Source organism: Tachyglossus aculeatus, chromosome 25, assembly GCF_015852505.1.
Source record: "Tachyglossus aculeatus isolate mTacAcu1 chromosome 25, mTacAcu1.pri, whole genome shotgun sequence".
Classification (NCBI taxonomy): Eukaryota; Metazoa; Chordata; class Mammalia; order Monotremata; family Tachyglossidae; genus Tachyglossus; species Tachyglossus aculeatus.
In genome coordinates this window covers 9,624,480-9,696,568 of record NC_052090.1, presented here as the reverse complement: position 1 = coordinate 9,696,568, position 72,089 = coordinate 9,624,480, and the positions used below count along the sequence as shown (strand labels likewise).

The window sequence follows — 72,089 nt, the reverse complement described above, 5'->3', positions numbered from 1 at the left end:
ATCAATTGTATTTATTGAGTACTTACTGGGTGTAGAGCAATGTACCCTTGGGAAAGTGTAGTATAACAATATACAATACAACATAATATACAATAAATATATAATATACGTTGTGTATAATATGTATATATATATATGTAATATACAATATACAATGTTACAATATAACAGAGATAATGGACACATTCCCTGCCCACAACAAACTTACAGTCTGGAAGGGGATACAGACACTACTATAAATAAATAAATTATGGATATGTGCATAAGTGCTTTGAGGCTGAGGGAAAGGTAAATACAATGTGCAAATCCAAATGAAATGGCGAATGAGCAAACCACTGGTTAAGCCCCTTTCACTTTTACAACAAAAAGTGCTCCTGGATTCAAGGTATCAGAGAAGCAGTGTGGCTTAGTGGAAAGAGTGCGGGCCTGAGTGTCTGAACCTGGCTCTGCCACTTGCTTGTTGTGTGGCCTTGGGCAAATCACTTAACTTCTCTGTGCAATAGTTACCTCATCTGCAAAATGGGGATTCAATACCTGTTCTCCCTCCTACTTAGACTGCGATCCCCATATGGGACCTGATTAGCTTGTATCTACACTAGTGCTTAGTTCAGTGCTTGGCACATAGTAAGCACTTAACAAATACCACAATTATTAATTCATTCACAGCAGTAGCAGTAATAGAAGAGGAGTGAAAGGCAGATTCACCCAGCTCACCAGTCTTTTTTTAGTGAGAGTGTTTCCTCATTTCACTGTGGTTCTCATGCATCACCCACACATCCCTGCACCCTCAGAACTGGTGTCATTAAAGGTGTTGTAAAAGAAAAAGTCATTTGTTATAAAGCTGAAATGGAGTGGAAATTTAGAAGCATTGTAAATGCCGCTTATTATAACAAAATATTTAAATTGAAAACTGCCTGTATTTTCTCACGGTTTCACCTTTGGCTCGGAACACCCTCCCTCCTCAATTCCAGCAGACAATTACTCTCCACACCTCCAAAACCTGTTTGAAAGCACATCTCTTCCAAGAGGCCTTCCCAGACTATGCCCGGTTTTCCTCATTTCCCACTCCCTTCTGCATCACCCTGCCTTGCTCCCTTTGCTCTTCCCCACTCCCAGCACCACAGCACTTATGTACTTATCTGTAATTTTATTTATTTGTATTGATGTCTGTCTCCCCCGACTCTAAACTGTAAGCTCATTGTGGGCAGAGAATGTCACTGTTTATGGTTGTATTGTACTTTCCAAAGAGCTTAGTATAGTGCTCTGTACACAGTATGTGCTGAATAAATGCGATTGAATGAATGAATGAAATGAACAGTTAAATCCTGGTGTGAAAATGCAAGAGAAAGACTTAATCTGCCTCTGAAATCATAGAATGGGTTTTAAAAAAAGTTTTTTTATGTTATTTGTTAAGCACTCACTATGTGGCAGGCACTGTACCAAGCACTGGGGTGGATATACCAAGCACTGGGGTGGAAACAAGCTAATCTGGTTGGACACAGTCTCTGCCCCACATAGAGCTCACAGTCCTAATCCTCATTTTACAAATGAAGGAACTGAGGCACAGAGAAGTGAAGTGACTGCCCAAGATCACACAGGAAGCATGTGGTAGAGTAGGGATTAGAACCCAGATCCTTCTAATTCCCAGACCCCTGCTCTATGCACTAGACCACACCACTTCTCAATCAAGTTTCCCCAACCAAATAATTCAGGTTTCAAATGGATTTTTAGATTGCATCATCTGTGAGATTGTTCAAGCAGAGCAAAACAGTCACATAATTCTTCAGGGCTCCATTTCACTTCTGCTATGCAAACTAACCCAGAGACTAGAAGGGATATGAGGAGGTCAAACACCAGGTAGTATCGAACATAAACATTCAAGTTAGAGAAGGATCTAAATGACCCTTTAGAGGAAGAGTCCACAGTCCAACTCCAAAAGCTTCCAGTGATTCTTACACATTCTGAATTTCATATTTTGGTCATTGCTTTTCCCTTACTAAATGGAGTACCTTATATTTGACCTTAAAATTTAATCCTGATTTTTTAATGTAAACACTGGGGTAGATTCAATTGATAAAAGTTAATGAAATCGGGCACTGTCCCTGGCCCACATGGGGCTCATGGTCTAAGAAGGAGGAAGAACAGGTTTTATGATTACATAACCCATTTACAACCAAAGTCACCAGAGACTAGTGCCAGCATTGTTCCACAATGCCAGTAAGTGGTTACCTTGGTGGCTGCTGTGGTCTTCACCACCCATGTTAGCTGGATATATATATATACACTTTTTTTTTTCCTTTTCAGAATGCTTGGTGAGCCTGTCCATTTCCTGGTCAGAAATTTCCACTTTTCACTGCTTCATCCCAGAAGCAGGAGCAGGACTAGATAGAACTCAACTCTACTGATTTCCAGAGCCATACCTCTCTCCACAGGAACAATAGCAGACCTCCTGATATTGCATGGTCATATGTAGGATTATTAATAATAAATTATTGATCACCACACAGAGGAAGAACAGAAACAGGGACTGGGTAGTTTTCCAGTGCTAAAGCTAAAAACGGGGCTGGATTGATAGAGAATATCAGATATCTTAAGAAATATCTGCCTAGCAAGCAACTCTCTGATCATATTAGGCTCCAAGAAATCTGCTCCATACACACCAAAACTATTATTCACTCAAAGAACAAATATGTGGGAGGTAGAAGCCAGGGAGTTGATTCAAGTCATTCAAGAATCAGCGTGCATGCTCTGAAGTGTCAACCTCTCTGGACAGCTAAATCTTCTGATGATCTGGCATACGTCCAGAGGAAAGGACTACCTTCTTGGGGGAAAAAAAATCCTATGTGTTTTCTACAAAACTTTACACACGGGAATATATAAGACCATTAGAAGTGAACCCACAAGAAAACTTACCTTGGCTAGGAAGCTCACATATTCTTCTGGTCTTATGTTTATTCCTTTTGGATTCCAATGTCACCTGTTGACTAGAGGGCTGAGTCCTTCATCTTCATCACTGGAGGGTCCTTTGAATACCTCACCTCCTGTGAAACACAGAGAAACAGCAAATAGAGAGGGAAATCAAGTAGTTAAAGCCCAGGAGCACCTGATTTCAGTAGTAGGGAAGTAGCAGCTGGAGGCAGCTACAAAACTGACTAGAATCAATTAGTTGTAATTACTAAGCACTGATTGTGTGCAGAGCACTGTGCTTGGGAGAGTACAATACAACAGAGTTGGTAGACACATTTACCTGCCAAAAAGAAGCTTACAGTCTAGAGGTTAACTACCCAGAGGCATATTGCCTCACTCTAAAATAAAAGGCAAAGCTATGACCCTGGAAGTCATGGGAGCCGTACTTAAGGAACCTTAAGAAGCGGCATGGCCTAGAGGATAGAGCACTGGCCTGAGAGTCAGAAGGAACTGGGTTCTAATCCTGCTCTGCCACTTCTCCGCTGGGTAACCTTGGGGAAGTCACTTAACTTCAGTTACTTCATCTGTAAAATGGGGATTAAGTTTGCAAGCCCTATGTGGGACAGGGACTGTGTCCAAACTGATTCCTTGCATCTACCCCACTGTTTAGTACAATGCCTGACACATAGAAAGCACTTAAATATCACAACTGTTATTATTATCATTATTTTAGCAATAATAATAATAATAATAACAATCTTCACTCAGAAAAACAGAAGACAAAGCAAGGATTCTTGGGCAGAAACTGACTGAAGGGTAGACAGATGGTTCTATTGAGATGGCATGGACACAGGATGGGAAGATATCCAACTGAAGGCTTCAAAGTAACTAAGGATAGCGAGACATGGAAAGAAATTTCATCCAGCCCCTCAGAGATGCTGATCACCCATTGGAGGTGGACATTGGTCACTAGAGAAAGACCTCACATTCGAAGGTTCGGATTTCAGCACAGGGGATGAAATATTTTCCTAGACAATTACTTTGAGTGGGGGAAGGACTGTGTGAGGAGTTGGGGCCCCTACTGCAGACTCCAGAATGTTCTATGTAGAAGACCATCTCTCAAGTGAGATTGTTTCCTGGACTTCCTAGCTGATTCTGAACAAAAACAAAGGTTAAAATACCTTTCTTCACAACGGGGAATAAAAGCCATATACCCCACATAACGATCACCCTATAATACATACAACTGGGAATTCCGTTGTTATGGTTTAATGCCTTTCCCAAAGTTAAACCACACCATAATACAACTGTACAATGGGAAGCAGTGTGGCCTAATGGAAAGAATACAGACCTGGAAGTCAGAGGACCTGGGTTCTAATCCTGGCTCTCCCTCTCATCTGCTGGGTATGCTTGGGCAAGTCGCTTTGCTGTACCTCAGTTGCCTCATCTGTAAAATGGGGATTTAGATTTGAGCCCCAAGTAGGACGTGGACTATGTCCAGCCTGATTTGCTTTTTATCTGTCCCAGCACTTAGTGCAGTGTCTGGCACATAGTAAGTGCTTAACAACTACCAAATAAAGAATCCACCTCAGGGATACAATTTATATTGTTCAGTGCTTTACTTTCCACAGCAGCCCAACAGCCCTGGTGTTTTGGCTGAACATTTCAGGTAAGAAAACCCCCGCTTCGTTCTTTACGCCTGGACTGAGATTAAGCAGTGAGTGGTTCTTGGAGGAAGTTCCATCCTGTTTGTGCTGGATTTTCAAGGCATAGAAGAGCTAGATCTCTGAGCAGAGAACAAAATAAGTTGCTGAACTGGGGCAACTTAATTTAGAAATGGATGGATGGGGCAGATATCGACACACCTCTCCCACTTGATAGACTTACTGAAGGCATATCTCTTCCAAGAGTCCTTCCTCAACTAAGGCCTCATTTCCTCTGCTCGTACTCCCTTCAATATTGTCCTGACTTGCTCCCTTTATTCATCCCCCCTCCCAGCTCCACAGCACTTATGTGCATATCTGTAATTTATTTATTTATTTTAATGTCTGTCTCCCCTTCTAGACTGTAAGCTCACTGTGGGCAGCGAATGTGTCTGATGTATTATTATACTGTACTCTCCCAAGTGCTTAGTTCAGTGCTCTGCACACAGTAAGTGTTCAATAAATATGACACTGACTGACATGTTAATTGCATCTCATTCAGAAAAAATAGTCATCAATTAATGAATCAATTAAGGTATTAAGTGCTTACTACATACAAAGGACAAGAACCTCATTAAAGGTTAACAATCTAAGGCATCATTGAAAGATATCAACTGAGATGAAGAAGATATGGCCACCCATCTGCTAAAAAATTGTGATAAGAAATCTTTTGGGGAAGCAAAGTAACCTAATGGATAAAGCACAGGCCTGGGACTCAGAGGACCTGGGTTTTAATCCAGATCCATCACTTACTTGCTGTGTGACCTTGGGAAAGTCATTTAATTTCACTGTGCTTCTGTTCCCTCATCTTGAAAATGAGGATTCAACAACTGTTCTCTTCCTTACTTAGACTGCGAGTCCCATGTGGGACCTGATTATTTTGTATCTACCTCAGGGATTAGTACAGTTCTTAGCCCAGAGTAGACATTTAAAAATGCCACAATTATTATTATTATTATGTCATGCATTAATTTTCAAGGAATCAATTTTAATTTTGTAAAGGAAGGAGATGAATTTGTACAAGTGATTAAAAAGAAGACCTTTCTAGAGAGAGAAGTCCAAAAGTGAGTAAAGATATTTGGAAGGAGATAGTCTGCTACAGATTGCTTTATTTAATCAGGAAGAAGGCTGTTGTTCAGCCTAAATTGGACACATTTATCATTAAAGTTGAAAAATCTTCAGGAGAACTAGTTTCTACCTATGTAGTCTTCTGGAAAGACTCATAATCATACTACAACTTCCCTTTTGGTTAATTTAGGGATGCTATGTTTTGAAGAATTACTTTAGTGAAGATTAAGCAACAGTTTAGTATATTAATCGATCAATGGCATTCACTGAGTGCGTTCTGTGTGCAGAACATTGTACTAAGTGCAAGAGAGAGTACAACAGCATAGGTTGATACGATCCCTCCCCTCAAGAAGCTTACATTTTAGCATAAGAATAATTTAATCTAAGTTTTCCAGAGGTTCTGGAGTGGATCCCAATTTATAACATGGATGCAAACTCATGGGTTTACTACAAACCCTTATTTATATAGTTCTTTGGGAATCATTATTTAAAAGTGATAAATAGCCTGTTAGGACAATAGCCCCAGTGCTAAAAGGCACTCTGCTGCTTTTAACGGAGATTTGAAGAAGGAAGATAAAGCCACCTTTCCCCTTTATCTGTCAGGGAAGAAAAAGGCAGAACAAAGCTGAGAAATGAATTATTCCCTGCTATACTATTGCAGGGAACCCTGGCAACCCGGTGCCAGGGTTGCAAAATGTCTCCTACAGGAATCCTTTATTGTGGTCTGACCTTTTTCTCCTGAGAAAAGGCAGTAGCCACTGTGGTTTTCTGTCCCTGTACAAGGCGCCTCTGGGCTGCCATGGTTTCCTGGGTACATGGAGGTCCAGAGTTGCCTCAAAAGGTGAAGAGTCTGTTCCCACCTTTGAAGCTGTGAGACTTGGAGCAGTTGTTCCATTCATATCTCAGCAGAAGGATATGTCTTATCTTATACACCTCGATGTTCTCTTGCCTTGAGGAAGTGGATTAAGCTTCGAAACAACAGAAATCTCATCCTCCTGAAAGTCTTATAATTAGGAAACTCTTATGACTCCCCTTTCAATCAATCAGTCAATCAAAAGATTGCATTTATTGAGCACTTTCTGTGTGCAGAACAAAGTTCTAATCCCAGCTCCATCACATGTTGGCTGTGTGACTTCACTTCACTTCTCTGGGTCTTGGTGACCTCATCTGGAAAATGGCGATGAGACTGCGAAACCTTATGTGGGACAACCCAACTACCTTGTACTGAGCGCTTAGTACAGTGCCTGACACAAAGTAAGCACTTAACAAATACCACAGTTATTATTATTACTAAGTGTTTGGGAGAGTACAATGTAACAGACACTTTCCCTGCCCACAGTGAACTTACAGTCTAGAGAGGAAGACAGACTTTAATATAAATAAATTACAGATATGTGCTATGGGGCTGGGAGGGGAAAATGAATAAAGGGAGGAAGTCAGGGTGATGTGGAAGTGGAAGAAAAGGGAAAGAAGGATTAGTCAGGGAAGCCCTCTTGGAGGAGAAGTGCATTCAACAAGGCTTTGAAGATGGAAAGAGTAATTGTCTGTTGAATATGAAGAGGGAGGGCATTCCAGGTCAGAAGGCAGGATATGGGCAAGAGGTCAGTGGTGAGAGATGAGAATGAGGTACAGAGAGTAGATGGGCATTTGAGGAGTGAAGTGAGCTGACTGAGTTGTATTAGGAGAGTAGTGAAGAGAGCTAGGAGGGGACAAGGTGATGGAGGGCTTTAAAGCCAATGGTAAGGAGTTTCTATGTGATACAGAGGTGGATGAGCAACCACTGGAGGTTCTTGAGGAGTGGGGAAGCATAGACAGAAAGCTTTTGAAGTAAAATGATCTGGGCAGCCAAGTGAAGTGACTGGAGTGGGGAGAGACAAGAGGCAGGGAGGTCAGCAAGGAGGCTGTTACCCTGTCAAGGCAGTGTAGGATAAATGCTTGGATTAACGTGGCAGCAGTTTCACTGAACCCCTCGTGTTCAGCATTAGTGAAATGGTCTTAACTTATTTACTTGTTCAGTTCTATGAATAATATTACTAATGATGGCATTTGTTAAGTGCTTACTATGTGGAAAGCACTGTTCTAAGCACTGGGGGGAGGAATACAAGGTGATCAGGTTGTCCCATGTGGGGCTCACAGTCTTCATCCCTATTTTCCAGATGAGGTACCTGAGGCTCAGAAAAGTTAAGTGACTTGCCCAAGGTCACACAGCAGACATGTGGCGGAGCCAGGATTAAAACCCATGACCTCTGACTCCCAAGCCCTTGCTCTTTCCACTGAGCCACGCTACTTCTCTAATATTCTTTAATAGGTCTGTAAGCGTCACAGGTTTTGGAGTGAAATTTATTAAGTAGCTATTTGCTAAGTACTAGGGGAAATACCATCTAATCAGACTTACCTGAACCAGGCACCCACAGTCAAAGAGGGAGGGAGAGTAGATACCTTATCCCCATTTTTATAGATGAGAAAACTGAGGCATGGATGAATTAAGCTATAGCCCAAGATAAAAGCAGACTCCCAATCCTTTGCAGTTTCCATTAGTTCATGCTGTTGTGAGTCTTAAATTTCAGATGGTTCCTTAGAAAGGACCTTATCTGTAAAACTCATTTTAGCACTTAGTACTTGATACAGAGTAAACACTCAATTCATACCATATTGATTGCTTGCTTGAGTGACACACAAACTGACAAGCCCTTGTATGCTTTCAGTAGTCTCATCTGGTCCTCCTCCTCCAATAGGCCTTCCCTGTTAAGCCCTCCTTTCCTTTTCTCTTACTCCCTTCCTCCTAGCCCCACAGTACTTACATATCCGTAATTTTTTTTTATGTTAATGTCTGTCTCTCCCTCTAGACAGTAAACTCACTCTGGGAAAGGAATGTGTCTGTCATATTGCTATATTGTACTCTCCAAAGTGCTTAGTACAGTGCTCTGTATACAATAAGTGCCCAATAAATGAGATTGGCTGACTGACCATCTGGACTATCCATTTTTTTTTTTTTTTACATTGATTTCTGTCTCCCCTTCTTAGACTTTAAGCTTGTTGTGGGCAGGGAACATAACATGTCTACCAACTCTGTTACATTATACTCTTCCAAGCACACAGTAATCACTCAATGATATGATTAATTGATTGATTGAGTGATAGACCAGTCTAGCTCAGCCATGTGGTAGCCCACCTGAACACCTTTCTAGCTCCCTAGAACAATGGAACCAAGGGCGATGAGGCCTCATTAAGAGTGTGAGCCCCATGTGGGACAGGGATGGTGTCCAACCCCATTTGCTTGTATTCACCTCAGTGCTTAGTATAGTGCCTGGCACATAGTAAGAGCTTAACAAATATCACAGTTATTATTATTGCATTCCCAGAGTGTTTATGGAACTCAGGGAACAGCCAACTCTGTTGTACTCTCCCAAGCACTTAGTGCATTAATATGCACAGAGAAGCAGCGTGGCTCAGTGGAAAGAGCATGGGCTTAGGAGTCAGAGGTCATGGGTTCAAATCCCGGCTCCACCAATTGTCAGCTGTGTGACTTTGGGCAAGTCACTTAACTTCTCTGTGCCTCAGTTACCTCATCTGTAAAATGGGGATTAAGATTGTGAGCCCCACATGGGACAACCTGATCACCTTGTATCCTTCCCAGCGCTTAGAACAGTGCTTTACACATAGTAAGCGCTTAACAAATACCAAAATTGTTATTATAGTAAGTGCTCAGTAAATACTATTGATGATAATACTAAGGGTTTGCTAATTCTGTTGCATTGTTCTCTCCTAAGCACTTAGTGGCATGCTCTGCACATAGTAAGTGCTCAATAAATATGATTGATTGATGGATTGATTGGTTTGGCAGGGAGCTCAGCAGGAGAGTTGACATCAGCCTTTCAGGGAATTGATGGTGGCAGAGAGGGGGAATTGTTTCTATGTCTTCTGATAATTTTAATACCCTGAAGAGCCACCTGCTTCTCTGATTTGAGAGCCTGACCCAGTTTCTATTGCTATCCACGTGACCTAAGTCTACACCTTCTATTTAGTGTGAAACCTGATGTCCCACTGTCTGCACAATAAGCACTCAATAAATATTATTGATTGATTGTTGATGGTGTTAGAGTTGGAAGAGCTTTCCAGTGAATTGGAAGTATAGTATGAAACTAAATTCCAGGGTCCTCCTCACATTCGCAGGTGTGGTGGCAAAGGGTGGTACTCTTCTAAGTGCTTAGTTCAGTGCCTTACACACAGTTAGCACTCAATAAATACGATTGATTGAAAGCAGTGGTTGTTCGTCACCCTGCTGAACAGCTGCTCAATACACTTAGAAAGTGTTTAGTACGGTGTTCTGTACACGGTAAGTGCTCAGCAAATGTGATTGATTAATTGATTGGCTGGGATACCACCCTGTCTTCACTCAAACTGTGAGGGAGGAAAGATCAGACTGATCCAACTGACCAAACCACAGTGGAGCAACCTAAGGATCTCTCCCAGTGACATTCCCCAGCCAGCCAAATGTGCCCATTAGTTGCCAGGGATTGGGTCTGTGGAACATGTTAAATGCTTTAAAGCAGTGGGGGAAACTCTTTATGGTTATAATTCCCGGGCCTTCCATACAAAGCAGAAACGATTCTTGAACAGCATTTCCAGCTTCACCTGGGAGTTATTCAGCACCATATGGAAGGACCGGATCACCAGCAAGGAGGTCCTATAATGCAGTTTATTCCCCAGCTCTGAAGCAATCATCATTACATCACAACTTTGTCTGGTGGATATGAGAATAAAAAATGGATGACAGGAAACCCTAACAACAACTGTGTGGTGAACTGATATTGGCATACGCTAAGTATGGAGGGTGTAGAACAAATACTTTAAAGGAATGACCAAACCCAGCCTCCAATCATGAAATTTAGCAGCATGGCCTAGTGGAAAGAGCACGGGCTTGGGATTATAATTCATCATTTGCCTGCTATGTGACCTTGGGCAAGTCACTTAACTTCTCTGTGCCTCAGTTTCCCCATTTGTAAAATGGGGATTTCATACTTCTTCTCCTTCCTATTTAGACTATGAGCCTGTGTGGGACCTGATTACCTTGTATCAACTACAGCACTTAGAATACTGCTTGACATATAGTAAAGGCTTAACAAATACCATAATTATTATCAGTTATTATTTAGACCACCGGGGAATCCAGCTATCGAGAGAGGAATTGTTTCTCCTGAGGAATAAATATGGGAAGACTGGGATATAGAGAGGCAATCTTAAAAACAAGCTCTGAAGTAGTAGTAGAAGAAGTAGTAGTAGCTTGTTGTGAGAAGGGAACTTGTCTACCAACTTTGTTGTATTCTCCCTGGTGCTTAGTACAGTGCTTTGCATCCAGTAAGTGCTCAATAAATACCAATGCTGGCTTGATTGTTTATAATATTAGAGTTATAGTATTTGCTAAGTGCTGCCTGTGGGCAGAGCACTGACCTAAGCTCTGGGGAACAACATCAGGTGGGAATTAGGCAAGGTCCTTTGGCTTGAAAGGACTTACAAAAGAATATAAGGGGAGAGAGGGGACTGGTGACAAACACATAAGGAGAGAGGAAACAAAACACTTTTATATACTGATCATTGAAAATGTTTAAATGCCAGCAATTTTCATATTAAAGAATGTCATATTTAAATATAAGGGTTATTCATTTTAAACATATATGGCTTTGTAGAAAAACTCTTAACTATATATGTGCATTGATGATGTCATACCCAAAGCCATACAGTAATTCACACAGATATCACATTAAATAGGTACATTAAACAAATACAGTGTCTAGTTATAAGAGAGGGTATTATCTTATTGAATAGAAAGATATTTTGATCAATGGTTTAGAATGATCTCAGAAACATCTCGAATAATACATGTTTTACTTGGGTAAAATGTTTGGTCACGTCTAAACCTGTTTTGCTTAGATGCAAAAACTCAGAATATGGCAGTGGATTTATAAATAAATCAACACCACACCTTACTTCGTAAAGTCAGAGAATCACGAACACACTTTTAGAGATCCAGAAATGGGAAGTAGAAGTAAATTTCTTAACTGCAAAATCCTACAGGTAACAGTAGGAATAGTGATCTTCTTCTGCAGGCTGCCCCACAAGAAAATGACACAATATGCCTGACTTGTGGTCTAGCTCAATAGCCAACTCTGCCGGAAACAAGTGCAGTTTTGAGCAGATGATTTCAATTTTTTTAATGGTATTTGTTAAGAGCTTTCTATGTGTCCAACACTGTTCTAAGCCCTGGGGTAGATGCAAGTTAATTGGGCACACTCCCTGTCCCTCATGGGTTCACAATCTAAGTAGGAGGGAAACCAGGGAAACTGAGGCACAGGCCCAGTTTCTTTCCACAAGGCCACACTGCCACCTTTGATAAGCCCATGCCCAGGTGCTCCTAACAAGGACAAGGAAGCAGCAAGGCACAGTGGATACAGCATGTGCCTGGGAATCAGAAGGGCCTGAGTTCTAATCCCAGCTCTGCCACTTGTCTGCTGCATGATCTTGGGCAAATCACTTCACTTCTCTTTGCCTCAGTTACCTCATCTGTAAAATGGGGATTAAGACTGTGAGCTCCACGTGGGACATGGACTGTATCCAACCTGATTAGCTTGTATCTATCCCAGCACATAGTAAACACCTAACAAATACCATAAAAAAAGAAAGAAAAAGGAACAGCTGTATTCCCAGTTCTTCTGTTCCTAGAATCAACAGGAACTTGTTACCCTCTGTTTCTGACTACCTTTAGTCATCCCTCCCGAAATGACATCTGAAATAAAGCTATCTTTCTACATTATCCTTTGCCCTTCAGTCTGTGTTGCTTACAGACTTCGGATGCTGGATAAAGGAGCTCTAATGCATTAAAAAAAGGCTGTACAGACAGCTCTGAAAGGAATTCTTGAGCACACCCTCTTTTCCTGAGATTTGAAGGGAGCCAAGTGGCTGGTATAGCTTTATGGACTTAAACTGTTTCAGTCTAAAATTGTTAAATTAAATACATGACAAAGGTAATCAAAATTTCAAAAGAACTGAGAAGCAGCTAGGCCTAGTGGAAACAGCACAGGAGACATAAATTCTAATCCCAGCTCTGCCACTTGCCTGCTGTGGTCTTGTGCAAGTTAACTTCTTTGTATGCCTCAGTTTCCATATCTATGTAATGGGGGAATAAATACCAGTTCATTATTCTCCTTAGACTATGAGACCCATGAGGGACAGGGACTATGTTTGATCTGATTGTACTGAATATACCATAGTGTTTGACACGAAGTAAGCACTTAAAAATACCATTATTATTGTTAAATTCTGTTTCACAGGCATGACCGACTTCTGTGTTTCACAATTCTTTTCAATTAGAGACTAATTTTGCTCCAAAGTGGCAGTGGGTAGGCCTGTGGCTGGTAATTCACTAACCAAGCTAGAAGCCTGAAATATTTAATTCAGAATTGAACACGGTGTTGCCACCATCTCAGGAAACAAATTAGCTCATCGCATTGTACAGTAGCCAAAGCTAAAGCTAAGCAATAATCTCTTTCCCATGAAGGTCTTCAAAAACTGTGTGTTAAACTGCTAGGATTTCATACAATTTCTCTTTCTTTCTCTTCTACCCCTACTCCTTTTCCAAATCAAGACTAGGTCTTGATTTGGGCAAAGAATTCCATATCAATTTTGGTTGGCATCCACTGTGATAGTCCTCTCACTGAGACTGGTTTTTAGTTTGCGATGAAATAGGTGCCGAGTCTCACATGACTCTCAGTGCAAAGCCCTGGATGTAGAAGCGGCAGGTTGAGAGGTCCTAGGGCTATAAACCACCATGTCTGGACTTCCAATAATGAGTCCGTGCGAGCCCCAAGTGCTGTTTGGGGTACAGTAGGAGTTTACTCCTGCCATATCGGCTGATCAAGGGATGGACACCCCAAAGCCAGCCATCTGCAGACGGGAAGACAGAGAGCCTGATAAGGAATGCAGCATCCCCTATTGTATAGAGCACAGGTCTGGGAATCAAAGGACCTGGGTTCTAATCCCAGCTCTGCCACTTATATACTGAGGAAACTTGGGCAAATCACTTCACTTCTCTGTGCCTTATTTACCTCATCTGTAAAATGGGGACTAAGCCTGTGAGCATCATGTGGGATATGGACTGTATCCAGCCTGATTAGCTGGTATCTACCCCAGTGCTTAGTATAGCATCTGGTACATAGTAAGTGCTTAACAATTATCAGAAAGTTGGCTTACCATGCATGGGCGCATGTGTGTATGTGGGTGTATCTATCAGCACCTTGATACATAGAAATTATTGTTTTCCTCTTTTCTTACTGTTTCAGTGAAATCTAGACCCCAATCCACAAAACACCTTTTGGGAAAACTCTTTTCTTATTTCCCATCCGCCAGAGCATGACCACTTTTATCTCTAGAACAATTTACTGATGCCCTGATTGAGGTTCCTGGAGACGAAGGTCTTCATTCTGAACATGGCCTATAATTAAAAAGGCTTCCTACATCACATCACCGTCAAATGCCTCAGCCCCATTTGAGAGATAACACCATTTGGAAGGGGTGGGTGGAAATAGAGTTCTTCCATTCTCATGACCACCTACATGGTTTTGCTTCTGAGCCGTCCTGCAGTTAATGCTGTGAAGAAGGGAGCTGTCAACTAGAGGATCAAATGCAACTGAGTCACTTCCCTCAAGCAGCAGAAAAACTAGAAGACACTCGTGCCTTTCCACAATTCATGTAATGTGTTTGTTTCATTCCGTATGAACACATCTGCATTTCTGGCATTTGGAATGAGGGGATAGTGTCAGAATATGATGATTGGCCAGTGGTGGAGAGATAAAATTTGAGGAAAGAATATAGGCCTGGGAGTCAGGGGACTTGAGTTGTAATCCTGGCTCTGTCAGATGCCTGCTGTGTGTCTTTAGGAAAGTCGCTTAACTTCTCTGAGACTCAGTTTCCTCACCTATAAAATGGGAATTAAAATCCTGTTCTTCTTCCCACTTCTTGAGAGAGTTGTTTACACCTGCCCTCTCCACTTCCTTGCCTCCAATTCTTGCCTCAAGGCCCTCCAATCTGGCTTTCATCCTCGTCAACACATTGAAACAGAACTCTGAGAGTTCTTCTCACCTTCTCACCAAATCTGATAGTCTCTACTCCATCGTTCAGTGTTTAAAACAGTGCTTCACACATAGTAAGTGCTTAACAAATGCCATTATTATTATTATTATTGTTATCCTAATACTCCTAGCTCTCTCAGCTGCCTTAACACTGTAGATCAGCCTCTTCTCGTTGAAGCTTTATCCAACCTTGGCTTCACTGACACTGATCTTTCTTGTTTCTCCTGCTCTCTCTCTGACCACTCCTCAGACTCTTTCAGGCTCCTTCTCTGACTCCCACCTTCTGACAGTAGGGGTTCCTTAAGGCTCAGAGCTAGGTCCCCTTCTATTCTCCATCTACATTCACTCCCTTGGAGAACTCATTCATTCCCATGGCATCAACTACCATCTCTATGAGGATGATTCCCAAATCTATATCTCCAGCCCAGACCTCTCTCTTTCTCTGCAGTTTCACATTTTCCTCTGCCTTCAGAACATCTCTACTTCCATGCCCCACCCACCACTCAAATTTAACATGTCCAAAACAGAACTCCTAATCTTCCCACCCAAACCCTATCCTCCCCTTGTCTTTCCCATCACTGTAGACAATACTGCTATCCTCGCTATCTCACACATCCTAACCACAGCATTGTCCTGGACTCATCTCTCTCATTCCACCCACATAATCAGTGTCACCGAATCCTTTCGGTTCTATCTTCACAACACTGCTAAAATCTGCCCTTTCTTCTCCATCCTAACTGCTACTATGCTAATCCAAGATCTCATTCTATTCCACCTTGACTGCTCCATCAGCCTCCTTGCTGACCTCCCTTCCTCCTGACTCTTCCCACTCCAGTCCATACTTCACTCTGCTACATAGATCATTTTTCTAAAACAATTGCTCAGTCTATGCCTCCTCACTCCTCAAGAACCTCCACCATTGGCCCATCCACCTCTGCATCAAACAGAAACTCCTTACCATTGACTTTAAAGAATTCCTTCAGCTCCCCTTCCCCTACCTTACCTCACTGATCTCCTCCTCCTCCTCCTACTAATAATGATGGCATTTATTAAGCACTTACTATATGCAAAGCACTGTTCTTAGTGCTGGGGAGGTTATGAGGTGATCAGGTTGTCCCACAGGGGGCTCACAGTCTTCATCCCCATTTTACAAATGAGGGAACTGAGGCCCAGAGAGGTGAAGTGACTTGCCCAAAGTCACACAGCTGACAAGTGGTGGAGCTGGGATTTGAACCCATCACCTCTGACTCCAAAGCCTGGGCTCTTTCCACTGAGCCATGCTGCTTCTCTACTACAGCCCAGCCCATACACATCACTCTTCTAATGCCAGCTTACTCACTGTTCCCTGATCTCATCCATTTTGATGCTGACCCCTTTCCCATGTCCTCCCCCTAGCTTGGAACTCCCTCCCAATCCCTATATGCCAGACCACCACTCTCACCACATTCAAAGCATTGTTAAGGTTACATCTCCTCCAAGAGGCCTTCACTGGATTAAACCCTGTTTTCCCCAGCTTCCCCCCACCCCCCTTCTGTGATACCTATGCACCTGGATCTGTGACCTTTGAGCATTTACAATCACACCCCACTTTCAACTCCACCACACTTATGCATATATCTTTAAATTATATATCACATATTATTTATTCATATGAATGTCTGTCTCCTGCTCTAGACTGTAAACTTGTTGTGGTCAGGAAATGTGTCTGCCAACTCTGTTGTATTGTATTCCCCCGAGTGCCTAGTACATAAGTACCATTTAACAATGATGAAGAAAATCACTCAGGGCCTTTCCCATCCATGTATTTTAAAATGAAGAACTTTAACAACTGAACAAAATAGAATTCTAGAGGAAAGAGATGGGAGAGTACTTTTTGCCCTTCATCCCCACAGCCTAAATCAATTCAATCAATCAACTATATTTATTGAGTGCTGACTGTGTGAACAGCACTGTAATAAGCAATTGGGAGAGTACAATAGAACAGAGTTGGTGGACACTTTTCCCGTCCACATCGAGCTTCCCCACAGCACAGTCTGGGGTGAACTACCCTTGACCAGGATGAGCAATCTTTGGGATTGCCCTGATTTTGAGGATGCTTAGAAGCCCACGTGCATTCTGGTATCACCCAAAAAGTTCAATCCATTCAGGTTTTCTGGAGATCACAAACCCAGCCTGACCCTTAGGTTGACCACAAGTCTGAGGATGACTTTTGCTCAATGATGTCCCTGAATTCACCCTGCTGATTTTGCCTTCCCTTCCCATCAGTCTAAGATTCTAGGCTTCAGCCTTTCGGCAGGGAACATATCTATCAACTCTGTTCTATTGTAGTCTCCCAAACCCTAAGTACAGTGTTCTGCAACCAATAAATACTCAGTAAACATGAATGACTGATAGTGGAACAATCCTTAGCGGCTTTGATCTTAGTAAATGTGGCTAACAGCTATGTCCCTGGACATGTGCTTCAGTAAAGGGTGTGGTTCCTTTTGTTGGAGGTGTTACAGTTTACTTCCATTCTTAATCCCTCTTTCCTTCGGTTAATTACTACTGAACCAAGTAGGAAGTTTGCTTAAGGAGATTTGTTTTAGAAAAGGGCCACCTTTCAGCTCCATTTCCAAAGAAAGAGTTTTTAAAATTCCACAGGAAAAGGCAAAAAATATAACTGAATTTGCTCAAGAAGATTTTTGCCATTCATAATCGCCAATGCAGTGGAACTAATATGATAAATTGGCATTTTGTTTAAGAATTATTTGGTCATAATTATTCCTAATTGAGTTAACCAAAATAAATTAGAAATATGAACGCTGTTCTCACTCCATTAACTCAAATTCATCTCGAATGAAAACACTTATGCAAAGATTGCCTTATAAATAAGGATTCCATTTTTTCCTCAAAGGAAAAAGATTCATTTTTCTCCAACATCTAGCACAGTTAAAAAGAGTATGCACAAATACATAATCAATTAGCAACTTTAGAGAGTCAGTCTGTGCCATTAATCAATCATATTTATTGAGCGCTTACTGTGTGCAGAGAACTAGAGAAGCAGTATGGCTTAGTTGAAAGAGTACGGGCTTGGGAGTCAGAGGACATGGGTTCTAATCCTGGTTCCACTACTTGTCTGCTGTGTGACCTTGGGCAAGCCACTTAACGTCTCTGTGCTTCAGTTACCTCATCTGTAAAATGGAGATTGAGACTGTAAGCCCCACGTGGGACAATCCGATAACCTTGTATTACCCCAGCACTTAGAACAGTGCTTGGCACCTAGTAAGTGCTTAACAAATACCATAATTATTATTATTGTTATTACCCCAGCGATTAGAACAGTGCTTGTATAATCTGAGTGATAAAAGCATGAAAATCAATTATAGCGAGGGGAAGCAGCAGAGTAGAAGGATATAAGTGCTGTAGTGGTGAGGTGAGCATTACCATCCTTAAAGAGTACAGACAGTGCAAAGGTGACATACAAGTGAGGTAGAATAGGGTCGGGAGATTAGTCAGGGAAGGCTTCCTGGAGGTGACATGATTTTAGTAGGGCCATTGGATATGAAGGGGGAGGGAGCCAGAGGGAGGGCATAACGAAAGGGTCAGTGGGAGGAATGAGATGGAGGTACAGTAAGTAGGTTGGCTGAGGAGCGAAATGTGTGTGTTGTTGTAGTGGGAAAAAATTGAATGTAAAGGAAGGAGAGAGGTGATAAAGTGTCTTAAAGCCGATGGTGAGGAGTTTCTGTTTGGTGGGGAGATGGATGGGTAGCCATCGGAGATTTTTGAGACATGGGGAGACGTGTCCAGACTGAGACCCCTCCTTCCTTTCCCCCTCCCCACCCCCCACGCTACCTCCTTCCCCTCCCCACAGCACCTGTATATATGTTTGTACAGATTTATTACTCTATTTATTTTACTTGTACATATTTACTATTCTATTTATTTTATTTTGTTAATATGTTTTGTTTTGTTGTCTGTCTCCCCCTTCTAGATTGTGAGCCCGTTGTTGGGTAGGGACTGTCTCTATATGTTGCCAACTTGTACTTCCCAAGTGCTTAGTACAGTGCTGTGCACACAGTAAGCGCTCAATAAATACGATTGAATGAATGAATGAATTATTTTCTTTACAAAAATGATTCAGGCTGCAGAGTGAAGTAGTGCCCGGAAAGGGGAGAGGCAGAGGTAGATAGGTCAGTGAGGAGGCTGATGCAGTAGTCAAGTTGGGATAGGACAAGTGGTTGGATTCAGGTGGAAGAAAGGATTGGGGAAAGATGAGGGGTTCAGTTGTAAACCGGTTGTTACTGGCTGCCCCTGTTTGATCTTAGAGAAGCCAAGTGGTCTAATGGTTAGGGATTCAGAAGGACCTGGGTTCTAATCCCAGCTCTGCCACTTACCTGTGTTGTGACCTTCGGCAAATCAGTTAATTTTTCTGTGCCTCAGCTACTTTAACTGCAATATAGGGATTTAGACTGTGAGTCCTATGTGGGACAGGGACTGTGTCCAACCTGATTAGTTTGTATCTATCCCAGCACTTAGAACCGGGCTTGGCACATAGAAAGCTCTTAACAAATGCCACAACTTTTATTATTATTTGAAGTGTCAGTGGGACATCCTGGAAGCAAGAGGAAATGCATGATTGCAGGAGAGATGAAAGGTCAGGCTTAGCAAGCTAGATTGTTCTGGATTTTTCTTTGCAACTATTATTATTAAGTCAACCAATTGTATTTATTGGCTGAGCAACTATATAACTCACTCCAGAAATGAAGCATAAGAGATAGCTCATGAGATAGATTCCTTCTCTTCCTCCAGTCCCCATTTCTATCTTGAGGAAGAGCGCTGAACATCAAAGTTCTAAGGTCATCTTGGAGAGGATAAAGGGAACTCAGTGGCCATTGCAATCATCATTTTAGCCATAGGTCAGGCCCTGAACTTTGGGGTGATACTTGTTTGTCTGAAACCAGAGTTCTGCAGTAAGGTATATAGTGTGAAAACCTCTGCAATAGAATGGAGGATTTTCAGAGAGTTAGTTGCCATCACAAATGGCAGATGACCCTCCATAAGATGTTTAAGAAAAAGCCAAATCTATCTACACTCAGAAACTATGGCTTAAGTCCTGAGACGTCAGGACCAAGAACTTGCACTCAAGAATTGATCATAATAATAGTGGCATGTGTTAAGTGCTTGCTGTGTGCCAAGCACTACATGTAGTACAGTATAGTATAGGGTAAATACAAGATAATCAAGTGGGATACAATCCCTGCCCAACATGGGGCTCCCAGTCTAAGTGGGAGGGAAAAGAGGATTTAAATTTCCATTTTAGAGATGAGGACACTGAGGGTCAGAGGAGTTAAGTGACTTTCCCATGGTTACACAGCAGGCAAGTGGTGGAGCCAGGATCAGAACCCAGGTCCTCTGATTCCCAGGCCTATAATCTTTCCATTAGGCCACACTGCTTCTTATGCTACTGGTTTGCTGGTAGTGCTAGTGGTTTGCTCGACACAATTCGGACTCTCTCACCCCTGCCAGTAGTGTTCCTGCTAGGGCACGGATAGTGATGAGCAGGTAGGAGGAAGGGGTGCACTTGTGATCTTTGCCCATGTTAGCCAGCTATGGGGATGAGAACCCAGGTCTCTTGAGGCCCAGAGCACAATAGGAACAGTGCTATGCTAGCCATTTACCTCATTTTTTTTCTCTCAGGGTTTGGATCCTGGTAAGATGTCGACTGCCTTGAGCGTAAGGACACGTTGGGCCCCGGGCATCTCTCTAGACTCCTCCAGGAGGGACCCAGGCGTCCGGCTTGGAAGCTCCACCCTAGATCTGCACACTCCAGGCCTCTCAGATCTGCAGAGGTGCATTGCATCCCTGGAACGAGCGAAATACTAGATGGGGAGATAGGGGCTGATGTTCATGATGGCACCTGTGTTTGTGCCAGGATTTGCAACTGCAGAGGTGGGTGGGGAAGACAGCTTCGGTATCTGCCTGGGGCTGAGGAGGTCGATAAAAACCGAGGAAGAGCAAGGGGTGGGAGGCAGGGGGAGGGCCGAGAAGGGGAGAGGAGGAGAGGGGACCTGTGTGGAGGGGGAGGAGAGGAGGAGGGGAATAAACGATGGGATGGGGAGGAGAAAGAGAATCATCTGAGTGACTTGGCAGGGACCAAGTTGCAGCCCAGGCTGGTGTGCCAGGCGAGGTGACACCCCAGCCTCACCATAGTGGGGGAAAAACCTCTTGGCACCAGGAGGAGACCGAATTGGGAGTGGGGGGAAAAAAAAGAGGTGAGGAGGAGAGGGCAAGGCAGCTGTCTCGCTCCTCCTCCTCCTCTTCCCTTCGCTTCACTCCCCTCCTGGTTGCACCCACGCTGTCCGGGAGAGGGGAGGCGGCAGTTTTGGCCCGCAGGAGCCAGTCGCCCTCTCACCACACTCCCTCCTGCTGCTGCCGCTCCTGGTCCAGCCGTGCCCGCCCGCTCCAGATGGCAGCAGCCGGCGGCGCCCGGGGCAGGAGCATCCTCTGCCTTCGATTCCTCTGCTCCGTCCTGGTGAGTAACTAGCCGGCCTCACAGCTGCCATCCGCTCCACCTCTCCCGTCTCCTCTCGCACCCCCAATTTGGGGAGGGCGGCTGCACCCCAGGAGCCCCCAACCCCAGATAGAGGAAAAAAACACACACACAAAAACGGGCTCCTGGATCTCCAAGCGTTTTTGGGGGGGGAAGGATGCAAGGGGCGAGGGAGTGGATAGGGTGGGATGATGATGAAGTGGCTTAGTGGCAAGAGCCCGGGCTTGGGAATCAGAGGTCGTGGGTTCTAATCCCGCCCCTGCCACTTGTCAGCTGGGTGCCTTTGGGCAAGTCGCTTCACTTCTCTGAGCCTCAGTTACCTCATCTGGAAAATGGGGATTACAACTGTGAGCTCCACGTGGGACAACCTAATTACCCTGTATCCACCCCAGAGCTCAGAACAGTGCTTGGCACATAGTAAGCACTTAACAAATACCATTATTATTATTCTATTTATTTTATTAATGATGCATATATATCCATAATTCTATCTATTTATATCAATGGTATTGATACCTGTCTACTTGTTTGGTTTACTTTTGATGTCTGTCTCCCCCCTTCTAGACTGTGAGCCCGTTGTTGGGTAGAGATTGTCTCTATCTGTTGCTGAATTGTACTTTCCCAACGCTTAGTACAGTGCTCTGCACACAGTATGTACACAATATGATTGAATGAATGAATGTTTGTTAAGCACTTACTATGTGCTAAGCATTGTTCTAAGCTCTGGGGTAGATACAAGGTCATCAAGTTGTCCCACGTGGGGCTCCCAGGCTTCATCCCCATTTTACAGATGAGGTAACTGAGGCACAGAGAAGTGAAGTGATTTGCCCAAAGTCACACAGCTGACAAGTGGCAGGGTCGGGATTAGAACCCACGACCTAGGACTCCCAAGCTCGTGCTCTTTCCATTAAGCCATGCTGCCTCTCCTAGGCTCTGGGGGTGGAGGGGGGATGGCCACTTGTCTGCTGTGTGATCTTGGGTAAGTCACTTCACTTCTCTGGGCTTCAGTTATCTCCTCTGTAAAGTGGGGATTGAGACTGTGAGCCCCACATGGGACAGGGACTGTGTCCAACCCCATTTGCTTGGATCCCCCCAGCGCTTAGTACAGTGCCTGACAAAGAGCGAGCGCTTAACAGATACCATTATTATTATTATTATTTGGGCAGCTTGGGGCAGGGGTGGAGGGGAGGCGTCCAGTCTAGGGTGGGATGGAGGGCAGAGGGGTGGGAGGCAGGAGGGAGAGGCGATGGGAAATGTAGCATCCCTGACCTGCCTCTTCCTAGGGCTGGGTTTTTCATTCCCTGTTCCTGGGCTCTGTCCCGTTCCTTCCCTCCCAGAGGGATTAGCAGCTCTGGTCCCCACCAGGAAAGTTGAATGTCCTGGAGGAATCATCAGTCCCCGTAGCCAATGGAGAAGCAACATGGTGTAGTGGATAGAACATGGGTTTGGGAGGAAAAAGGTCTTGGGTTCTAATCCCGGCTCTGCCACTTGTCTGCTCTGTGACCTTGGTCAAGTCACTTCACTTTTCTGGGACTCAGTGACCTCATCTGGAAAACGGGGATTGAGACTGTGAGGCCCAGGTGGGACAGGGACTGTGTCCAACACAATTTGATTATATCCACCCCAGCTCTTAGTACAGTGCCTGACATAGTAAGCCCTGAATACCATAATTATAATAAGCACCCCCCCTTTAAACACACCCACCACCCTGCCTCTGTCTGCCTGGCAGCCCCGTATTTTGTCCCACCTTGCTGCTTCTTCAGTTAGCCCCTGCCTTGCAATTTTGCACCTAATGCCTTTTTGCACCCGCTACCTGTTCTCTCCTCCCAGCTCCTTCCTTCTTTCTCCTTTCTCCCCATTTCCCCCATCCTAGTTCCAAGCTCCTGCATCCTCCTTCCCATCCTTTCTCCTTACTCCCTGCTCCAGCATCCTTGCTTCCTGCTCCCTCCTCCCTACCCCTGTTCCCTCCTCCCTGCTCCCTCATCCTTGCTCCCTGCTCTGCTCTCCTGCTCCCTGTGAAGTCCCTGCTGAAACCAAAGATATAAGAGGGAAGTGGCTTTTCTGCTTCTGACCCAGAAGGTTTTGCAGCCTTTACACTCCTGGGCAATCAATCAGTTCATCAATCATATTATTAAGTACTTGCTGTGTGCACAACACTGTATTAAGTGCTTGGGAGAATGCAAAATAACAGAGTTGGTAGACACAGCCCCTGCCCACAAGGAATTTACAGTCTAGAAGACTTACTGGTTGCTTGTCCATAAAACTCTCCCTTCACATCCATCTCTCATCCCCCAACCTTTGCAATTTCATTTAGTAGTGCAGTTAACCAAAGCCACCAGAATTGTTTCTTCTGTTCAAGATCCCTCAACCTTGAGAGTTGGGGCTTGTTGGGGTGGGAGGTGTAAAGCTTACCCTGGTCTTGGGAGATTTGGGGTCTCTGAAGCAGAAAAGAAGAGGACCAGATTGAAAAATGTTGGAACTTGTGTTCTGAATCTGAAACTGGGATTTTCTTGTTAAGACTAGATAGGACCATTCAGGGATATTGGATTCTCCTTTAGAAAGGGCTTAAACATTTATCATTCTCTTAATGGAAACCCATGATCTTTCTCAAGGTCTCTAAGTTTGGTGGTTTTAAGTCTGGAAGATCATTTTGATTGGGTGATGCAGATTTGATTTTCTAGGCTAAATTGCAAAGCAGAAAAAGAAATAAAGTCATGCAAAAAACCAACTATTTGTGAGCTTGAGATGAGTAAGTATGGAATGAGCAAATGGGGAGCCTTTGTTGAATGTGATAAGTGACTTGCTACAAACATCATGGTTTCTGGTTCTGTTCTGGATAAATGCACCATGGAGCTCCAATCCAGTCGTACAGCCTGAAGTGTGTGGATTGTCTGCGTTGCATCCTCGAAAAGGCACTAGCTCATGATATTCATGAAGTTGTGAACAAATTTAAGTGTCTATCTCCCCTAAAGGGCTGTAAACTCCTTGAGGGCAGAAATCATGTCTTTCTTAGTCTTAGTACAGAGCCCTGCTCATAGTAGATACTCAATGAATGTTATTGATAATGATGAGGATGAGGATGAATATAATTTAAGTAAAAGCTTCTTTATCCTGCTTACATTAAAAATATTACAACTACAAAGTTCCCAGACCTACTTATTCCTGTCACCCCCACCAAAACCACTTCGTCTTTGAAGATGGCTAATTCAGAATTATTTTCTTGAAACTCATGCTTAATTGCTCCATTGGTCTGTTCTTCCCTTCATTAACCATGAGTAGTTTCTATTTTCATTAGAAAGGACTGTGTGGGCAGATTCTTGTTAAAAGAAACCTGCAACACGCACTTTTACATAAGGGTCACAGTCCAAAAATATTTCACAGAATGTATGGAGGGTGATAGGCAATTTCTGCTGTATCTTGAGTATTAAAAGAAGTCACCATATTATTTTCAGTGGGTGAATGGGAGATAGGCTTCATATTAATATGATCATTTGAAATGGCAATGAGGTTAGACAAAATGAAATCCAGTTCAAATGTAGCAGGGCATGGGGCAGGTTACTTCAATTCCTGGTCTCATTATCCAGTGTGTTGACATTAATGGGTTAATGTGCTCAATAGGTTGCTTGCTTTTAAAGGATTGTTAGCTACACTGCATTCAGAATGCTAGGGCTTGATTCTCAGAACATAAATGCTATCCCTGAGAAATTAATGCTGAGGAATGTCATTATAGCTCCCAGTTAATTTTTTAACGGCCCTATTTAGGAGGCCTTCTTGCATTATGCGTGCTTTCAAAGAGATGCTCAGTTTGCTCTGTGAAAAGTGTATAATCATCCCCTCTCTGCGGTTTAGAGTAGCTGCAGGCTTGTTTGAAATAAAAAAGGCCATTCTTAAACTATGGCCCAAGTTAGTATCACAGTGATTTTGGTGTATCACTACAGGGCTAAGCATATATATTATCCTTCATGACTAAGACCTTGCATTGTGAATCTGTGTGGGCAGGGAATGTCACTTTATTGTTATATTTTCCCAAGTGCTTAGTACAGTGCTCTGCACACAGTAATCACTCAATAAATATGATTGAATGAATTGAATGATTTAGCTTTAGGCATGATAATTTATACTCAAAGCATTCATTTTGCTCAGTACACAGTCTTAAGACAATTGCTAGAATATCAGTGGGGATAATGATAAAATGAATAATCAGTTACCCAGTGATATTGAGTGCTTACTGTGTGTAGAGCACTGTAGTGTTATTATGGTACTTGTTAAGCACTTATTATGTGCCAAGCATTGTTCTAAGTGCTGGGGTAGGCACAAGTTAATTAGGTTGGACACAGTTCCTGACCCACACTGGGCTAACAGTCTTAATCCCCATTTTACAGATGAAGTAACTGGGCCTCAGAGAAGTTATGTGACTTGCCCAAGGTCACATAGCAGACATGTGGTAGAGCCAGGATTAGAACCTAGGTCCTTCTTAACTCTCATGCCCCTGCTCTATCCACTAGGGAGAGTACAATACAACAGAGTCGGTAGGCACATTGCCTAATACATTAGTAAACTTTTCCTTTCTCTAAAATTTGTATTGTTTGAGTGTTTAAGTTGTTCTAATTGATTCCACCTGTAAACTGTAAGCTTTTTGTGGTCAGGGACTGTGTCTACCAACTCTGTTGTTTTGTACTTTCCCAAACACTTGGTACAGTGCTCTGCCCACAGCAAGCACTCAATAAATACCATAGATTGACTGATTTAATTAAGAACTTCGGTGATGCATTTTCATGGAATCATAGAACTTCAAATGACCTTGAAAGGTCACCCATTTTGGGAGACCTCACCCTTAAACAACCCTAACCGATGACCACCTATCCTACCAGAGGATAGTTTTTTTGCTGTCACTCAAAATGAAAAAGGGGCTTTACTTTTACCTACCCTTGAGCTCTTCCACCAGTAGAATTTTCACAAATAAAAACATCTTTTCTAAAACGCTGGACAATTTATGGAGTACCAATTATGTGCAGAGCCCTATACTAAAGCACTTGGGAGAATACAATACAGTAATTAGGGTTAAGGTGATACTAGCCCTTGAGGAGTTTATAGTTTAACAGAGGAGAGAGACGCTAAAATAATTTACAGATAGGAGGAAGAAGGAAAGCGGTTATGTAAGTGAGTGTTTAAGGAATATAGGGTGTGTACAAAAGTAGTAAAGGTGGTTGTTGGGTGATGGTTGAGAAGATAGAATGGGATCTCCCCATGTGAACGGCTAACCAAAATGGAACGGCTGGAGGAAAGATTCAGGAAAATCCAAACTCCCTGCCCCATTCTGCTTCTAGAAAGTTTCCCCACACCCAGTCCCAGCAATCAGAGGGTCAAAATCAGAGATTGTTCTTGTGTTAGAGCCAGTATGCCAGCCTGATTTAGGAATTTCAGTTCAATATTTTCTCTTCTTCCTGAAGGTTCTGATTCATAAACAAAAACCGCAGCAGAACTTTCCATCAATTTATAAAAGGAATCCAATTTGGGGCTGCTGTAGATGGTGACTTCTAGAATTCAGAAAAAAATCCCTCTATTTTTTGAATTCTAGGCTGTTGAACAACTCTCCAGGTTTGGATGAGAGTCAGAAGTTTGTCTCTTTTAACGAGAAAGTGAGGTGGTGGGACTTAAGCATTCTTTCAATATTATTATCAGAAACTGCATGATCTTAGTAAATTTGTGTTAACAGCTTTTATTAGGCTGCTAAAGAATTCACAACACTCTGTTCACCCTAATTTTATATTGTCAAAACAGTTTCAAGATTTCTAAGAATTATGTTAGTTTTGTTGGTTTTAAAATCGTTGAGTTAAAATATAAGACTATTTACAAGGCTGTTTAATGAACTGAAAATGCTTTCTAAACAGTATCACGATTAGAAAGAGAATGCCATAGCACACATGACTTGAAGATCAAATGCAATTCTTCTTAACTCAGGCCTTTTCTTTTTAGGTTCTGAGTTCCTTTAGTGAAGCTTGCAAGAAAGTTATTCTGAAGGTGCCTTCTCATCTTCAGGCTGGGACACTCGTAGGAAAAGGTGAGAAAATGTAGTAAGAGAGTTCTAAGGTATAATTTGTGCTACTTTGCTTAATGCTGCTCTTCTTAAGTTCAGAATAAGAGCCAGGTAGGAACTGCCTTGTGTTGTATTAAAATTAGTACTGTAATGAAGGACAATGTGGTGTCATTGCTTCCAAGTATTTGGAAATGTTTTAAAACCTGGAGTAAGCTATATTCCTTTTGGTGGAAAAGGAATAGTCATCCAGAAGGAAGAGAGAAATAATTTAATTTTACTATGGTAGAGCCCTTGAACCAAGAGATTCCCTAAAGCAGCTGAAGTCTTATCACTGGAATCGCTTCCAAACTGCATTAGTAGACATGTTTTTTGTGGAATGGATCCAAACAAGAAATGGACCAACTCTACAAGGAAGCAAATTAAATTCATGTTACTATGGACTGTCATGGAAACGGCTTCCACAATATCGACATGCTACCTATTACATGTAGTAATAAGGGCTGAACATGCACTGTTCAGGACCTCATTATCAGGATTTACAAGATATGGGCCCAATCAACTGCTCTTGGGAATAGGCGTACTCTTCACAGGCTTTCACCTCAAGATCCTAGGTTCAGGGATATGTGCCCATGGTAAAGAGAAAAGGTTTCTTTCTTGTTTGTTTGCTTTTTAATAATATTTGTTAAGCACTTACTACATGCCAGACACTGTACTAAGCCCTGGGGTAGATACAAGCTAATCAGATCAGATACAGTGCATGTCCCAGATGGGGCTCACAGTTTGAATATCCATTTTACAGATGAGGTAACTGAGGCCCAGAGAAGTGAAGTGACTTGCCCAAGGTCATACATTAGACAAGTGTTAGAGCCGGGATTAGAACCCAGGTCCTTCTGACTCTCAGGCCTGTGCTCTACCCATTAGGCAACGCTGCTTCTCAGTGAAGGTAAAACTTCATCGCAAGGCATTCTGAAGTGCAAATTTAGGTTCAATTAATCCCTTCCAACATACTGGAGTCAAGAACACACAGGTTCACCTTTTTAACTGTGTGTTTTATTGTGCAGGATAATAACACTGGCTCTTTCTATAATTATAAATTTTATTATCATCAATGGGCCTATGAGTCTGATTTTGAAGGCCACAGGTTAATTTTGAATTTACACAAGGACACTGACAGAAATTTAATCAGGAAATTGATGTTTTTCCTAGGGTACTGAGTGATAAGAAAAACATTTAAGTTTGTCATGTGCCAAGCACTGTACTAGGGCTGGGGAGATACAAGGTATTCGGGTTCAACACAGCCCCTGTCTCACCTGGGGCTCCAGTCTATAGAGGAAGGGAGAACAGGTATTGTATTCCCATTTTATAGATGAGGAAACTGAGGCCCAGAGAAGTTAATTGACTTGGCCAAGGTCACACAGCAGACAAGTGGTAGAGCCAGGATTAGAACTAGGTCCTCTGACTCCCAGACTCATGATCTTTCCACAGGACAATGTGGTTATTGATTGAGAGAAAGGTTTCTTATAATACTGATAGGCTGAAAATTCCTGGTGCGCGGGAAACATGTCTACTGACTCTGTTATATTGTTCTCTCCCAAGAGATTATTACAGTGCTCTGCACACAGTAAGCGCTCAATAAATACTATTGATTGTTATATTTTTAATGGAGGATTATCCTACTTCCTGTCACAAAGAACCTGTTAAGAATGAGTGAAGAATAAAGCCAAGAAGGGAAGAATAAAACGGTGGCTCAAAGAAGTGTCCCCTGCATTACCTGTTATAAATAGTAAATGAAATTAGCCCCTTCTAAACTGTGAGCTCATTGCGGGCAGGAATTGTCACTGTTTATTGTTGTATTGTACTTTCCCAAGCACTTAGTACAGTGCTCTGCACACAGTATGTGTTTAATGAATACTATTGAATGAATGACTAGTGCAACACATTTATACCACAGCAAAAGGCAGAGGGGACTGAAGAACTGAAGCCTTTCTAAGAAACCACTTGGATAGCATGACCCCACCCCTTCCAGAGAAAGAATATGAATTAAATATGAATGAATTAGCTCCAGGGAATTTAACAACTTGCACCCATCAATAACCTCTAGGGGAAATGGGCTTTGTTTTGATCCCATCCATATTTGTATTCTCTGGCTGCATTTTTGAGAGGATGGAGGTTCAAGAGGGTAGAAGAATTAGAGGGAATCCCGGAGTAGGGGTGTGGAAGTGGCAGATTCAGGTGAGGAAGACTTCATTTTACATCTTTTAAGACAATAATGCAATGATACTACTGCTACTACTCTACTACCTTGGTTTTTCATAGTGCTGTCATTCCCCAAAGATTCTCACATTAATTACCTAACTGCAACTCTATTGGTAGCTAGGTAGGGAGGTGTGAATGTCCCCATTTTGTGGAAGAGGAAACTGAGGTATGGTGTGGTTAAGTGACTAGCCCACAATCACACAGAAAGCCAGTGGCAGAGCTCAGACTCAAACAGTGGAAACCAAGTCCTTTTCAGCCCTACTCAGAAGTTCTCAGCATTAGTATGGTGCCAATGCTTAGTACAGTGCTGGCTGCCTAGTACAGTGCTCTGCACAAAGGAAGAGCTTAATAAATACTTTTACTACTATGCTTAGGTCTTACTGGAAGCCTGGAGTGAACAAGATTGGAGTGAAACCCCAGTTGAAGCAGCGTGGCTCAGTGGAAAGAGCCCAGGCTTTGGAGTCAGAGGTCATGGGTTCAAATCCCTGCTTGGCCAATTGTCAGCTGTGTGACTTTGGGCAAGTCACTTAACTTCTCTGGGCCTCAGTTACCTCATCTGGAAAATGGGGATTAAGACTGTAAGCCCCCCGTGGGACAACCTGATCACCTTGTAACCTCTCCAGTGCTTAGAACAGTGCTTTGCACATACTAAGTGCTCAATAAATGTCATTATTATTATTATTATTATTATTATTATTATTATTATTATTATTCTTAAAACAATGGCTTCCCCCAGTGGATGGAAACCCAATCACCTCCATGGAGTTAGATATAGCATTGACTAAGTGTTCATTTAATAATAATGATGGCATTTGTTAAGCGCTTACTATGTGCAGAGCATTTGGCACCAAGCCCCATGCTAAATGCTGGGGTCAGTAAGAGATAATGAGAGCCCACAGTCTGAAAGATATTATATTTGCCCCATTTTACAGACAAGAAAACTGAGGCACAGAGAGGCTAAGTGACTTGAGCAAGGTCACACAGGAGACTAGTAGCAGAGCTGAGCTTTGAACCTAAATTTCCTGACCCCCAGTCCTGACATTTTTCTAACAGGTCATGGTATCTCTTAAATTCCTTCTAGATTGTAAGCTCATTGTGGGCAGGGAATGTATCTGCTTATTGTCATATTGTAGTCTCCCAAGCGCTTAGAACAGTGCTTTGCACACAGTCAGCTCTCAATAAATACGATTGAATGAATTAAAAAATGAAGTGGCCTAAGAGATGGCATCTAAGGTCACAGCTGAGTTCAGACAGAATCTTGGAGGTTTCCTCCAATCAGTCATATTTATTGAGTCCTTACAATGTTCACAGACCCGTATTATGTGCTTGGGATAGTACAATACAACAAGGATGGTAGACACCTTACCGGCCCACAAGAAGTTTACAGTCTAGAGGGGGACACAGGCATTAAAATAAATTACAGATATGTACATGAGAAAAATCTCCCTGCTTTATCCATCCACTTCCTTGTTCTATCTCCCCACAGCTTTAATGTCAACCTGATATTCCCTTCCATAGAAGAGAATAGACTTCTTTATATAATACCCTAATATAATACAAATACAGTAATCATATGGTAATTCCCACTGCCTTTGGTGCCGTGCTGACACCAAAGTGCTCAGTGAGTACCATTAAAAAATACACAGATCTTATCTTGAATTTGTGCATATTGGAGGCCTTTAAGGCAAACCTCTCAGCATCTGATTTGGGGCAGAATGAATCTCTTTCAGAGCTATGTGGGCCCAATCTGTGTGGAGTTAGAGGGGGCTTTCAAATTAAAGACCACTAAGTAGTCATGATGATCTATTAACCACTTAAAATGTACAAAACACTGTGCTAAATCCTAGAGTAGATGTAAAATAATCCAAGCCAAAACAATTCCTGTTCCACACAGGTAACACAGTCTAAGAGGAGGTGAAGAAATCAGGAGAAATACCTTGTTCAAGGTCACATAATAGGCTGGTTGCCCAGCTGAGATTAGAACCCAGGTCTTCAGACTCCTGGATCCATGCTTTTTTTCCACTAGACCTCATTGCCATCCGTATTTTATTTAGGATATTGAACAACAATTAATCTGAACAGTACTCCAAAATTGTCCATCATACTAATGTAGTTGTGAAGCATGGGGTTTATATTTGGACTCATTTTCTTTACTGTTCTTAGAAGCTAAGAAACGATTACTGTTTCCCAGGAAAATAGCCTCAGTTCTCTCCTATTTTAAAGACTTCATAAATCCAGGCCTGTGGGATTTGTGTGGGGCAAAGGTGCTAGAAACACACACAAATCACCACAACAACCTCTTTGACATATCTGTGCCCCACACACATCTGAATCAATAAATACGATTGATTGATTGATTGATTGATTGATTCTACCTTCAAGTTCATTCTTATTTAACACTGTATATTGATAGGAAGATGGACACTGATCCTAACTTGATAAATTTTTACAGCAGAACCTGGTTATATCAGCATTTAAGAGACTGAGATCGTAATGGTGATATTGTGTACACAAAGTTATTATAGCCTTGGGTCACAGGCTGTGCATAGTTCTCTCTAAAGGATGCATTAAGCAGTTAGTACAGTGCACTGCACCCAGTAAGTGCTCAAGAAAGATGATTAATCGGTAGACTATAAAAGAACTGATATTCTGAAAGTTGATGTTAAAACCAAGTTCTATTTATTATAAAGAACAAGATTTATAGGTTCAACACACTAAAATCAGTGACTTCCCCATGTAAACATGAATGAGAATATTAAAACGTGAGATTGAAAAAAACATACGCATTTCTGGAAAGAGAGGACATCTGCCTTTTCACCCTATTTCAGGTCTTTTGATAGGTAGCAGATTTAATGTTAACAGTGAGCTAATTTATTCTATTCATTTGGGAGCTTATTCAGAATTTTAGAAATCAAATCAATTGAATTTATTGAGAAGTTATTCTGTGCAGAGCACTGTACTTAGCAGTTGGGTGAGTACAAAATAGCAGAGTTGGTAGACATATTCCCTGCCCACTACAAGGTAGAAATGAAACTCCTGTCTTTTTCTGTTTGGATAAATTTCTCTTTGTGGAAGATAGGTTCCTGTAGGTAGGGAAAAGTTTGTAAATCACAAATGTCGTCGATGATGTTGATTTGATGCAAATAAATCAAGTCTTCTAGACTGCAAACTCGTTGTGGGCAGGGAATGTATCTGTTTATTATTATATTGTACTCTCCCAAGTGCTTAGTGCAGTGCTTTGCACACAGTAAGCTCTCAATAAATACAATTGAATGAATGAATCAATGAAATGTATCTGGATGGAATTACACAAACATTTTGATATTTAAACTTTCCTGGAAGCTGTGCTTTCCCCAGAACCAAATCTCTGTTAGGGTTTAATGCGTCTGGTTGTCAGAATAACAGATGTTCTACTACCTCAAAACAGAGCTGTGGGAGCTTATTCCTGCTCATCATGCACTAACAAGCTGAAGGCAGGCATTCCAGTAAAACATGTTCTGTTTTGGTTTCCATCTCACAAATTCCTGTGCCGTTTCTTTCCGGCAGTTAATCTGGACAAATGCTTCACCTCGGCCAACATCGTCCTTTCAAATGATCCTGATTTCAGAGTGCTGGAAGATGGATCAGTGTATACAGCAAATGCCATTGGATTGTCTGAACGAAAGGCTTTCACCATATTGCTTTCAGACACCCAGAAAAAAGAACAAAAAGAGCTGGAGATCTTACTATTACCTCAGGGGGAAAAGGTATGGAACGCAACTTCCTTTGATAGTCAATTCCTTTTATTATCATCATTTGCTTCCACATGCTTTTTATTAGGGTAAAATGATTGTGTTTACAGGATCTATTAGCCAGCCATTCCCTCAATTTACTCTACTTGGAGCTGATCATATGGTTTGTTTCAAAGAGAATTTGCAGCCTAGTGAGTTAGAAGAAATTGATGGAGAATATATAGGTAATGACCTGAAGGTACACTCTCCCCCTCAACCCGCCAGCCCAAACAGGGCAGGAACAAGCACAAACTAGGAAAGAAGAAAGGAATCCATTTGCTCTGGCAAGATTTGTCAAGATAGAGGTGGGGGTAAGGGAGAAAGTAGGTTGGCAGGGTCAGGAATGGAGCTAGGACTTCTGGTTAACTCTTCCATCATGTTTATGCTGCTCAAACATTTGGTGGGAGCCTAAAAGTTGGGAGAAATACACTGAATTACACTGCTGTTTAATAACAATTGTGAGCCACAGCATTAGATTAAGAAACCTAAGAAGGAGATTCCAGGACATACTTTGTAGAAGTACCCACTAAAATCTCCATATGGGGTGTGGGGAAAATATACTAATGTATGGTATTCTAGCCTACTTCTCTAGATCATCCTGAGGACTCAGGGAAGGTCCCTAAAAGAAGGTCTGGGAAGTCCAAGCTAGAAGAGGATGAGGCAGATCTCATTAGTGGTAAAAAGGATGAAGGACACTTTGTATTTTGTAAATAGTAAAGCCTGTTTAGGGATGCTCCCTCTCAGTCTACTGGAAGGTAATCCTTTTGACAGAACACGTTCAAAAACAGCTGATCCCTTAGGTTTCCTCACATAATCTATTGATTGATCATTTCAAGGGACACTGAGATATCTCTGCCTCTGTTTCCCTTGCTCTCTCAAGCCTCTCTCTCCTGTTCTGTGCCTCTGTTTTTCTGTCTCTCTTACTCTCTCTCTGTCTCTACTTCCTTTCCTCTGATTTTCCTGTCTCTCTTACTCTCTCTCTGCCTCTACTTCCTTTCCACCATGTGACTGTGCTTTATATCTTGTATTGATTCATTTTCACACAAGTCACAGCCACTCCCATTACACTTCAGGAATGCACAGACCCAGTGATCAAGTGGGTGCTTCTATTAAGGGGATGATTAAGCTAATTCTTTGAGTCTGGTAATAAAGACCCTTTTCTGGAAAACAAAGAAGGAGGCAAAGAAACTGATAATAGAATCAGAAATCTCCTTCAAGAATTTGCTCAAACCCAAACTGTGAATCTGCAGGGCCCATGTCACTCTTTGAAAAATGGGCTTTTGCGGAATGATGATGAGTTGTATCTTATTTCTCTCTACCACTGCAGACACGTATAATGAGGCAAACGAAGAATAGAGTCCTCAAGCGCACCAAGAGAAGATGGGCTCCTATCCCTTGTTCCTTGATGGAGAACTCCTTGGGACCATTTCCACAGCAAATTCAACAGGTACCGTCACTTATTCAGCTGTTATATTCAAATTGTCAACAGTGAAATCCAGTGGGGGTATTTGATTCATTCTGCCATACTGCATGTACTTCAGAGAAGGGCTATCTTGTCACCCAGGCATGAGTTTGCATGGAAATGCTTCATTATCTGGCCCTCATACATTTTTTAATTGACATTTAATGATATTTAATAATAATTATGGTAATAATTATGGTATTTGTTAAGCGCTTACTATTTGCAAAGCACAGTTCTAAGCGCTGGAGTAGATACAAGCTAATCAGGTTGTCCCACATGGGGCTCACAGTCTTAATCCTCATTTTACAAATGAGGTAACTGAGGCACAGAGAATTAAGTAACCTGCCCAAGGTCACACAGCAGACAGGTAGTGGAGTCGGAATTAGAACCTGAGTCCTTCTAACTCCCAGGCCTGTGCTTCTCTATCCCAATGATCGCCCCATAGTAAACGCTTAGCAAATACCACAATTATGACTGATTATTCTGAGACATGATGACACCAGGACTTTGTTTTAGGCGTCACATCTTACGTTTTACATGGTGAATTCTGCATATTTGTTTGGATAATGATGAATGCCCTCGAATTCACATTGTGATACAAACACTCACAGTGCTGAGTGGTGGACAGAATTGTGTTGAACCACAGAATTAGAGATTGAAAATGTATGAATTCTTCTGGAGGTATTTCAGCTCTATCTTACTCCTTTCTCCAGATCCAGTCTGATGCGGCTCAGAATTACACCATCTTTTACTCCATTGGTGGATCTGGTGTCGATAAGGAACCCTTCAACTTGTTTTACATCGAGAGAGACACAGGGGATATCTACTGCACCCGTTCTGTGGACCGTGAGCAGTATGAGAGCTTTCAGGTAGGAACTGGACTGACTTCTTCACCACTGAAAAGCACCTCATCATTTCTGTTCATTTCAGATGGGCAAAGAGTCAGAAGAGAGTCAAATGAGGCTTTGAATGCTGTTAGTGTTGATGTAGTTCATTATTCTTAGAGTTGGCCCTGTCCCCGTTAAAGAACTTGACACTCACACCACCACTGAACCCATAGCACTTATGTACACAACCCTAATTTATTTATATTAATGTTGTAGATTGTAAGCACCTTTTGTGCAGGGATCGTGACTAACCAGCTCTGTTATGTTATACTCTTCCAAGCACTTAGTACAGTGGTCTACACAAGTAAGTGCTCAGTAAATACCACTGATTTGTTGATTGATTTCTGGTGGACTCTGGAGATTCTGGAATGGAAAAGCCCAGCTCACTTTGCATTTAGAGGATTTGTTAACGTAGAATCAGTGTAGCCTAGTGGAGAGAACATGGGTCCAGGGGTCAGAGAACCTGGGTTCTAGAGAGGGTCCACTGAAGCTTGAAATTTGTAGGCCCAAAGCAAATAAAAGGAAACAGTTCTTCACTCAGTGGGTGGTAAACACATAGAATTTGTTTCCACTGGAAGCTGGGCAAGCTGAAAATATTAGTAGATTCAAGAGGGGCTTTACATGTACGAGAGGGAAGCAGCTTGGCCTAGTGGAAAGAACACAGGCCTGGGAGTGAGAGGACTTGTGTTCTTCTCCCAGCTCTACTACTTGTCTGCTATGTGACCTTGGGCAAGTCACTTAACTTCTCAGTGTCTCAGTTACCTCATCTGAAAAAGGGGAATTAAAACTGGGTGCCCCATGTGGGATATAGACTGCGTTCAACCTGATTATCTTGTATCTATCTATCTATCTATCTATCCCAGAGCTGTATCTTCCCCAGAGCTTAGTACAGTGCCTGACAAGTAGGAAGTGCTTGACAGAAACCATTACAAAAAAAAGAGGCCCATAATGGGTTATTAGAGGAGGAGTTTGCCATGTTGGTTGGTACCTCCTTAAACTGTAGGATGGATGTCCAGGGAAGCCTTCATCACATGACTCCTCTGAGCAACCTGTTGTCACTTCCCCGATGCCACATGGGCCATCGTCATCATCATCATCAATGGTTTTTATTGTGTGCTTACTGGGAGCAGAGCACTATATTAAGCACTTGAGAGAGTACAATACTACGAAGTTGGTAGACATATTCCCTGCCCACAATGACTCACAGTCTAGAGACCATAGATCAGACCCAATAACAATGGAACATTTCTTTATGTTGCTCTGATCTCATTTTTGTCATATCACAGCTAGTTTAGGCCTCTTCCAGTAGGTGAATGGGGACAGGGAGGCAAAATACAAAATACAAATTCAAAAGCATTTTGCTCGTTGTTTGCAGCATTGAGGAAGGCGCTTATTAAATATGGACCTTGTGCTAAGGTAAACGTGACAATCAGATCATCAGATACAATCCCTATTTTTCTTGTGCCTTACATCTTCGTTATACAGATGAGGAAACTGAAGCCCAGACAAGTTAAGTGACTTGCCTAAAGTCACACAGTGGCATAGGTGGGACTAGAACCTGGGAGTCCTAACCCCTAGTCCCATGTCCTTTATACTAGGCTATGCTGCTTTACTAATGAAAGAATAGGTTACAAGTACAGACTACAGTGGGGGAAAAAACAGTGTTTCAGAAATATTACCTGTGCCTATTTACTTGTTTTCATTTTGCTAAGCTATTTCATCTTGTGAAACCTTTTTATCAACACTAAAACTTTGTAGAGTTAACTCCACCTAAAAGTCCCCAATTCTTTTCATTATCTGATGTAGAATGGCTGGCACCATACCAATGGAATCATATGCAGCTAGACCTGACCACAGACCTGACCTCTGAACACTGTAGTAAAACCCACTTAGCTTCCTAATTTACCTGGCATATAGGAATATAACTCTTTCTCACCTGTCTCCTACCCTCTGGCCATAAGAAAGGTCCACACCCCAAAATCAGGGGTGGCAACAGATTGGTCTCTCAGATAATTCTGACTTGAGAAATTTATCCTCTTACTCACCAAATAATCATTTGCACAGCTTCCAGAATGATTGTGAGAATAGATAGCTTTTATTTGAGGTCTAATAAATCTTCCTTTGACTGTAAAGGCGCTGTTTTTTTTCCCTTGTCTAGCCAGAGGAGTACACCAAGAAGACCCAGAGGAAAGAAATGAATATGAGTAAAGATTGGGATACATGCTCTATTGGGGATGGGAGGAGGATTTAGCCTTTCTTTCATCAGATTGAACAGACTGACTTGAGACTTAATGACTGTGTTCAAGAAGATCAAGAGATGTTACTGAGGTGGTAGAACATACTTAGAATTGTAACTGGAGCAGGTGATTTCTGGGGAGGTCTGGGGATTAGTACCCAATCAAGGTCCTCATGAGATTCCCAGGGGAAGTCTGGGATATTTGGAAACTGTCAAGAAACAGAGCAGATTAACTAATCCCCAGATATAATGGATATCTTCCAATGAGCTTTCTCTCTGTGCTCAAGTGGTAGGGCCCCTGAATAACTGGATTTTCAAGATCACCTGTCCAGCCTCTTCACGGTCTACATTCAAGATTTTGACATTAATTCATTCATTAATTATGTTACTTACTAAGCACTCATTGCATGCTAAGCACTTTGCTAAACCTGGGGTTGATGCAAATTAATCAGCTCTGTCAAAATGAGATCACATGGCATGGCCATGTATCATTGAAAGCTGGGGAAGGTGACCCTGAGCTTAAATTCTGTCCCAAGATCCACAGCCACCTATCAATCTATCAACCAATCAATGGTATTTATTGAGTGCTTACTGTGTGCAGAACATTGTACTAAGCACTTAAGAGAATACATTATGATAGACTTGGTAGACATGATCCCTTCCCTCCAGGGCCACTTGGTTCTGCCAGTGCTACTAATCTTCTATTCAGCTGAGGAAATGACAAACATAGTGGCTTCATTTGATTCTAAGGAATTTAGGTGTGACAAGAAGTATCTCTGGATTGGGTAGGCTATGAATCCCTGGAATATGGCAGAGGGAGGTTTGAGTTGGAGGGAAAATTAGTGAGTTCTACTGACATGTCAGTAACCACTTTCTAAAGCCAGCTTTGACACCTGTCTGTTGCGCGCCCTTGGGCAAGTCACTTCTCTGTGCCTCAGTTACCTCATCTGGAAAATTAAGATTGTGAGCCCCATGTTGGGGAAGGGGCTGTGTTCAACCTGCTTAAATCGTATCTACCCTAGTGATTAGTATAGTGCCTGGAACATAGTAAGCACTTAAAAAAATTTCATAAGGAAAAAAAAGCAGTGTAGGGGCCATACATATGAAGCATTTCTTGTCTAGTTTGTAAAGGTGCCGAATGTGGTCTTTTCTCAGTGTCTGTCAAACTTCCTTCCGCTGCTACACTCTAGAATGGAGGGGAGAGAAGCACCGTATTTGCTGACAGAATGACCCTTCTTTTGCACAATTCTGATTACATCAAAACATAAGCAGGGCAGTTATGCAGGTCATATAATAACAATAATAATAATAATTATGGCATTTGTTAAGTGCTTACTATGTGCCAGGCACTGTACTAAGTACTGGGGTGAATGCAAGCAAATTGGGTTGGACACAGTCCCTGCCTCATATCGGGCTCAAGTCTCAGTCCCCATTTTACAGATGAGGTAACTGAGGCCCAGAGAAGTGAAGTGACTTGCCCAAGGTCACAGAGCAGACAGGTGGAAGATCTAGAATAAGAACCCATTACCTTCTGACTCCTGGGCCCATTCCCTATCCACTGTGCCATGCTGCTTCTCAATATAAGAATATCATATAAGAATTAAACCGAGCAATAGGGGGAAGAGGAGAAAAAAGGAGGAAGAAAAGAATGGGGAAGGAGAAAGGTAAGGGAATATTTGAGGCTACATCTCTTACTTTAGCGCTCTCTCCAGTGCTGCATGTAGTAGTCACTCAATAATAATAATAATGATGGCATTTGTTAAGTGCTTATAATGTGCAAAGCACTGTTCTAAGCACTGGGGGGGATACAAGGTGATCAGGTTGTCCCACGTGGGGCTCACAGTCTTAATCCCCATTTTACAGATGAGGTAACAGGCTCAGAGAAGTTAAGTGACTTGGCCAAGGTCATACAGCAGACATGTGGCAGAGCCAGTATTCAAACCCATGACCTCTGACTCCCAAGCCCGGGCTCTTTCCACTGAGCCATGCTGCTTCTCTAAAACAACATCCCCTCAATAATAATGGTGTTATTTCTTAAGTGCTTACTATATGCCAAGCACTGTACTAAATGCTGGGATAGTTACAAGGTAATCAAGTCCCACATAGGGCTCACACAGCATGCAAATGGTGGAGTCAGGATTAGAACCCAGATCCTCTGACTCTCAGCCTTTACTCTTTCTACTAGGTCATTCTGATCCTCCCTGTTGCTGTCCCATTCTCACTCTTCTCCTCCTCCTTCTCCTCCTCAAGCCTAATCTCAATCTTTAAATCGGTGGATCAGTGGTATTTTTGAGTGCATATTTTATGTAGAGCACTGAACTAAGAGTTTGGGAGAGTACTACAATAGAGTTGGTATAAATGACCACTGGTCTTAGGAGTTTACAGTTTCAATGAAGGAACTTTCCTCCCTGTTGTTTTGTTACATTCTCACCCTTCCTCCTCCCTCTCTCCTCTGGCAAACTCTGCTATCACTGCTTACAATTATGTGGTACAAAAAAAAAATCTGTATCTCTTCCTCAAAAATTGGATGGAACAGTTATGCAGTGGAAACAACAATTTTGCAGACAAATATGGTAATTGAGGGGCAGAAGCATCCCCCTATTTCAGACAGGATTATCAACCCCCTTATGTCATGTCCTCTAGACCTGTTCAACTCAAAATGGGCAGGAGGGAGTCAATTAGTAGGATAGTCCTGGTCCATTGGCTAGTACCAGTTCATGAAATACGTTTTTTCCTCACTCCTCCACTACAGCACCTCACGTGGGAGGTTTTTGAGAGCAGAGCAGACAGTTAGGTTTTGGTTGCCTGGGAAAAAAAGGAGATGTTATGGAGAATATCTCTAGGTTGTAACCTGCCCAGCTAGATTGTAAACTCTTTGAGAGCAGGGATCTTGTCTTTAGATGCTCTTGTATTCTCACAAGCTTTTAGTAGAGGACTCTACACAATGAGAACTCAATAAATACTATTGATTGATTCCTTCTAGGCTCGGGATTCTGTTGTTCTATGTATCACATACTGTCTCCATGCCATAAGTTTTAAAACTTGCATTTCTGAGGCTCAGTTTCCAAATTGTATACATATGCATACATGACTCTACATTAGTAATCAACTCCTGGGATCTTTCTCTCCATTATTTAGATCATTGGCTATGCAACAACCCCAGATGGATACACTCCTGAGCATCCGTTACCACTGCTAATCAAAGTCGAGGATGATAATGATAATGCCCCCTATTTTGAAAACCAAGTTACTAGTTACAGTGTGATGGAAAACTGCAAAGTGGGTAAGTTGTTTCACAACTGAATGGATTAACAGAATAGTTCATATTAAATAGAGTGTTTTAAGTAAAAAAAATTTTTAATTTTTTTTAGAACCATATGTACAACCTCTGATAATACAAATGACAGTAATGATAATGCTAATGATGATTGTAATGATTGTGGTACTTGTTAAACACTTACCATGTGTCATGCACTGTGCTTAAGCACTGGGGTAGAGACAAGATAATCAGATAGGGCACAGTCCCTGTCCCATGTGGGATTCACAGTCTAGAGGGAGGGAAAACAGGGATTTTATCCTTGTTTTACAGATGAGGACACTCACTGGTCCTTGTGTATAAAGAAGCTTCTCTTAGATCCAGTCCTAGTTGGCTTGGGGGCGTAACTTTTTTTCGCAATTTATTAAATATATTGCCTTGAATTCCTCCCTTGGATTTTATTTGTTGCTCTGATTATTTTCTACCACAAAAATCCTAGGGATAGAGTGGAAGTTTAGCAACATCACTCAAACAGTGGTATTTATTGAGCACTTGCTGTGTGCAGAGTACTGTACTAAGCTCTTGGGAGAGTACAATATAGCAGATTTGGTGTTCACATTGCCTGCCCCTAGAGAGCTAAAACTCTAAAGACTGTAACATTGGGCTACATGGGGTTACAGAGGATCAGAGCAAGCTATGTTAATAGTGCACCAACCGTTTCCATCCAGAAAGTCAATTAAATGAGGCAACCAGAGGAGTTTTGGGGGACAGCCAAAAGATTCTCAAAATACCCTTTTATTTCAGAAAAACTGGTCATCCTGTTTAAAAATGGATGGTTATTCTTGTAAGGATTTTTACAACTTCACAGGGAAGATTCTGAGAGTGTACTGTCAGACCCGGACAAATTTTTTAAAATGTGGCACGTGAAAATATCCAAATATTCACAACCTGAACCTTCGGGCATTGCCTCTTTCCCCCATACTTAAAATACCACCGAGATCTTATCTTCAGAGTTATTTGCCAAGAAAATAGATATTTGTAACAAGCCTGTATATGTGCATGGAAGCCCTATCCTTGGCCCAGTGGAAAGATCATAGTTCTGGGAGTCAAGTGACCTGGGTTCTAGTCCCAGCTCTACCATTTAGGGAATTCATTTTTCCAATTGTATTTATTGAGCACTTACTGTGTGCAGAGCAGTGGTGAAAATTCTGAAGGAAGAACCATCCCGGGATTATACAGTGGATTTTCCCACAGGAACAATAGCCGGCTGGTGAGGGCAAAGAAGAGGATAGCGGCTTCTGACTGATTGGGCGGTGTCCAATCTCATTAACCTCAGTGTTTAGGACTGTGCTTGGCACGTAGTAGGCTCTTAATAAGTACCATAATTATTCATTATTACTGAGACATCTGACATTACAGTGCTAAGGCACAGGGTCAGCATAAGGCTGGGATCACTTTGGCCTTAATCGAAACTGCATGTAAACAACCTTTGCACACATTCAATCAATTCATCAGTGGCATTTTTTGAGTTCTTACTATTTGTAGAACTCTCTACTGATGGTTTGGAAGAGTACAGTATAAGAGAATTAGTAGACATTCTCCCTGCCCAGAATGAGTTTACAGTCTAGAATGAACTGTAAAAATAATAATATTATTATTATGGTACTTGTTACGCACTTAATATGTGCCAAACACTGTTCTAGGCACCGGGGTAGGTACAAGTTATTCAGGTTGGACACAATCCCTGTTCCACATGGGGCTCACATTATTAATCCTCATTTTACAGATGAGGTAACTGAGGCCCAGAGAAGTTAAGTGATTTGCCCAAGGTTATACAGCAGACATGTGGCATAGCCAGGATTAGAACCCAGGTCCTTCTGCCTCCCAGTCCCATGCTCTTATCTACTAAACCATACAGCTCCTTAGCTGTGCCTGTTAGCCTGGCCCCTAAGAGACTCCTCCTTTTGTTCCCCTTTCTGCAAGTAACCTCAGTAGCAGGTGACACCCACTGGGTGAATAGAGTTGAGTTTATTGCCTGGATTCCCCCTGCCCCGAACACCAGACCCTTATCCCCAGAAAGAACATCCATAAAATGGGGATTAAGACTATGAGTCCCATATGGGACATGGACTGTGTCCAGGCTGATCAGATCGTTTCTACCACAGTGCTTAGTACAGTTCCTGGCACACAGTGAGCACTTAACAATTGCCATTAAAAACAAACCAAAAACCAGAAAACACTCTTTGCCTAAAAACCCTACAAAGAGAGAGAATAATAATAATAATAATGATAATTCTAGTATTTAAGTGCTTACTATGTGCCTAGCACGGTTCTAAATGCTGGGGTAGATACAAGGTAATTAGGTTGGACACAGTTCCTGTCCCATATGGGGCTCACAGTCTTAATCCCCATTTTACAGATGAGGTAACTAAGGCATAGAGAGTCAAGGGACTTTTCCAAGGTCACAGAGCAGACATGTGGCAGAGCTAGAATTAGAACCCATGCCCTTTGATTCCTAGGCCCATGCTCTTTCCACTACACCACGCTGCTTCTAACCCTATCCTGCACTCAGATCTCACATTTTTTTCCCTCATGGTGCATTTGAGCACATCCCCAGGGGTGGAGAGACATTGATCATTTACTTTTCCACTCACATCGTCCACTGCACAGGATTAGCTCGAACTGGCATGTTACTTACACTTGGCATGACCATTCAAATGAATCTCTCACTACAAGAAAATCATCATCACTGCCACTGCACCTGACTGGTCACTATGGCGAGGGAACAGGTCAGCTAATAGGTGGTCAACTCCACCCTACAGTGTGGTGGGGGTTTTAGTCCATTTTCGAAGTCGGTTTCAGTATTTTCTCAGGCTATTCTCTGCCGTTTATATGCATTCCCATCCCTAACTTGGAGAATTGTTTTCCTCAGAAACAGGTCCCCACCAGGGTCATCTCAACATTAACAACTTCCTTTCCCAAGCAACATGGCCTAGTGGATAGAGCACTGCCCTGGGAGTCAGAAGGACTGAGGTTCTAATCCCAGTTCTGCCACTTGTCTGCTGTGTGACCTTGGGCAAGTCACTTCACTTCTATATGCCTCAGTTACCTCATCTGTAAAATGGGGATAAAGACTATGAGCCTCATGTGGAACAGGGACTGTGTCCAACCTGATTACCTTGTATTTACTCCAGCACTTAGAACAATGCCTGGCACATAGTAGGCGCTTAACAAATGTCATAAACAAAGACATAAATAACACCTACTCACTTGTCACACTATGCTCCACTGGCTGGCAGGCTGAGAAAATCGGACACCATAATAATAGTAATGATAATGATGGCATTTATTAAGTGCTTACTATGTGCAAAGCACTGTTCTAAGCACAGGGGGATATAAGGTGATCGGGTTGTTCCACGTGGAGCTCACAGTCTTAATCCCCATTTTACAGATGAGGTAACTGAGGCACAGAGAAGGTAAGTGGCTTGCCCAAGGTCACACAGCTGACAAGTGGCGGAGCCGGGATTCGATCCCATGACCTCTGACTCCCAAGTCCGTCCTCTTTCCACTGAGCCACGCTGCTACAGTTGGTTTGAATCTGCGGCCCTCAATGGGAGCCCCCAACATCTTCCCAATATGTTGCCAACTTGTACTTCTCAAGTGCTTAGTACAGTGCTCTGCACACAGTAAGCGCTCAATAAATACGATTGATTGATTGATTGATTGCTAGATTGTTGGAGTGGTGAGGAATTCAAGCTGTTTTTTTGCCCTCGCAGGTATGACAGTGGGACAAGTGACTGCCTTAGACAAGGATGAACCCCAAACCTTGCACACCCGCCTGAAATATACAATTTTGAAACAGATTCCAAATACCCACCGAGCATTCGCCATCCATCCAGAAACAGGTGTGATCACCACCGCAACGAACCTTCTGGATAGAGAGGTAACGATCCTCTGACCCATTCCACTGAATGATTTTGCAAATGGACAGTCAAGTGGGAGGAGTCTGGCACTCTTTATTCACTTTTATTTGCACCTTTTATTCCTGCCCCCCAGCCTCATAGTACTTATAGATAGTACAAGTGCTTCATATAGTGCTCTGCATACAATAAGCGCTCAATAAATACGATTGAATGAATGAATGAATAGTACATATCTGCAATTTAATTTATTTATTTATATTAATATCTGTCTCCCAATTTAGACAGTTACCTCGTTGTGGGCAGGTAATATGTCTACCAACTTTGTTAATGTTGTATTCTTCCAAGCACTTGGCACAGTAGGTGCTCAGTAAATACCACTGACTTATTGATGAATTGATTAAGGAGTCTCTAGACTGTAGAGTCTTTGTGCAAGCTCCTAATGGGCAGGGAACACATCTACCAAATCTGTCATATTATACTCTCCCAAGTGCTTGGTATAGTGCTCCGCCTACAGTAAGTGCTCAATAAGTATGATTGATTTGATTGAGGAGAGGACCAGGGAAGAAGCAGCATGGCTAAGCCGAAAGAGCCTGGGCTTAGGAGTCAGAGGTCGTGGGTTCAAATAACGGCTCTGCCAATTGTCAGCTGTGTGACTTTGGGCAAGTCACTTAACTTCTCTGTGCCTCAGTTACCTCATCTGTAAAATGGGGATTAAGACTGTGAGCCCCCAGTGGGACAACCTGATCACCTTGTAACCTCCCCAGCATTTAGAACAGTACTTGGCACATAGTAAGTGCTTAATAAATGCCACTAAAAAAAGAAAAAAAGGATCTGAATAGCTGTTTCAGTTCACTTTGATAAAATCAAACATAACAAAACATTGAATAGGAGAGTGAATGTGTCGAATTCCCTCTTTCCCCAGTGATCCCCCAAAGTTAAAGTCTCTTCCCAGATCCTCCTCTCCAAATTTTTAGGACACCCTCCTGCCCCCTCCTCCCGGCCCAGAAAATAGTCCCACAGTAATGGTCTAGTGATTTTTAAAAGTATTCATATTTGACTTTTACTTCAGAATATGGTATTTTGTACATTGATAAACGTATAAGAAGAGGGTAGCACAGTTATACAGTTTAATTGCAGGTTATAGCTAGGGAAATCTGACCTGAACTTTACCATTTTTTTCCAGGAATGTCATACCTATCAACTGATAGTTCAAGCACAAGATATGGGTGGCCAGCCTTTTGGTCTATGCGGCACAGGAACGGTGACTATAACCCTTGAAGATGAAAATGACAATTCCCCAGTTTTCTCCCAGGCTTCAGTGAGTTGTTTGTATATTTTAAACACACATTAACATAGCTTACTCCATGGCGAATCTAATGGTTTCCAATTCTCATACCCCTATCCCACATTACGTATTACAACTCACGTAACAGCTGCTCAACTTTGACTGGTCCGGATGAACATTTCCTCTTTCTACAGGAGCCCAGGGCTAATGGGTTCCCCTTGTGACATATGACACAATTACATCATGGTGAGCATGAGGTAATTTGATGGTGTCATTGCACTGTATGGCTGCTTCAGAACAATAGTTGTTGCTGCCAGGGGAGAAGGAAAATGGGAGCAAAGAGGGGAGGAAGGAAAGGAGGGGAAAGGAGAGGGGAAAATATGGGGAGAGGAAGGCAGGGGAGGAGACAGAAAGAAGGAAGCTGGAAGAGGAGGGGAGGGAAAAGAAGGGAGAGAGAGGCAGAGGAGGGGAAGGTGGGAGAGAAGGGAAGGCCCTCTCCTTCTCACTTCTTTTTTTTAAATGGTATTTGTTCAATGCCAGGCGCTGTTTTAAACATCAGGGTAGATACAGGGTAATCTGTTTGGACACCGTCCCTGTCTCACATGGGGCTCACAGTCTTAATCCCCATTTTACGATGAAGTAATTGAGGCTCAGAGAAGTTAAGTGACTTGCCCAAGGTCACACAGCAGGCAAGTGGCAGAACCCATGACCTTCTGACATCCCAGGCCTGTGCTCTCTTCACTGTCTCATGCTGCTCCCTCCTCACCAGAGGCCCTGGAGGTGGAGCCATCTGTTGCCTTCCGGGGATGAGGGTCAGGCAGTCAATCATATTTATTGAGTGCGTACTGTGTGCACAGCACTGTACTAAACGCTTGGGTGAGTACAGTAGAACAATGTAACAGACATTCCCTGTCCACAACAGGTTCACAGACTAGAGAGTGCTTGGCATTCCGTAGCACTTTCATTTCCAAAGCACTCTCACATTAATTAGTGCATTTCAGTCCTCACAAAAACCCTGTGAGGTAGAGAGGCAGGTATTATAACCGTATCAGGCTGGATGTCTGTTGCTTCTAATTCCAGCTCCACCAGTTATTTGCTGTGTGACCCTGGGCAAGTCATTTCACTTCTCTGTGCCTCAGTTACCTCATCTGCAAAATGAGGATTGAGACAGAGACTGTGTCCTGCCCGATTTGCCTGTATTCACCCCAGTGTTTAGTACAGTGCCTGGTATACAGTAAACGCTTAGCAAATACCACATTTTTTTTTATTTCCCCTGCTTCCCCACGGCCTCCCCTCTTGCCCCCGCCAGAAGCTGGGCTGGCAGGCTGGAGCCCAGCAGCCCCACACCATCTGCTGTAGATTTTTGGCAGGGTGCAGCTGTAATGCCAAGTCCAGTAGCCGCACTGCCTGTGGCCCTGGACGGTCGTTGGTAATGCCCCCCACCTCTCAACCCACTTCGAAAGCCACATTTGGCTCCAAGAAGAGCCAGATATTGCTCCTGAGCCATAGGTTATAGAGCCCTCTGCTCTCATGCAGCTCTAAATTCACAAGGTATTTCCGTATGAATTATACTTTTGGGAAACATTTTGATTTGAGTTCACAACTGCATTTGCCTAAAAGTCTGAGAAATTCATTGCACTATTTAGGATCTATTCTATAGAAGCATGACTTAGTGGAGAGAGCACAGGCCTGAGAGTCAGAAGGACCTGGGTTCTTGTCTGCTGTGTGACTTTGGGCAAGTCACTTCACTTCTCTGTGCCTCAGTTTACTCATCTGTAAAACAGATTAAGATCATGAGGGATTAAGACTGTGAGTCCCTTGTGGGACAGGGACTGTGTCCAGCCTGATTAACTTGTATCTACCCCAGCACTTAGAACAGTGCTTGGTACATGTTAAGCGCTTAACAAGTACTATTATTATTATTATTATTGTTAAAGAAGACTTTCATTCAGTTATTCAAAATGTACCACCTTAGCACAGGATAATTCAAATTGTGATCAGTTCAATTTTGCATTCTGTCAACCATTATCCTTCATTTACAGGACAGAGAGATATATAAGAGGGAATTGGTATTTATCTTCTTTTTTTGTATGGTATCTGTTAAGCGCTTACTATGTGTCAAGTACTATTCTAAGCACTGGAGTAAGTACAAGTTAATTAGGTTGGACATAGTCCCTGTCTTGCATGGGGTTCACAGTCCAAGGAGGAAGACCAGGCATTTAACACTTTACAGTTGCAGAAACTGAGGCACAAGAAATGAAGTGACCTGTCTAAGGTCAGACAGCAAGCAATTGGCCGAGCCAGGATTAGAACCCAGGTCCTCTGACTCCTAGGTCTGTATTCTTTCCACTAGACCACACTGCTTCTACTATTCTCCTTCTCCTTGCAGTTCTTACCAGAGCTTCTTGCTTTTGTGTGTAATCAATCACTCAGTCGTATTTAAAGTGCTTATTGTGTGCAGAGTATTGAACTAAGCACTTGGGAGAGTACACTATAACAAAGTTGGTAGACATACTCCCTGCCCACACAAACATGTACTGTCATTATTATTTTTGCATAAAAAAAATCTTGGGCTTTGTGCCATACCCAAAAGACTTTGCTCCCTTAGTCTCACCTAGCTTAAGTAGAATAACAGGTTTCTACTACTCTGTTTTTCAACTGCTTTCTCTGCCATCTTTACCCTCTGAATGAGGTTTTGTAGGCTTCCATGAGGTGTTGTAAGCTCTGATTTTCAAGGGGGTTTAAGTAGAGATCCCCCATGGTAGACACAGCCAATCCTCTGGTCTGTAAGCTCCTTGTGGGCAGGGTATACTAATACTAATAATGGCATTTATTAAGTGCTTTCTATGTGCAAAGCACTTCTAAGTGCTGGAGGTTACAAGGTGATCAGGTTGTCCCACGTGAGGCTCACAGTCTTCATCCCCAAAGTATGTATCTGTCAACTGTATTGTACTGTACTCTCTCAAGCACTTAGTTCAGCACTTCTTTAATTTAGTACTCAGTCCTTGAAGAAGCAGCATAGCCTGGATGTCTGAAGACTTTGGTTCTAATCTCCTGCTACAGCCCAGCCTGCATACTCCACTCCTCTATCACCACCATGTCCCGATCTCGCCTTTCTCTCCGACAACCCCTTTCCCACATCCTCTCCCTAGCCGGGAATTCTCTCCCCCTCCGAATATGCCAGACAACCACTCTGCCACCTTCAAACAATTACTAAGGTCACATCTCCTCCAAGAGACCTTTCCTGAGAAAATTCTCACTTCCCTTGCTTGCTTTCTCTTCTGCGTCATGTATGCACTTCAATCTGTGACCTTTGGACTTTTGATATTTGCCCCACCCCCAACCCCACAGCCCTTAGGTACCTATCTTTAAACTGTATATTATAAATTCCTTATTTATTCATATTAATGTCTGTCTCCCCCTCTAGTCTGTAAGTTCATTATGGTCCAGGAACATGTCTGCCAATTCTGTTGTACTGTACTCCCCCATGTGCTTAGTACAGTATTCTGCACATAGTCAGCACTCCACAAATACGATCAATCGGTTGATTGATTGATTGAGAGATCAACATCCTCCTCACTGTAAAAAAAACTTCTAATTGAGTGAGGGATTCCGACTGCCCTTCCAACCGAATCTATTTGTACAGGGGGGTAGGGAGGGAGGGAGGTCCAACCCTTTTGTCAGAAAGTCCTGAACAAACTCAGTCACCATAGGAGATTTTTGCAGCAGTTTTATAGTCCTGGCACTGGCACAAAGAGGTATGTCAGCAGATGTTCCAGTATTGGTAATTTATTTATAACAGTATCTGTCTCCCCTTCTAGACTGTAAGCTCACTGTGGGCAGGGAATGTCTGTTTATTGTTGTATTGTATTCTCTTGAGTGCTTAGCACAGTGCTTTGCACATAGTAAGCACTCAAATATGAATGAATGAATGAGTTCTCTGGGTAACTTATAAGGCATTGGCACACAGAAAGGGAAAGGGGAAGGAGGGAACGAAATGTTCTCTCTCAGCTTATCATCTACACGACTGCAAACATGCATTTGACAGGAAAGTAGCCAAAGTACAGCATTGTGGAGACAATGTCTTTAGACCTGGGAGCCAATCACATCATCTGTCTGACTTTTGTTTCCAAAAAGTTGTATTTTTCAATTCACCTGGGGCTGATTCCCATGTAGGGGCTCTTCGGCAACCCCTCCAGGATGGGAAAAGAAACCCGTTGGAGGGAGAAAAAAATCGATGAGAGTGAAACAATGCCATTTGAAACTACCTGCCTTGTATGATCTCTGCTTAACTATGTTTTTGATTACACTGTCATTTTAATGAGAAAACATTTTCTTTTCAGTACATCACCCAAGTGGAAGAAAACACAATCAATGTTGAAATTTTGCGACTGAGGGTAGAAGACATAGATCTACCCAATAGCCCTCACTCCAGGGCTAATTACACTATCCTGAAGGGAAATGAAAATGGGAATTTCAGAATAACAACAGATCCAAGGACCAATGAAGGTGTCTTATGTGTTGTCAAGGTAAAGATTTTGAGTGTTGGATTGTTTTTAGAAGTGAGGATGATTTCCGGGTCTGAATGCATCATCACCATCATCATCATCATCACCACGGTAATTTATTGAGCTCACTTTACTAGGTTCCAGGAACATGGTAAAGGAGCTCAGAATCTGTTTTGTCCTTTGAAGTCAATGATGAACCTACAAACGGTTAAGTTTAGCTATAATGATAACTATGATATTTCTTAAGCACTTACTATGTGCTAAATACTGGTATAGATCCAAGCTTACGAAATTGGGCATAGTCTTCACACCAAATGGAGCTCACAGTCTATTTTATTCCCATTTTACAGAGGAGGAATCTGAGGCCTGAAGTGGTCCAGTGATTTGCCCACGGTTACACAGTGAGCAATTGGCAGAGCCATGATTAGAACCCAGATCCTGTGACTCTGAGGCCCTTGCTCTTTCCGCTAGATCATGCTGTTGCAAGTGTGACTGAAAAGAAACAAATCAAAAAACAAGGAGAGACTGATAACCCTGCTGTGTTGAGGAGATGGGGAGAGTTGGCCACAGTCTCCTCTGTTTCCAAGGGGTTATGGAAATGTGTCACAGCCTGCTTTCAGTCCCCTCCCCCTGGAATAAAAATATCCAGGATATAATGACTGCTGCCTCCTTATTGCTCACATTCAGTGGCACTTATTGAGTAACTACTAAATATGAGACACTGTCTATCTGTATTTATTACCTATTGCAGACTTTCTTGCTTGCTTTTTTAAAAAAGCTTACCTTCCTCTACTGTATTGAGTAACTACTAAATGTGAGACACTGTCTATCTGTATTTATTATCTATTGCAGACTTTCTTGTTTGCTTTTTTAAAAAAGCTTACCTTCCTCTACTGTTTTCTTTTGCTCCTCCCACATTTTCCACCGTCACAACCAGAGGTGAATTTCTCCCTGGTCAAAACCTAGTCACGAACCCACAAAACAGTAGTTGCATGATCACCAGTCATTCATGGCTTTGAAGTAGTGTGGAAAGATCATGGGTCTGGGAATCAGAGGATTTAGGTTCTAATACCAGTTCGGCCAATTTCTTGCTTGGTGACTTTGGGCAAGTCACTTAACTTCAGTGCCTCAGTTTCTACAACTGTGAAATGGGGATTCAATATCTATTCTCCCTCCTGCTTAAACTGTGAGTCTCATGTGGGACAGGGACTGTGTCCAATCTGATTATCTTGTAATAACACAAGAGCTTAGATCAGTAACACATAGTCAGTGCTTAACAAAAACCAAAACAAATAACATATAATAAGTGTTTAACAAATACCAGAATAATGATGATAATAATGATGATGATGATTATGATGATAATAAAATAATAATAATAATGGAGGCTTTTATACTAATGTCCACCAACACGCAACCCCACATTATGTTGCTGTTGTTGCCAACTCATAATCATCTTTTTAAAGAAAATTCTTCCAACGTAACTATGTGCAGTTTAGAACCTGGAGGAAGGAGTGTAACACTATCACTGAAGGTCACATTTTCCTTTTCAATTGCAGTCGCAGTTCACACTCCTCACACAACTTTCTCTTTCTCTTTTCTCTCAGCATTATGAGCCAAGAATCTTTTGGTTGTGCATCTAACTGCTTTAGCTACTAGGTGAATTTAGGTTCCATTTTATGTGTGAACTGAAGTAACGGTATTTAGTCTTTCTTGTAAAAAAGGCAGGAGTCGAACTTCTCTTCTCCTCACTGATCAGAGAGCTAGGCAGTATTCAGACATGCCCAAGGCATATCACTGGCTACCCACAAACTCTTGGCTCTATGGATTTTGCCTTGTACGATATATGTGTTGTATGGTTTGCCCAGGCACTGAACTACGAAAAGATCCGTCAGATCCTTTTGGTAATTGGAGTGGTTAATGAGGCTCGATTCTCCAAAGGAGGAAATTCAAGGGGAGTTACCATGTGCACGACCGAAGTCACAGTGAATGTAAGAGATCAAGATGAGGGGCCGGAATGCAATCCTCCAGTAAAGGTTATACAGAGTAAGGACGGTCTGAAAGTCGGGTCGGAGATCTTTGGATATCAAGCGGTGGATCCAGAAACGGGAAATAGCGAAGGCTTAAGGTATAAAACTTTTATCACATTTATTTCACTGGGCATGTCATTTGGACTTCGGAAATAATATGCAGAGCTAGGCATTTTCAAAATAGGGCTTAGGAAATTCCCAATTATCCACCCTAAAGGAAAGGAGAGGTGGTACTGACCATTCAAAACAGCAAATGCTAAATGGGGTAGGTGCGGGGTGGCTTGAATTTCTGTTGAATAGTCGGGGAGGTGGTATCTCAACCTGTGGGTCTTGGCAGGAAATCAACCAGGGTAGCGTAGATGAGAGAAAGTCCATCAATGTGGTTCAGAGGCGAGCAGAGGAAAGCTCACCTCAAACCTGGTGAGAGATGAAGAATCGGCCTCGGAAAATGAAGAACTAGTACTGCTTTGAGGATGATTCACTTCATTTGACTATTCAAATTTGTTGCTTAGGTACCAGAAGCTGTCAGATAAGGATAATTGGTTTGAAATTAATGAATCAACGGGGACTCTGAGAACAGTGAAAGTACTGGACAGAGAGTCAAAATTTGTGAAAAACAACCAATACAATGTGACAGTGAGTGCAAGAGATGCGGGTGAGTGGCATCAGCTAGAAATTGGTGCTCAAATACTCATTGACGATAACACATAGATCCGTGTCAAATTCCTTATGTTTTGAGTAATAATTAGTGTGGGCTTTTTATGGTATTTACTAAGTGCTTACCACGTGCTAGACACTGTACTAAGGACTGGGATAGATATAAACTAACCAAGTTAGATACAGCCCATGTCCCACATGGGGTTCACAGGCTTACTCCTCATTTTACAGAGGATGTGACTGAGGCACAAAGAAGTTAAGTGACTTGCCCAGGGTTACTTAGAAATAAGTATTGGAGTCAGGATTAGAACCTAGATCTTCCTGACTCACAGACCAGAGCTCTATCCACTGGGCCATGCTACTTCTCTAAAGCAACATCTCTAAGGACTTACTATGTGCCAAGTGTTGTGGTAAACACTACGGTAGATAGATGATGATCAGACTGGACTCAGTCACTGTCCCACATGGGGCTCACAGTTTCAGGGGAAAGGATGACATTTAATCAATTAGAAAACTGAGATCAGGGGAAAGGATGACATTTAATCAATTAGAAAACTGAGATATAGGGACATTAAGTGATTTGTCCAAGGTCACACATCGAGCAAGTGGCAGAACTGGGATCAATTTTTTGGCTCCCAGTCCTGTGCTTTTTCCACTAGACCCTCTACCCCAGTCCTTATTCATTCATTCAATCGTTTTTATTGAGCGCTTACTGTGTGCAGAGCACTGTACTAAGTGCTTGGGAAGTACAAGTTAGTATAGTGCCTGGCACATGGTAACTGACTTTTATACTATTTTATGACTGATTGTATGCCAAGGCTGTACCTGCCAGGCAACTCCCAGTACTGTGCTTTTTCCACTAGACCATGTGACTTTTACAGTATTTTATGACATTTTAAGCCAAGGCTGTACCATCCCCTGCCAGGCAACTCTTCAGAATCTCCCAGAGGGTTCTGATACATCTACCCCCTGGCAAGTACCCAATATCCACAGCACCCACTAGCTACAGTGTGTCTCTCTAGCCTGGATCAGAAACACCAAGGAAGACCTACCCCAACTTCAATCCAGGCCAATCCTCAGAGTTCACAGAACCTCTCGGTGTTTGGTATGATTCTCCCATTGAGGAATCCAACCTACTTATGGGGAGGATTTCAGAAGCATCAAACCAAATCAGAATCTCTGAGATTGAATTTGAACTCTAAGGAAAGAATCGTTTTCCAGAACCGGCCCTGCCTCCTGCCAAAATGTAGAGTAAATGAACTCCTTGGGAAACTCTGTGTCATTGCTACACTCCAGCCAACATTCAGTGAGGAGAGAATCAGTCATATTTATTAGTGCTTACTGTGTGCAAAGTCCTGTACTAAGTGGTTGGGAGAGTATGATATACTAGTGTTGGAAGACATGTTCCCTGCCTACAATGAGCTCATAGTCTAGAGGGGAAGACAGACATTAATACAAATAAATATATTATGGATAAAAATAATAATGATTATGGTACTTGTTAAGAGCTTACTGTGTGCCAAGCACAGTTCTAAGTGCTGGGGTAGATACAAGTTAATCAAGTTGGACACAGTCCCTGTATTCATTCATTCATTCAATTGTATTTATTGAGCACTTACTGTGTGCAGAGCACTAAGTGCTTTCCCACGAAGGGCTCACAGTCTTAATCCCCATTTTACAGATGAAGTAACTGAGGCCCAGAGAAGTGAAGTGACTTGCCTAAGGTCACACAGCGGACATGTGGCAGAGCCAGAATTAGAACCCAGGTCCTTCTCACTCCCAGGCCTGTGCTCTAACCACCAAGCCATGCTGCTTCTCTACGTATGGATTTGTACATAAGTGCTTTGGAGCGGTGGGAGGGGTGAATACAGAGTGCAAATTAAGGTGAAAAATGCAGCCTCTTATTCAAGGTGTGGGTGGATTCAAAGATGAATGAAAGCGGAGTTGTTTCAAGGGGAGGGTGTTTCCTGGACCAGTTTGGACATGACTGGGTGGGTTTCTGAGCCAACTCACAGGCAAGAGCACAGCTTACAGGGAGCCTAGGAAAGTCTTAGAACTCTGTACCCTCCTTCACTCGTCCACAGGGCACCCTTGTACCCTCCAAGCCTGGCCTGGAACTCCGGCTCTGTCCCATGCCCCATGGGGGTGCAGATGGGGAGAGGAGAGAGTGTGGCACCCAGGGCTCCCGTCCTCACACTGGAGGGAAAGAAACAGACTCGCAGGCCTGGCAGCTTTTTCCCTCTTTCCTGGCTGCAAGTGAGTCCCTCAGGAAATATGGGGCGTGCCACTCTGGACCCCAACCACCGGCCCCTGTTCTGGCTGTGGAGGGAATTCCTCTTCACCCCGTCCTACCACACTGCTCCCTCTTCACCAACAGTGTGGAAACCAAACCTTTGTACTCTTGAGAAAGGAAATAGTCTCTTTGTAAAACCGCCTTGGAAAAGTCAATCCAATTTGCCAAACAGGAGGATCTCTGTCCATAAAATCAGATCCCCAATTTGTTATATTGTACTCTCTGAAGCTGTTAGCACAGAGCTCTGAACATAGTAAGTGTTCCATAAAAACAATTATTAGTCAACTGATTGATGTCTGAACTCCACCTCTGATCCTGCTCTACTGCCTGGGTACAGCAACGATGTGTGACGTGGGAATTCTCCCATTTACATGTTGGGTTTGAATTGCAAACACACACTTGCCAAGAGATTATTTTTGCTTTTTGATATCATACTACACTCCGAGGCATCAAAAGTACACATTAACATTATGGAGGCAATATGAAAATTGGGAGAGGGGATTGGGTCCCTGTGTTTCCTAATGAAACCAATCAATCAGTAGTATTTACTGAGTCCTTACTGTGCGCAGAGCAATGTACTAAGCACTTGGGAGAGTACAATAAAATAGATACATTCCCTGCCCACAACGAGTTTACGGTTTAGAGGATCATAGTTTTCAATTGCTGACTTTGCTGTTGCAATTAGAGAGGGATGGCTATAAACATTCAGGATGGTGTAGAAGACCTGAATCTTTCTGAAAATGAAAATTTAAGCTGACTCAAGTCCTTACACTGGAGAGACACAGAAATAAATAAGGGTTAGTTATTCATTTTGTGTCATAAAATCATTGATCTAAAACCAATCCATTTTCATTCAGACCTTAAATTGTTGTTCCTATCTCTTAGCTGGCAGAACATGCACTGGTACCTTAGTAGTTCATATGGAAGATATTAACGACAACGTACCAATAATTATTAAAAATGATGCGATCATTTGCCATCCAGCAAATGATTTTGTTGAACTTAAAGCCGAAGACTTCGATGAGCGTGAAAATGGTCCACCTTTCAGGTTTGCTTTGGATAATTCTGCAAACAAATTCTGGACCATTGAAAAAAAGACTGGTATGTAATGACATGAATGGTAGCAATTAATAGGAAACTGAAAATGTCTCCAATTTTGACTTCCAACTTTTATTGTTCTTAATCCATTGCTCTTCATGTCATAAAGACAAATAGAGATGCTAACAATAATAATGATTGACTATTTGTGAACCACTTATTATTTTCCAAAAACTGTACTAATTGTCATTTTGGTATGTATTCAGCCCATACTATAGGCTTAATACTGTAAACTTTCGAGTAGACCCAAGATGATCAGCCTCCTTGTCCAATATGGGGCTCCCAGTCCAAGAAGTAGGGAATATGAGTATTTAATCCCTGTTTTGGGGGAAAATGAAACATAGAGAAGTTAAGTGACTTGCCCAAAGTCATTAGAATCCAGATGCTCTCGGCTCCCAAACCCATCCGTTTTCACTAGGCCATGCTTGTGTCCCAAATCAGTGTTTTCCGCTTAGCTAAAAGACTATGTCATTGATTTTTGGAAATGCCCTATCTCCTCAAAGATTAGTTTAATATATATGTATATTTTTTAAAAATTTCAGATACGACTGCAAAACTTCACCTCCGGGAAACTCTCAAGTATGACAATTATTCGGTACCGATCTTGGTAACAGATCGGCATGGCAATGGTAAAATGACAGACTTGAGAGTCAGAGTATGTCAGTGTACTGTTCCTTCTGAGTGTCCCAGAGGATTTCCGAAAGGCAGCTCCTCAACAGACGTAAGGCTTGGACGATGGGCCATCCTTGCAATAGTCTTGGGCTCCGCTTTACTACTGTGTAAGTAACATTTCCTGATTTAGTTTTTTCACATTCAGTTCGGGATTTTTCGAAATGATCTCCAAACGTCTTTCATGAAATTGGTGAATTTAAATGATGCTATTGTGCTTATTAATTTAATTGCAAATGGCTCCCAGTTGATGGGCCATTTGAAGATAAAGTGGACCAGACCAGTTGAATGAAAGTCGGACAGCGCTGAGGTAGCCATGCAAACTTAGGGGGAAAAAAATGACTGGAAAGTTAGGATTTCTAAACCTACTTTAACTGTGATTTAGGATTGGTAATGGAAATTCTGACGAGGAGTTAAATGTTCAAAGGGTCATCAGTAGAGGCAAGGCCATGAATGATCTACAGATGGGATTTTCCATCTTTGATAGTGATACGCTCATGTGAATCATGGGTCATCTGGGCCCCTTAAGAGAGCCTAAATCTAACCCCTTGTGGGGGCCAGGTGACCACTTGGGAACAGGGTTGGTAGGTAGTTTGTCCTCAAGTTAAGGTGTCCAGTTAAGGGACACCTGGTGAGATTCTCTGGACATGTGTGTTTATGCCTCTTTCCTTGAACACCAGAAATTAAGTTGAAAAGATGACTGATTTCTTCCAGCACTGCTCCATTCCCAGCTGACTTTCAGAGTAGGAACTATAGGTCTATTGAAAGTCTCAGGTCTAAGTAGCTCAACTAACCCTCTTATGTGACTCAATCTATCAATCAATCAGTGGTACTTATTGAGCACTGTACTAAGTTCTTGGGAGAGTACATTACAATAGATTTGGAAGCTATAGCCCCAGCCCACAAGGCATTTACAGTCTAGAGAAAGAAGAAAACTAAAATATCAATCATCACAAGCATTACTTAGATTGGGAGAATCTTGTGGTTACGTCTGAATTGTTTATTTTGTGTTTACCCCAAGTTTAGTATAGTGCTGAGCATGTAATAAGAATCCAGTTAATGTCATAAGCAATCCATCAGCAGCAGTAATATTTATTGAGTGCTTATGCACGGCACTGCACTCTAGGAGGTTAGGAGCATATGGAAGAAGTTAAAAACCACCCCCTTGAGGAATTTATAATCTAATGGGGGTGATGAGCATATATTAGATAAAGAGTCATGAGAGCATAGACACAAAAGATAAACAAGAGAAAGGAGATAAATGCTGCAAAAAAAGATGTATACAAGGATGCTAAGGTAGCTGATGGGATGTCAACCAGGAAGTTGGGGAATTGGCCAAGAAATGCATTTTGGAGAGAGAGTGTTTTTTTAAGAAGGCTTTGAAGGGGAAGCGGAGGTTATGTTTTGGCAGATATGAGTAGCTGGGAGCAGAGTTCTCTACAGGAGTCAGAGGCAGAAGAGTCACAAGTGAATAGATTTAGAATGTCAACTTGAGACAGGCAAAAAAGTTGGAGTGAGTGGGAGAAGAGCGAGAGGACAGGAAGGAAGGAGACTGCTGGTAGAAGGTCCTGATGCCGCTGGAGAGCCTGATAAAGTGAACTTACTGCAGTATAATGAGGAAACAGCTGGAAGAGCCCATGGCTTTGTCCAAGGAAGAGTGCTGCTCATCTGTGGAAGTCTGAAATGGTTTGGGATAATGCACCCTCGGGAATTTCTCTATGGTGCAGGCTATGTCACCACTTGGTTTGCTTTGGGAACGTTGGCCATCCCTATCATTCAGCTAAAGATGTAAACAGGTAAATGAAAAGATGAGTCAGGACCACATCCAGTCCTCAGTCTTGCACTAACTCCTCGGATTTTTTTTAACTCCACTTGGGCATTTGTACAGCCAGTTCCCAAAAGTGTTAGGAGGAAAGAGCACTTTTTCCAATCCAGTGCAAAAAAGTAGGTAGCCCCTGAACCTGCCTTCAAAATATGACAGGAAATTGAGCTCTTTGGGCCTCACATCTTGGTTCCAAGAAACCTTGATTGCTGTCTTCCTGAGACTGTTCAGATTCCTGGAAGAAGGGGTGAGGCAGACAGCAAATAAGAAAAGAGAGGAGGGCAGGGTGTGGAGAGTGTTTTGAGGATATTTTCACTCCACCTGGCCTTCCAATCAGCTGTTTTTGTTGGCAAATGCCAGCACCATTCACGGAAGGATAAGCTTAGGTTGAGGGAGGTGGTGAGGGAACTGAAACCAGAAGGATTTTGGTTCCTGGACCATGCTGTCTAAGCACTCATGCATGTCAGGTGATAAATGCTATCAGGAATACTAATGGTTTATTACTAAAAGTTGAATTCATTAGTTCTCACTCTTGGGATGACATCCATTTCCTGGGCATGGTGTCTTCTCTATGGTGAGAGTTCAGTATTTCTCAGAGATACTGCCATTCCCAATTTTGTAGCACTTTTTATGTACCCTTTGGCTGTTTCCCAAAGTACTTTTTGTTAATGCAAGAAAAAAGAAGCCCTAAAAAGGAGGAAACAAGTTCCAAAGCTTTGAATTACACATGGGAGTCAAGGATAAATAAATGTTGAATTGATCACGACCCTTACCTCTGCAGAAGGAGGCTACATATAGACATAACAAAAGTTGGCATGCCTTCTTTCTTCTAGGCGTCCTGCTTACGTGTGTTTGTGCAACGGCAAAAAGAACGGTACAAAAATGTTTCCCTGAAGATATAGCTCAGCAGAACTTGATTATATCGAACACAGAAGGCCCAGGAGAAGAAGTGACGGTAAATCATTTGTGCCTTTAAAAAAATGTCTGAAGATGAAATTGGTTCCAATTTACAAGTTTCTCCTTCCTCTATCTCTCTATAAGCTACAAGATCACCACATCTATAAGGCACAACTAGGTGTTAACTATAGCAGTGTCACCTTTGAACATTAAGAACAGTGACAAATAGGTGCTGAGTTAATAATAATAATCATAGTATTTGTTAAGTGCTTACAATATGCCAGGCATTGTACTAAGCATTGGGGTGGATACAAGAAAATTGGGTTGGACATGATCCCTGTCCCACATGGAGCTCATAATCTTAATCCCCATTTTACAAATGAGGTAACAGACACAGAGAAGTTAAGTGATTTGCCCAAGGTCGCACAGCAAACAAGTGGCAAAGACAGAATTAGAACCCATGATCTTCTTACTCCCAGGCTCGGGCTCTATTCACTAGGCCAAGCTGCTTCTCTAAAGAAGCAGCATGGCTCAGTGGAAAGATCATGGGCTTTGGAGTCAGAGGTCATGGGTTCAAATTTCGACTCCGCCAATTGTCAGCTGTGTGAGTTTGGGCAAGTCACTTAACTTCTCTGTGCCTCAGTTCCCTCACCTGTAAAATGGGGATTAAGACTGTGAGCCCCCCGTGGGACAACCTGATCACCTTGTAACCTCCCCAGCGCTTAGAACAGTGCTTTGCACATAGGATGCACTTAATCAATGCCATTATTATTATTATTATAACTAAATGGTCTCTGTTTCAGTGGAACTTTCTTATTCCATCCCAATGACGAGGGAATCCAACGATTAGATTCTCTTAGGGTCTTCTTTCCTCCGCAGCCACTACGCTTACTTCAAGGAAGAAAAAGGAATCCCTTTTAAGGTCAAACATTCACCTGCTACAGGGCAGTTTTCAATCTCTTTAGTTCCAAGGTAATAAGGAGAAAAATGTTGCAAACCACCCCCCACCCCCCCACCGGTTCATACCAATCAGGCCCTTCATTGACCAGGTGAGCCTCGGTGACAAGTAGTAGAGTTCAAACCATACCTCTGATCACCAAGGTTACCGTGAAAAGTTTTTACTTAGTTTTACCAACGTGCAAGGGAGTGACACATACACACACTGACAGTCCACCACTCAAGGGTCCAATACCAGTCTGGGGTCAAAGAAGTCAATTCTGCCAATGCTTCTTCTTTCTGTTTCCAAGTGCTGCTGCTTTTTGCTGCTCTCAGTAGGCTTCCTTCTTGCTTCTATGCATGCTTCTGCCCTTCTGCTTGCCTCCAGGTGCCCTCTTTATGTGCCCCAAAGTAATCACCCTTTATCTGCCTTAGGTGTGGCACCTGTGGTTCCATGTGGCCTGTTACTGGGTAGAACAGGGAGAGAAAACCAAGCCTCCTTCCATGCCCCATCCCTGCAGGCCTGCAATTACCTGCCTCAGGCAGAGCGGATCAGTGCCTTCGCCAAGTCTTTTCCTTGTTGCTGTTGTACACGGGATCACAAACAGCCACTGGCAAGGCAGCTTACTGTGGGCTCACCACAAGAAATAAACCCACCTTCATTGATTTCTGGAGTAATTCTGACCTCAGATCTTCACTATTTTGGCAACTTATTTTGGAATCACTTCCTATCCATAACTCTAGGTCATTTGGGGAAGAGGTGTAGATATACAGTAAAAACTGTGTTTTCCTGCTCTCTACCAGCCAACAAAATGTAACAATCAGCATTTCTACCCCCTCATCTATCCATTCATTTATTCGATCGTATTTACCAGGTGCTTACTGTGTGCAGAGCACTGTGCTAAATGCTTAGGAGAGTACAGTGCAACAATAAACAGACACATTACCAGCCCACAACGAGCTTACAGTCTAGAGGAACCCATTCCAAGATCCAAGAGCTCCAAACCAAGAACTTTCTTGGCCATTTGATCTCTTGTGGGAAACAGAGCCAGGGGAGCCTACAATGAGCAGAGTTTGTGTGAATTCTCTTCATGGTACCGAGGGGGTCTGTATGTAATTCCCCTGGACCAAACGGCACAAATTCTCCCTGGGCGAATTCTAGCAGGGATGACTTGGGGAGTGTGGGATATTCAAACAGTGATGGGTCTGCTCTTCCCAGCTCTCTGTGCAATCCTACAAGATCCCATCTTGGGAGTGGTCCCCTGATTCTTTAGCCCTAACACTTAGTTAGCAGGAATTTGAGCGGAGTTTAATTCTCCAAGGAGAGTCGTTTTACTCGATACTGTTGGTAACAAATAGCTAAAAGCTGAGGAAGAAAACAAAGAAGAGTTGCACTCTTTTTTTTTGTTTCTGTAGTTCCTTTGACATTATTCTTGTCTTTTATGTTTCCATTTAGGATGCAAACATCAGGCTCCCAAACCAATGTATTAGCATCTGTGAACCAGTTTGTGTCAGTACATTGGGAGGACAGGGTATAAAAACTGGAGGACACCAGAACATTGAAATGGTCAAAGGAGGTGGGCATCACACCTTGGAGTCTTGCAAGGGAGGAGGGCAGTCCACGATGGATACTGGCCGATACACCTACACTGATTGGCACTGTTTCACACAACCTCGTCTTGGTGAAGTAAGCCGATCTTTCTCTGAATTCATGGTGTAAGGGTCTCCATAGTTACCTGTATTTCATTGAGCTGGTTGGTATTCAGAGCATTTTAATCAATCGCATTTTGTCAGTATTTTTGTCCATTTCTTGGCTTGACGCCAGTGCTTCTCTTAGTCATCCTGGATTAGCCAGTCAGAAGTAGAGTTAATGTGTGCACACGTACACACACACTCTAAGACGGAAAATGAACCGCTTTCGTTTTCAGTGTGAGAGGAGCTTTTATCTTCAGCTGATCATGAAACAGCTTTCTCTAGTGTTTGCAGAATTTGTTGAGTTAGGATGATAATGTCACATTCTTATTTCATTTAGAAGGATCGAGGTCATAATTTGATACCAAATGTGCTATATGTATGTCTAAAATGAACAGAATTGACAAGGCAACGTTGGTCTTGGGGTTTGGCTTTGCACTGCATTTATGGTTGTAAGCGATTATCATGGGAGGTATATCCTTTAGTTACGTGAGCCTTTTACCAATTCAAGGAGTTTTAATCTTAATTTAAACTGGAGAATGCAAGCTAATTATATAATAGATTAATTTTTTTTATCAATTTCTCATGTGATTACTAGAAAACATTGATTTATTTGTTAAATATTGATTTCAAGTGTGACTATAATATAGACCAATCATGTGCATTTTTTGTATATAGGAATCCATTAGAGGACACACTCTGATTAAAAATTAAACAATGAAAGGTAAATCAAAGAAATTATTTTTATGTTAATATGTTTAGGTGTTTTAAGAAAAAGTAATAAAATGTGCTTTCTCTCTCCGCAGAAGGTGTATCTGTGTGGGCAAGATGAAGCGCATAAGCATTCTGAAGACTACGTCCTTTCATATAACTATGAAGGAAAAGGATCGGCTGCTGGTTCAGTAGGCTGTTGCAGTGATCAACAGGAAGAAGAGGGGCTTGACTTTTTAGAACACCTGGAGCCCAAATTCAAAACATTAGCGAAGACTTGTTCAAAACAATAAATGTGCCTTTAGAGTGCTGAAAAGCCATAGGCAGCTTCATCAGATTTTTTTCAGACCGTGCACAGATTGATTCTTGGAAAACTGGATTTCAGCATGTCTGAGTTTTTTTCTTTCTAAGGGGTTGAATTAATCGGTTTACTGCATACACAGCTAAGGGATTCACGAGTATGCAGAGCCCTCAGGGATTGTACATTGCCTAATTTACAAAACATGGGTGCCTAAAGATGTTTTATACATTTGTTTCTAAATCACTGTTGATTTATTGTGGAATGCATGTTTTCCTCCCTTATTGTGCCTTTATAGCGAAGGATGCAAAGAGATATTCATTCTGGACCACACTATTTACTTCTGCCTGCTCTGAAGCTGCTTTGAGGTTAGTGGGAGCTGTGTGTGCTTGGGAGATCTGTGGAGTTAGCATGGGATCGAGCTAATGAGAATGTGGTCTCTAATTTTAGTGATTCAAGTCAAACAATTTCCAATGTTTACCTTGGGGAGAGACAGGATGTTTAAAGACTCGTTTTTTTGTACAAGAGAATGCATTCCCCTTTGGTTTTGTGACTACAAATGTTAATGATAAATGTCCATATACCTTCTGTAGATCTGTAGCTGACTTGTTAAACTAAGGTCGGGCTTCTTGAAGATCTGAATCTCCTCTGAATCCCCAGCAGTTGAAACTAGGCCCGCACTGACTGCCGTTTTCAATGCTGTTTCAAAAGAAAAAAGAAAAACTCAGAAATAAAAATGTACATATGTAATATAGTTGGAATGAAAGTTCTTTCTAAAATATCTCTCCAGGAGCTAGGTTACTGATATTAATACGTGCTAATAAATGTAAGTATGAGTCCTGAAGGCTAGAGGGTTACCAACTGCAAATGTCTATGTGTTGAGCTTATTTCTCATTTCAGGCAGGAACTTTTCTTGTCGGTTAATTTGGTAGCTTGTAAAAGGCCGCTTGTTGGTGTTTCGGAGCCCCTGAGGATTGCTCGCCCACTTCAGCTCGGTGGAATTTCCATCCGAAGCGTGTGTTTTTGAAAGGAAAGTAGATAGAGGGTCAGAAGAAAGGAACATAAATTTTCATTATGCCACTTTCTATTTAGCAGCATGTCTTTCAGCTAACAAATTTGAGCCACAGGAATAAAGGTTCCAGCTCAAATGATGCTAAACTCCACTGACACCATTTTAAGTGATCTTTCATGTCTGACCAACACGGTTCTTCAGAATGGCAAATGTCCATACTGATAGTCTGGGAGAAAGGAGTAATTAACGAGGATAAGTATAAAGGCAGAGGACTTTCTGGGTAAAATGATCAAAATCAGCAATTCAGCTCTGATTTCTAGGCTATTTCACTGTCTTTAGGCCTACAGCAGCCAGAAAAAATCATAACTGAACATCCTTGCAACTGTGTGCCAGGGAGGCTTTGGAAAGCTCAGAAGAATTGTGCATACGCATGAAGCTGAAAGCGGGTTGGGTCCATTTTTGTATGTTAATAAAATTGCTCAGTTGCATTCAAGTTTCCCTTTTGAGATCTTCATTTATTGTAGGTCTTCATGAAAAGTGTGATTTAATTCAGCCTGGTCTTCCACTGTTCAGCTTTCGTTAATCTGAGCAAAACCTGACTATCGATGGCCTTCAAGAATTTTTCCTGTACTTTTCTCTGAAAAAATGCAGTTGTGTAGCGATGTCATATTATTATTTTTTTGCTTTTTATGGTAGTTTTTCCTGTAAAAAATAATGTATCGTGTATTGAAGAATAAGTTCCTAACCTTCAGAATACTTTGGAGTTATGACAACATTATTTGTTGCTCTCCACAGACAGAAAACAATCAATATTATTGAACACTATTGTGTACAATAGAGTTGGAAGATAAGGCATTCCCTTCAACACCAGAGATTGCTGTATAAAGCTTCAAAGCTACCTTAATGACACAAAGCTGAGAGTTTCAGAGCAAACCTTCCCATTTAAATTTAAACCCAAACAGCCAGTCAGTTGGTCACAGTCTAGAACTGATTTTCTGAGAGTGGTTTGGACACTTTCTGAGTTAATAGTACTTCATCTTTCAAATAACTACTGGGAACTACTAAAATTAAAGCAAATAAAATCTATATGTTTTTACTATTCTTCTGGCAAAAGTAATGCCAGCTCGATGGGCAAATATCCCTTTTTTAGAGATTCATTAGCCTTTTTCAAGCCACAAAAATATCACTTTTTGCAAATAAACAATCAGGCCAAATGGAGGAACTATTGCACATGAATTTGAGGGATTAAAAACCCAGTACAGATTATTTGCTCCCCCAATTGAGGCTAAGTAGACCTATCATAGTTTTTTTACATTGTGAAAGGTTTAGCTACAAACTAATTTTCATTAAAATTAAACAAAGTTCATGAAGAATTATTTCATTACACAAAAACTCTATGTTTTGTGGTTATGCTTTTTACTTAGGATCTTCCAGGGTTCCTAGACACTCCTCGGAGAGCTGTTTCAGGATAGAGGAGAGGCACAGACATTTCTCCGTAAACATCAATTTCTTCCTCTTCACAAGCCCAAATGGCTCTTGCTCATGGGAAGGAACAGTGTGGGAGGCCAAAGGCGGTTGAATATTAGATATATCTTCTGTAATTGGGACCATAAAAGGGTTTCATTGCCCAGTAGGGTCCTCATTAGCAATTCTAAGCTTTCATCTCATGTTAATTAATGCAGATTTCTTTTTAAAGATAATTTGACATTTTTCTTACTGACTTATCTGTAGAAAAAATATCATCTCATTGATAAAGATCTAAAATCAGTGTCATGGGTAATGCAGACTTGGGATAGTTGCAGAAGGCACTTCTGATTCTGAAACCATGAAATATAAAAACTGCTCCATAGACCCACAGCCTAAAAGGCATCAGCAGGAGAAATGAGGTATTGATGCAAGGTAGAACTTCACTCCGCCATTTCTTTCCATCCTCTTTTGAGCAGGTTTTTAAGGGAAGCTGTGTCTGAGATATTTGCTCGATCAGTGGAAAGGGAACTGAAGGGAACATAACTGCTAATTCTACTGTAATGTACTCTCCCAAGTGCTTAGTACAGTGTTCTACATGTAGTAGGTGCTCAGTAAATATCACTGATGGATTGATTGAAGCAGGGGGAAGGAATGATGATAAAAGCATGCCATTTGGATAGGATTTTCATTTTCCCAAAGCACCTTCTCATTACTTATCTTATTTTGACCTTGCAAAATATGGACAAAGACAGAATGCTATCACCCCCATTTTCTGGATGAGGAAACTGAGTTCCAGAGAAGCTAAGTGTTTTGCAAAGGTCTCCCAGCAGGCAGATGGTGCAGATGGGACTTGACCCTAAGTCCTATGACTCCAAGATTCCCTTCACACTAATAATAATAATGATGATGGTATTTGTTAAGCGCTTACTATGTTCCAAGCACTGTTCTAAGTGCTGGTTGTAGATACAAGGTGATCAGGTGGTCCCATGTGGGGCTCACAGTCTTAATCCCCATTTTACAGATGAGGTAACTGGGGCACAGAGAAGTTAAGTGACTTGCCCAAAGTCACACAGCTGACAAGTGGCAGAGCCGGGATTACAACCTATGACATCTGACTCCCAAGCCCAAGTACTGCTTCACTAGACCATGCTCCCTTCCAATCAGTAGGCAGACGATGGAACTGGGAAATGAAGTTTTTTTTCAAGTTTTTTCAATGATGTTTACATTTTTGCCATAAAAGTGCTTTAATTACTAAAGAAACAAAAATTGCATTGAAGTGGCCAGATGTTTCTTGGACTAGTAATGGCAAAAGAAATCTCTAAATAATCATTTACCTTAATAAGTGTACGTATTCAAATGTGAAAAACAGAAATACAATTTTCAAAAATCAGAATGAAAGCCTTATCCTTTTCTACACCAACCTCTGTACTTGATTTGTTCACCAGTGAAGAGAGTTTCGGAAATCAACTTATGATGTAGGCAGATTCTCATTGATGCCATCAATTTAAAAGAACGGTTCAGTGAGTAATAAAGAAGAAAAATAGTTTTGAAAAAGTCATTTTTTTCTTGAAAATTTAGGGGAAAAAGGAAATGGAGGCCCAGGGGTTTGTTTGGAGAAGTCTCATGGAATAAAATAATTATTTTACAAGGTTGTTTTATAGGAACACAGCATTTCTTTGCCTGGACCCGGATAGCTGGTGCAGTAATATTGAGGAGTTTATGAAGTTACAGTTGAATAATGCCTGGAGAATTTAAAAGAAAATATTAATTCTGGGAACAAGCTGAAATTTTCATTTTAGGAGGGGGCAGTCCTAACTAGGATTTTCACGAGAAAAGGTGCGACTAGCTAATTCCTACCAGCATTGTCCCAGAGTGAATATTCATAGTGCAAAAAAGGCAATTTTCTTGTTTCCTTTCTGCCTCCCCCTTAAAGAACATTCCTCAGCCCAGGGTGGGGGTCAGGGAGGGTCCAGTTAAGTAGGGGGAATGAGAAATTTGGTCCTAGGAGGACGCCACCATGTCACAGGGATTGTGGTGTGATGAAGCCTGCAGCTAGTTTAGAAAATTGTCACCTTCCCCTTGGCTTCAACTGTGCCGACCAAACCTCAGTAAGCCCTTCATTGCAGGTCTGGCTAATCCCTATTGTAGGTTGGTTGCTTTTTTTTGAAGCGTTCTTTTTCCTGGGTGTGGCTCACTGAGGTATCCTGGGTGAGGCTGGGACCTGTTACAACCAGCCACATTGTTAGGCAACCAACTTTGCTTTGCTCTGACTGTTTCTTTCTTCCAGTGTCAGATTGGGGAAAAAAAGGCAGAAGAGAAGGCAGACGGACGATTAAACTGTCTTTAAGAAACGTGATTGAAACCCCACATAATAATCACACGCTATTCCAAGAGGGTCAGTTTTCTCTTTTAGTCTAAACGTGTCTGGTAAGTATCACACTTCCCAGAGAGGAGATAGAGCCTTTGGCAAGCTATTAGCTTGTGTAGGAAGGCTCCTATCTCTTGATTTTAGTTCCCTTCCATTTGCAGCACCAGAAAGACAAACTGAGTCCCAAAGCATCAGTGGAAAGGATGGTGATTTATGCCCCGTAGGAACCAGAAAAATGTGACATCCAACCAACTGGCCTAACCAGCAACCATCTGTCCCAGGTCCCAGTCTACACAATTTAAGGCCACTTCTCTTTCATTCATTCATTGAATCATACTGATTGAGTGCTTACTGTGTATAGAGCACTGTACTGAGTGTTTGGGAGAGTACGATATAACAATAAAAAGATCCATTCCCTGCCCACGATGAGCTTACAGTCTAGAGGGGGAGGCAGATATTAACAGAAATAAATTACAGATATGGGCATAAGTGCCATGGAACTAGGAGGCGGGAGGGGTGAATAAAGGGAGCAAGTCAGGGTGACTCAGAAAGGAGTAGCAGAAGAGGAAAGGGGGGCTTAGTTAGGGGAGGCCTCCTGGAGGAGTCGTGCCTGTTAGCTCAGTCTGGTCCTGACACTTTGTAACATGCCTTTCTTAAAATAATATTTGAAAGACTCTATGGCCAGGACTATACTGCAGAATAGCTGGATGATTGAAGTCAACTTATATTTTGTTTGCTCTCAAATATCCAGGTAATTTACAGTATTAACATGGCCTTAGCAGCGTGGCTCAGTGGAAAGAGCCCGGGCTTTGGAGTCAGAGGTCATGGGTTCAAATCCCTGCTCTGCCACTTGTCAGCTGTGTGACTTTGGGCAAGTCACTTAGCTTCTCTGGGCCTCAGTACCCTCACCTGTAAAATGGGGATGAAGACTGTGAGCCCCACGTGGGACAACCTGATTACCTTGTATCTACTGCAGAGCTTAGAACAGTGCTTTGCACATAGTAAGCGCTTAACAAATACCAACATTATTATTATTAATAGTAATGATGGTATTTGTTAAGCACTTACTATATGCCAAGCACTGTTCTTAGACTGTGAGCCCCTTGAGGGCAAGGACCATGTCTAATTTCCACTAATGTATGCTTTCCCACCCTTCTCAGGGTCGCATCTGGAGAGTTTCCAGTACTCTACCAGTCACTACTACAGGAGGGAGAGTCAAGCAGAGGCATACCCATTCCATTCCTAGCTTGGGCAGCGTCTAGCGAGTGGAAGGCAATCTGCTAAAAGTCAAAAGTCACCTGTGCTGGGCAGCAGTGGCAGAGACATGTTTGTGCTTGTTACTGCATGGAAGGAGGCAATGGTAAACCATTTCTGTATTTTTACAGAGAAATCTCTATGGATATGCTTCCAGAACGATTGCATATGGAAGTGGGCTTTTTGGGAAGGAGAGATCTATCTCTGGAATCTCTATGGGTCAGGCACGACTTGACAGCATAAGACAACAACAGTGCTTTCCCAATGCTCAGTATAGTACTCTGCACACAGAAGCACTTAATAAATAAAACGACGACAACAACTATTACTACTTCTATTTCTACTGCATACTGCTACTACTTAGACAATATGGTTTAGTTTGATTGACCATTACTGAATTTTGCCCTGTTCTTTCAGTAAGGAAGGAAGATAAGAACTGAAGATAAGGGGAAGAGAAACAGCATGGCCTAGTGGATAGATTATGGGCCTGGGATTCAGAAGGACCTAGAAAAATACATAAAAATAAAAAAATGATGATATTTGTTAAGCATTTACTACGTGCCAAGCACTGTTCTAAGCACTGGTATAGATGCAAGGTAATCAGGTTGTCCCACGTGGGGCTCACAGACTTAATCCCCATTTTACAGATGAGGTAACTGAGGCACAGAGAAGTTAAGTGACTTGCCCAAAGTCACACAGCAGACAAGTGGCAGAGCTGGGATTAGAACCCAAGACCTCTGACTCCCAAGCTCGGGCTCTTTCCACTGAGCCACGCCTGGAAATCAGGGTATCTGCTCCACCTCTCGACTGCTATGTGATCTTGGGAAAATCACTTAACGTCTGTGTGCCTCAGTTCCTCACCTGTAAAATGGGGATTAAATCCTACTCCTTCCTATTTAATTCTGAACCCCAAGTGGGACAGAGACTGTATTTGATCTGAATGTGGTGTAGTTACTCTACAGTTTGTTACAATGCTTGGCACATAGTAAGTCCTTAACAAACCCCATCATTATTTTTATCTTCCATTATAAATCAAAGATATAATCCCTGCTCTAGAGGAGCTGACAGTCTAATGAGGAAGATGAGCAGGCACAGATTGCCAGTATGCAATAGATAAAATGAAAGGGCAGAAAATACCATAGAGCCTGAATGCAGACGTTAGAATAAAACTGAATGATCCCATAACCAAATAAATAACAATGAAAATAAACAGATATTCAGAAATGCGGAGGAAATTGGTGCAACCATTAAGCTACACAAAGACGGCTTGGGAGGGGAAATATTAGATGTGCTGGAAGGGAAGCAAATGGCCTAATGGAAATAACAGTGACCAATGAGTCAGTAGTTCTAATCATGGCTCCTCCACACGTCTGTTGTGCGACCTTGGGCAAGTCACTTTTCCGTGTCTCTGTTATCTCACCTGTAAAATGGGGATTTAGAATAGAGCCTTATGTGGGACAGGGACTGTATACAACCTGATTAGCTTCTATCTATCCCAGCACTTAGAACTGGCATATAATAAAGGAAGCAGCATGGCGTAGTAGAGGGAGCACCACTTGTCAGCTGTGTAACTTGAGGCAAGTCACTTCACTTCTCTGGGCCTCAGTTACCTCATCTGTAAAATGGGGATTAAGAATGTGAGCCCCACATGGGATGTACCTACCCCAGTGCTCAGAGCAGTGCTTGGCTCATAGTAAGCACTTAACAAATACTATTATTATTATTATTATTATTAATAAGCATTTAAAAATACCATTTAAAAAAAAAACAAAAAAGGGAAGGAAAAAGGGAGTGTGAGGCTTAAACTGAACTCATGTATTTTTCACCTCGGGTTTCTCTGTGGGGAAGATGGGTTTGGGATAACACACCTGAAGCTGATTGCAGGGGTTTTTGCTGGGGATGGGATGGGGAGCCGGGGAGGAAGGGTGGACTT

General features: G+C 42.2%; 1 protein-coding gene and 1 non-coding gene across 2 annotated transcripts; both read left to right on the top strand.

Moving 5' to 3' along the window:
* The first annotated feature begins 24,172 nt into the window (after positions 1-24,172).
* DSC1 (desmocollin 1) lies at positions 24,173-64,050 on the top strand. Its single transcript, XM_038766515.1, has 16 exons — positions 24,173-24,271; positions 27,309-27,393; positions 33,172-33,371; positions 34,723-34,842; positions 35,571-35,726; positions 41,119-41,263; positions 45,013-45,179; positions 46,343-46,477; positions 50,788-50,973; positions 52,821-53,080; positions 53,495-53,637; positions 56,818-57,033; positions 57,573-57,809; positions 60,355-60,476; positions 62,811-63,041; positions 63,853-64,050. Exons 1-16 carry the CDS (start codon positions 24,173-24,175, stop codon positions 64,048-64,050), a joined length of 2,700 nt encoding a protein of 899 aa, XP_038622443.1.
* Positions 64,051-70,052: 6,002 nt separating this feature from the next.
* On the top strand, positions 70,053-70,190 carry LOC119945651. Its single transcript, XR_005456309.1, has one exon. It is a non-coding gene; the product is annotated as a small nucleolar RNA SNORA7 (small nucleolar RNA).
* The last annotated feature ends 1,899 nt before the right edge of the window (positions 70,191-72,089 follow it).

Coding starts and splice junctions, on each gene's coding strand:
- DSC1 (XM_038766515.1), top strand. CDS start 24,173: ATGCACCATGGAGCTCCAATCCAGTCGTACAGCCTGAAGTGTGTGGAT. Junction 50,974..52,820: donor GTGTCTTATGTGTTGTCAAG/GTAAAGATTTTG, acceptor TGGTTTGCCCAG/GCACTGAACTACGAAAAGAT. Junction 63,042..63,852: donor CACAACCTCGTCTTGGTGAA/GTAAGCCGATCT, acceptor CTCTCTCCGCAG/AAGGTGTATCTGTGTGGGCA.